This window comes from Podarcis erhardii, assembly GCF_964252035.2.
Source record: "Podarcis erhardii genome assembly, chromosome: 9".
Lineage (NCBI taxonomy): Eukaryota > Metazoa > Chordata > Lepidosauria > Squamata > Lacertidae > Podarcis > Podarcis erhardii.
This window is the reverse complement of record NC_138512.1, coordinates 77,723,173-77,775,302: the sequence shown is the minus strand read 5'-3', so window position 1 is coordinate 77,775,302 and position 52,130 is coordinate 77,723,173. Positions and strand designations below refer to the sequence as shown.

The 52,130-nt window shown below is 42.8% G+C and overlaps 1 protein-coding gene across 1 annotated transcript; it reads right to left on the bottom strand.

Annotated features, from left to right (window-relative positions):
- Positions 1-24,528: 24,528 nt before the first annotated feature.
- On the bottom strand, positions 24,529-41,552 carry LOC309350331 (CD209 antigen-like protein 2). Its single transcript, XM_081877332.1, has 9 exons — positions 41,427-41,552; positions 39,336-39,435; positions 37,751-37,870; positions 31,428-31,538; positions 30,095-30,193; positions 29,124-29,210; positions 27,694-27,845; positions 26,509-26,618; positions 24,529-24,889 (listed from the first exon to the last, which is right to left on the bottom strand). The coding sequence occupies exons 3-9, from the start codon at positions 37,839-37,841 to the stop codon at positions 24,739-24,741; spliced, it is 801 nt and encodes a 266-aa protein (XP_081733458.1). The 5' UTR covers positions 37,842-37,870; positions 39,336-39,435; positions 41,427-41,552; the 3' UTR covers positions 24,529-24,738.
- Positions 41,553-52,130: the final 10,578 nt, after the last annotated feature.

The window sequence follows — 52,130 nt, the reverse complement described above, 5'->3', positions numbered from 1 at the left end:
TTTTTGGTTCTCAGGCTTGGGTTCTCATTCCAAAAGCCATGCGCAGAAAGGGTGAGCCAAGGTCTAGGAAGATGATCTTTGTGGGCTATGAGCCGGGTTCAAAGGCGTGGCGTTTCGCATACCCTACTGGCAACCAGTCTAAGCTGCTTATTAGCGGCAGTGCTGAGTTTTGCGAGCAGAGTGGGTGGAAGCGTCTTCACGGGAACCCAGATGTTCTGTCAGACTCAGATGAGGAAGAGGAGGAAGGCGAAGCTGAACCTGTTGCCAATGCGCGCGGTCCACAGCAACAGGGTCCAGCGCCAGTTTCTCCAAAAGGGAGTCCTAGGACCCCTCCGCAGGTCACTGTCAAGTCTGAGCTAAGAAGTGCACCATCCTCACCAGCAGAACCAGCTGTACGCCCGAAACGGCGCAGCAGGTCAGAGGGGGATGTGTCTGACACAGAGGATAGTAGAGTTGATCCAGGTGAATCAGGCGCAGTTCCAGAATTCACGCTGAGGAGGTCAGCAAGATCAACGAAGGGAAAGCCACCTGAAAGGTATGAAGCCACTAGTGTCTGGGTTGGTGTGGCTAGATGTGAGCCTGAATCCTTTGAGGATGTTCAGAAGTTGCCTCAGGAAGAAGCTAGCAAATGGCATGAGGCGATGCAGAAGGAGATGAACTCAATGGAGTCTCTAGGTGTGTTCTCTCTCACGAAGTTGCTGATGGGCCAAAAAGCTGTTAGCTGCAGATGGGTTTACCGTTTGAAACCCACGGAAGCAGGAGAACCACAGTATAAAGCAAGATTAGTGGCCCGAGGATTCACACAGAAAAAGGGTATCCATTTCACAGAGGTATATTCGCCAACCTCGAGAGCGGAAACTCTGAGAACGCTTTTGGCGATAGCAGCACAGAGAGGTTGGAAGGTGAACCATTTTGATGTAGGTGTCGCCTACCTGAACTCAGATCTTAAGGAGGAGTTGTACATGCTTCCTCCTCCAGGGTTTGAGGTCAGTGAGCCAGGCGTTGTATGGCGATTGCACAAATCCATCTATGGATTACGTCAATCTGCCAGGAATTGGAATATGTGCCTACATGAAGCCTTAGAAGAGCTAGGTTTTAAGAGATCCCTTGCAGACAGTTGTCTTTACATTAAAGAGTCAGGCTTAAAACAGGAAGTGATCCAGGTGTTTGTTGACGACCTTTTGATCATGGCACAGACAGGTAAACAGGTGGAAAAGTTTGCTAGAGAGCTTGGAAAGCGGTTCAAGCTGAAGCAGCTTGGAAATGTCAAATCCTATTTGGGTGTGCAGATCACAAAAGCAAGTGATGGAAGCTTCTTGCTTTTCCAGAAAGGTAAGATTGAACAGTTGCTTGAGAAGTTCAGGATGTCTGAGTGTGCAGGTGCCAGATCACCCATGGAGGCTGGTTTTGTAAAGGAGTGTCAGCAAGTAGAACGTGTGGTGTTCGAAAACACTGAGCTCTTTCAGTCAGCTCTGGGTAGTCTGTTATATCTGTCACAGTGGAGCAGACCAGATATAGCGTTTGCTGTCAATCTGCTCAGTAGAGAGGCCTCAAGTCCTAGTGTGCAGGCCTGGAATGGTATAAAGCGGGTGCTGCGTTACCTGCAAGATACCAAAGACTTTTGTCTTAGGTTGTCAGCTCAAGGAGATGTCAAGCTGACTGCTTGGGTGGACTCGGATTGGGCTAACCTTGAGGATCGCAAATCAGTGTCAGGTCTAGTGGTGAAGTTTGGGGACTCAGTAGTTGGGTGGAGGTCCCGGAAGCAAAGTCTCATAGTGCTTTCATCTACTGAAGCTGAGTTCAGTGCGCTATCAGATGCTTGCAGAGAGTTGGAGTTCTATGTGTGTTTGGTCGAGGAAATCTGTGGGGAGAATTGTCTGCCCGTTGTGGTGCATGAAGACAATCAACCGTGTCTAAAACTGGCTGAGACAGGGCAGTTCAAGGCGAGGACCAAACATTTCAAAATGTGTGTCAGAGCGTTCGTGAGGGGCTAGTTGCTCTGAAATACTGTCCCTCAACCAAGAACCTCGCTGATGGTTTCACAAAACCATTAACCTTCCAGAAGCACGAGGAGTTCTGTGAGGGTTTGTGTATGGGGAAAGCATTGTTGGCTATTGTCCCCAGATGCAGGACAAGAGGGGGTGTGGAGTTTGGAACAGACAGGGTTAAAACTCCATGGTGCCCTGCATCTGGGAGGGGCCGGAAGCAGGGCTTTACGTCACAGGCTTTGTCTGTGAGAGTTACTTTCAGTTCTACCGAAAGACGCTGAGAGACACAGCTAAACAGACAGGCTGTGTCTGTGTGCTTTTGGGAAGCACGGAAAGAAGAATGCTTTTGGAATGGCGGAGGTTTCCGATGGAGAGACTGATTTATGGCTAGTAAATAAACTCTTCTAAAGATAAGAACCGATCTGTCTTTTGGACTTGATTTATCCCTTTCTCACATGGACTCAGGACCGCTGCATTACTCTGCTATCCTACCAGGTCAGAGCTTCCTAGCAGAGAAGGCTCAGAGGAAGCGTGACTGGACGGTGAATTTATATTCAATATCCCCAAACCAACTACTGGTGCTGAAGAAACTGAAATTGACAAATTCTATGAAGACTTACAAGACTTACAAGACTTCTCTATAAGAAGTGACACCAAAGAAGGATGTTCTTCTCATTATAGGGGTTTGGAATGCTAAAGTAGGGAATCAAGAGATAAAAGGAACAACTGGCAAGTTTGGCCTTGGAGATCAAAACAAAGCAGGGCAAAGGCTAATAGAGTTCTGTCAAGAGAACAAACTGGTCATCACAAACACGCTTTTCCAACAACACAAGAGACAACTCTACACGTGGACATCACCAGATGGGCAGCATTATAATCAGATTGATTATATTCTCTGCAGCCAAAGATGGAGAAGCTCTATACAGTCAGCAAAAACAAGACCTGGAGCTGACTGTGGCTCAGATCATCAGCTTCTTATAGCAAAATTCAAGCTTAAACTGAAGAAAGTAGGAAAAACCACTGGGCCGGTAAGATACAATCTGAATCAAATCCCTTATGAATACACAGTGGAAGTGAGGAACAGGTTTAAGGATTTAGATTTGTTGGACAGAGTGCCTGAAGAACTATGGGTGGAGGCTTGCAACATTATACAGGAGGCAGCAACGAAAACCATCCCAATGAAAAGGAAATGCAAGAAAGCAAAGTGGCTGTCCAACGAGGCCTTACAAATAGCAGGGGAGAGAAGGCAAGCAAAATGCGAGGGAGATAGAGAAAGATACAGGAAATTGAATGCAGATTTCCAAAAAATAGCAAGGAGAGACAAGAAGGCCTTCTTAAATGAGCAATGCAAAGAAATAGAGGAAAACGACAGAATGGGAAGAACCAGAGATCTGTTCAAGAAAATTGGAGATATGAAAGGAACATTTCGTACAAAGATGACCATAATAAAGGACAAAAGTGGTAAGGACCTAACAGAAGCAGAAGACATCAAGAAGAGGTGGCAAGAATACACAGAGGAATTATACCAGAAAGATATGAATGTCTCGTACACCCCAGGTAGGGTGGTTGCTGACCTTGAGCCAGACATCCTGGAGAGTGAAGTCAAATGGGCCTTAGAAAGCACTGCAAATAACAAGGCCAGTGGAAGTGATGATATTCCAGCTGAACTATTTAAAATTTTAAAAGATGATGCTGTTAAGGTGCTACACTCAATATACCAGCAAATTTGGAAAACTCAGCAGTGGCCAGAGGATTGGAGATCAGTCTACATCCCAATCCCAAAGAAGGGCAGTGCCAAAGAATGCTCCAACTACCACACAATTGCACTCATTTCACACGCTAGCAAGGTTATGCTTAAAATTCTACAAGGCAGGCTTAAGCAGTATGTGGACCGAGAACTCCCAGAAGTGCAAGCTGGATTTCGAAGGGGCAGAGGAACCAGAGACCAAATTGCAAACATGCGCTGGATTATGGAGAAAGCTAGAGAGTTCCAGAAAGACATCTACTTCTGCTTCATTGACTATGCAAAAGCCTTTGACTGTGTCGACCACAGCAAACTATGGCAAGTTCTTAAAGAAATGGGAGTGCCTGATCACCTCATCTGTCTCCTGAGAAATCTCTATGTGGGACAAGAAGCTACAGTTAGAACTGGATATGGAACAACTGATTGGTTCAAAATTGGGAAAGGAGTACGGCAAGGCTGCATATTGTCTCCCTGCTTATTTAACTTATATGCAGAATTCATCATGCGAAAGGCTGGGCTGGATGAATCCCAAACCGGAATTAAGATTGCCGGAAGAAATATCAACAACCTCAGATATGCAGATGAGAAACCTTGATGGCAGAAAGTGAGGAGGAATTAAAGAACCTTTTAATGAGGGTGAAAGAGGAGAGTGCAAAATATGGTCTGAAGCTCAACATCAAAAAAACGAAGATCATGGCCACTGGGCCCATCACCTCCTGGCAAATAGAAGGGGAAGAAATGGAGGCAGTGAGAGATTTTACTTTCTTGGGCTCCATGATCACTGCAGATGGTGACAGCAGTCAGGAAATTAAAAGACGCCTGCTCCTTGGGAGAAAGGCAATGGCAAACCTAGACAGCGTCTTAAAAAGCAGAGACATCACCTTGCCAACAAAGGTCCATATAGTTAAAGCCATGGTTTTCCCAGTAGTGATGTATGGAAGTAGTGATGTATGCAAGCGAGTGAGCTTGCAGGGCAGCGGCTGAAGAAGAAGCAAAAAGGGTTTTTCTCCTGTGTGTGTTTCTTGTGGCTGATTAGCTGCTCTCCCTGTGTAAAGGTCAGAGGGGGCAGGGTTTCTGTTGAGGTAGGTGATTAGCTGTGGGAGGAGCTTATCAGAGCTTGTAGGGCAGCGGCGCGCGCCTAGTGGCGCGCGCAATTTGATCTATCTTTAGATTTAGGGGAGCTAGTCTCAAACGTTTGTTGGGGGAGACCTAGGGTTTTTTGGGGGGGAGTTACTTGTCCTGTCTGCACGCTTCTTATGATGGAGGACCACTGTAGCCAGCCCCAACGACACGTTCTCAAGATGGAGAGTGAGGGAACAGCTGCAGTCGCCTGCGGTTCCTGCACAATGTTTGCCATCTTGCCAAAGGTTGCAGGCAGCTTTACCTGCAGCAATTGCATGTTGATTGCCCTCTTAAAAGACAAAGTCCAGCAACTGGAGGAACTGGAGGCTACGCTCCAAAGAATTAGAGAGCTAGAGCTCTTCTTGGAAGCAACAGAGCACACCATCTCCACCAAGGAGGAGACAGGGGACTCCCCTGAGAAGGAGGCTAGTTCACCAACACAGGAGCCAGATATATGGAGAAACGTGACTCAAAGAAGTAGGAGGCCCAGGGTTCGCTCTGATTGTTTAGAAATACACAATCGCTTTGAGGTCCTCTCCCCTAGAATGGAAGACGAAGAGCAGACTCCATTTGAGGATCTCTCCCTCGTTACAGTCGATCAGGTATATGAAGACGAGCAGCAAAGTCAGTCCTCAGGGAATGTGCAGGCGACCTTGGAACGGACAGATCACAGAAGAACCCCAACCAAACCTAAGAGGAGGTGTGTAGTGGTGATAGGGGATTCCCTACTGAGGGGAACAGAAGCAGTGATCTGTGGGCCTGACAAGATGTCTCGGGAAGTGTGCTGTCTCCCCGGGGCTAAGATCCAAGATGTAACTGAACGACTGCAAGGAATCATAAAACCCACTGACAAATACCCCTTCCTCTTGGTTCATGTGGGAACCAATGACACTGCAAGCAATAGCCTCCAGAAGATCAAAAGAGACTATGAGGCTCTGGGCAGGAAATTGAAGCAATTAAATGCACAAATTGTCATCTCATCTGTCCTCCCAGTTGAACGATGTGGCCCAGGGAGAGAGAGAAGAATAGTGGAAGTGAACAGCTGGCTTCGCAAATGGTGTAAACAGGAACGGTTTGGATTCTTAGATCATGGACTGCAGTTTCTTGAAGATGGACTTCTGGCAAGAGATGGGCTGCACCTCACAATGGTTGGGAGGAATGTTTTTGCCAAAAATCTCAGAAACCTCATCAGGAGGGCTTTAAACTGACTAATGTGGGGGAGGAAGACAGCGCTCCTGAAGGTAGGAGTCTATCAATTGATGAAGATGATCATCCAAATGTCATAGACCAAATGGAGCAAACAGCACGCAAACCTAGTGGTGGGAGGAAAAAATCCTTAAATAAGAGACACGGGGGAATGATTAATGGACTTCAATGTCTGTACACTAATGCGCAAAGCATGGGTAATAAACAAGATGAGCTTGAGCTCTTGGTACAGCAAACTAAATATGACATAATAGGCATCACTGAAACCTGGTGGGATAAGTCCCACGACTGGAATGTAATAATGGAGGGTTACAATCTATTTCAGAGAAACAGACCAGACAAGAAAGGAGGAGGAGTGGCGTTATATGTCAGGGATGTGTATACCTGTGAAGAGATCCAAGATTTAGAACCTCAAAGCCAAAGTGAGAGCATTTTGGGTCAAAATTAAGGGAGAGATGAATAACAGGGACCTCATTGTGGGAGTTTACTATAGATCCCCAAGCCAAACGGAGGACATAGATGATGCCTTCCTGGAACAGATGGCCAAGCATGCAAAAGGAAGGGAGATAGTAGTAATGGGGGACTTCAATTACCCGGATATTTGCTGGATGTCAAACTCAGCCAAGAGCATAAGGTCAAACAGATTCCTCACTGGCCTTGCAGACAACTTCGTTGTCCAGAAAGTGGGAGAAGCAACAAGAGGAACAGCCATTTTAGATCTGGTCCTAACCAATGTTGATGACCTGGTTAGTGGGGTAGAAGTGGAAGGATCATTAGGCGCGAGTGATCATGCTCTTCTGAAGTTTACTATACAGCGGAAAGGAGCAACCAAGCATACTAGGACTCAATTTCTTGACTTTAAGAAAGCCGACTTCATAAAACTTTGGGAAGTGCTGGGTGAGATCCCATGGACAGTAATATTAAAAGGAAAGGGAGTTCATGATGGCTGGGAGTTTGTTAAGAGGGAGATAGTAAAAGCACAACTTCAGGCAATACCAATGAGACGGAAACATGGAAGGTGCCTAAAGAAGCCAGGGTGGCTATCTAAAGAACTTTTAACTGAGTTGAGATTAAAAAAGGATGTGTACAAAAAATGGAAAAGGGGGGGAAACCACCAAAGAGGAATTCAAACAAATAGCCAGCACGTGTAGACACAAAGTCAGAAAAGCTAAAGCACAGAATGAACTCAGGCTTGCTAGAGAGGTTAAAAGCAACAAAAAAGGCTTTTATGGGTATGTTCGTAGCAAAAGGAAGAACAAAGAAACAGTGGGGTCACTCAGAGGAGAAGATGGTGAAATGCAAACAGGGGACACAGAAAGGGCTGAACTCCTCAATGCCTTCTTTGCCTCAGTCTTCTCCGATAAAGAAAACAATCCCCACCTGAAGAATTTGGAGCAAATGATTCAGCAGAGGAAACACAGCCCAGAATAACTAAGGAGATAGTACAAGAATACTTGGCTAGTTTAGATGTATTCAAGTCTCCAGGGCCAGATGAACTGCATCCAAGAGTATTAAAAGAACTGGCAGATGTGATCTCAGAACCACTGGCAGTCATCTTTGAGAATTCCTGGAGAACAGGCGAAGTCCTGGCAGACTGGAGGAGGGCAAATGTTGTCCCTATTTTCAAAAAGGGGAAAAGAGAGGACCCAAATAATTACCGCCCAGTCAGTCTGACATCAATACCAGGGAAGGTTCTGGAGCAGATCATTAAGCAAACAGTCTGTGAGCACCTAGAAAGGAATGCTGTGATCACCAATAGTCAGCATGGATTTCTGAAAAATAAGTCATGTCAGACTAACCTGATTTTGTTTTTTGACAGAATTACAAGCCTGGTAGATGAAGGGAACGCAGTGGATGTAGCCTACCTTGATTTCAGCAAGGCATTTGACAAGGTGCCCCATGATATTCTTGTAAAGAAGCTGGTAAAATGCGGTCTTGACTATGCTACCACTCAGTGGATTTGTAACTGGCTGACTGACCGAACCCAAAGGGTGTTCATCAATGGTTCCTCTTCATCCTGGAGAAGAGTGACTAGTGGGGTGCCACAGGGTTCTGTCTTGGGCCCGGTCTTATTCGACATCTTTATCAATGACTTGGATGATGGACTCAAGGGCATCCTGATCAAATTTGCAGATGACACCAAACTGGGAGGGGTGGCTAACACCCCAGAGGACAGGATCACACTTCAAAATGACCTTGACAGATTAGAGAACTGTGCCAAAACAAACAAGATGAATTTTAATAGGGAGAAATGTAAAGTATTGCACTTGGGCAAAAAAATTGAGAGGCACAAATACAAGATGGGTGACACCTGGCTTGAGAGCAGTACATGTGAAAAGGATCTAGGAGTCTTGGTTGACCACAAACTTGACATGAGCCAACAGTGTGACGCGGCAGCTAAAAAAGCCAATGCAATTCTGGGCTGCATCAATAGGAGTGTTGCATCTATTATTATTTTTTAAATATTTTTTATTAATTTTACAGGATACAGAGATACAGAGAAGAAAAACAGATAAAAGAAAAAGAATATAAAAGTTTCAAATTTCCGTAATCCTTTTATCAAATCTACTGGACTTCCCCACATCCTCCAGACCTTGCATTATTTATAATACAAACTTCAGCAATTTGTCATCTTATTTCATAACTTATTGTATCTTTCAATTTATCATGTTATCAAATTCCAAATATTGTACACCAATTCTTATATATTTTAATTAAAACACAATAAAATTATTTCCTAATTCCACCTCAAATTTCTTGTACCTTAATTTTCATTTCACCTAATTGCTATTGCTGGGGCTAAAATTTCCTAAAAGGTGCATTTCTTAGCATTCATACAACTTATAATGTTTTTGTAGATAGTCCTTAAATTTTTTCCAGTCCTCTTCCATTGCTGCTTCTCCCAAGTCTCGGATTCTGCCAGTCATTTCAGCCAATTCCATATAGTCCATCAACTGCGTCTGCCATTCCTCCAGTGTGGGTAAATCTTGTGTCTTCCAATGCTTTGCGATGAGAATTCTTGCTGCAGTAGTAGCATACATAAAAAAGGTTCTATCCTTCTTTAACACATTCTGGTCTACAATGCCCAGAAGAAAGGCCTCCGGTTTCTTAGGTAAGGTATATCTAAATACCTTTTTTAGCTCATTATAAATCATCTCCCAGAAGGACCTCACTTGCGGACATGTCCACCAGAGGTGAAAGAATGTCCCTTCCGCCTCCTTACACTTCCAACATTTATTATCAGACAGGTGATATATCTTAGCAAGCTTGACTGGGGTCATGTACCACCGGTATATCATTTTCATAATATTTTCCTTCAAGGCACTACATGCCGTGAATTTCATTCCGGTGTTCCATAACCTTTCCCAGTCTTCAAACATAATGTTGTGTCCAATATCCTGTGCCCACTTTATCATAGCGGATTTGACTATCTCATCCTGTGTGTTCCATTTAAGCAGCAAGTTGTACATTCTAGAGAGCAGTTTATTTTTTGGTTCTAACAATTCTGTCTCTAATTTCGATTTTTCCACCTGGAATCCCACCTTTTTGTCCACTTTAAAAACCTCCTGAATTTGGGCATAATGCAACCAATCTCGCACCTTGTTTTTTAATTTTTCCAAGCTCTGTAACCTCCAATTGTCTCCAATTTTTTCAATTATTTCCCAATATTTTGGCCAATAGGCCTCCATATTGAGTCTCTTGCGTGCCTTGGCCTCCACCGGTGAAAGCCACCTCGGGGTCTTACTTTCCAATAAGTCTTTGTATTTTGTCCAGACCATGAAAATTGCTCTTCTAACAATATGGTTTTTAAACAATTTATGAACTTTAACCTTGTCATACCACAAATATGCATGCCACCCAAAAGCATTGTCAAACCCTTCCAGATCTAGGACATCAGTGTTCTCCAGCAGAATCCAATCTTTCATCCAGCAGAAGGCTGCAGATTCATAATATAACCTCAAGTCTGGCAGGGCAAATCCCCCTCTTTCTTTCGCATCAGTTAAAATTTTAAACTTTATTCGGGGCTTTTTGCCCTGCCAAACAAACTTAGAAATATCCTTCTGCCACTTTCCAAAACATTCCACCTTGTCCACGATCTGTAGGGTCTGAAACAAAAATAACATTTTCGGCAATACATTCATCTTTATAGCTGCTATTCGACCTAACAAGGAAAGTTTCAATCTTGACCAAATTTCCATATCTCGTTTAATTTCTGACCAACATTTCTCATAGTTATCTTTAAACAAATTCAAATTTTTGGAGGTCAGATACACCCTTAGGTATTTCACTTTTTTAACCACATTTAATTCTGTCTCTTTCAGGAACTCATCTGTTTCTGTAGATGTCAAATTTTTTGCTAAAACCTTAGTCTTTTGCTTATTCAACTTGAATCCCGCCACTCGACCAAAATCAGAAATTAATTCTAAAACTCTTTTAGAACTAGAGACTGGCTCCTGTAATGTTAATACCAAGTCATCTGCAAATGCTTTCAATTTGTATTGTTTCACTCCGACCTCAATTCCTTGTACCAACCGGTCCTTTCTGATCATGTTCAATAGCACCTCCAGGACTGAAATAAATAATAGAGGTGATAGGGGGCACCCCTGTCGTGTCCCTTTTTCTATTTTGAACTCCTCTGTCACCACATTGTTAACAATCAATTTAGCTTTTTGCTCTGAATAAATTGCTTCTATTCCATTTTCAAACCCCCGTCCCACTCCCATCCCTTCCAAATTTTTCTTCATAAACATCCAAGAAATGTTATCAAAGGCTTTCTCCGCATCAATAAATATTAACACCGCTCTAGTGTTAAGATTTGTTTGTAAAAGTTCCAAAATGTCGATAATGTTTCTTGTGTTATCAAACAAATGCCTACCAGGGAGAAAGCCTGCCTGGTCCTTATGGATCACTTCATTAAGGACTTTTTAAAATCTATTTGCCAAAATGTCCGCAAAGATTTTGTAATCCACATTTAGGAGTGAGATGGGACGGTAGTTCTTAAGTTGGGTCTTTTCAGTTTCTAGTTTGGGTATCAATGTGATGAAAGCTTCTTTCCACGTTTCCGGTGCCTTCCTCCCCTCCATAATCTTATTACAGACCTCCATCAAAGGTTGTATCAAGTAGTCCTTCAAAACCTTGTAATATTTGGAGGTAAGTCCATCAGGGCCTGGAGATTTGCCTAGTTGGAGGTTCTGTATGACACTTTCGATTTCCTGCCGTGTAATTTTATCATTCAGGATTGTTCTCATTTCCTGGGGTATTTTTTGTAATCCATTGGTTTTGACATATTGATCCACCTCAAACTCTTTCTGCGGCCCTTGTGCATAAAGTTCTTTGAAGTATCTCTGGAAACACTTTCTAATTTCCTCGGGTTTCTGAACAATTCTCCCTTCAATCTCTAGATTTGTAACTGTATTTAATTTTTGTCTTTTTTTCAACTGCCATGCTAGCAGTTTCCCACACTTGTTAGCTGATTCAAAAGATCTTTGTTTCATTTGCTTAATTTTCCATTCCACTTCTTGGTTTATCAATTTCGAATATTGTGCTTGGAAAAATTTCACTTCTCTCAGCACTTCCTTCAACTTAGGCCTAGATCTTAATTTTTTCTCTCCTTCTCTTATTTTCTCCAATATCTTCTCCTTCTTTTCATTCCAGAGTCTTTTCTTTATCGTGTTTTGTTGTATTAGAAACCCTCTCATGACTGCTTTGCTTGCGTCCCAGATTGTTCTTTTTTCCACCGTAGTGTTTAAGTTTATCTCAAAATAGTCCTTTAGAGTTTTTTGGGCTTTCTTAACAATCTCCTGATCTCTTAGTAATGTGTCATTCATTTTCCATCTGAAGGATCCGGTTGTATTTAATCTTAATTCCACTTTCAAAGCATTATGGTCGGAGCAGGTTCTTGGGCAGATTTCCACTTTTCTAGTCTTAGGTGCCAGTCCTTTAGTTATCCATATTTGGTCGATTCGTGTCCATGACAGATGAGCTTCAGAAAAGAAAGTTCCTTCTTTTCCTAGGGGGTTCTTAACCCTCCATATGTCAATCAGGTCCATATTGTCAGTCATTTCAAAAAAGGTCTTAGGTAGTCTGCCATCTTTCGTTATGTTTGCACTTTGCGACTTATCCATATATACAGACACCACCCCATTCATATCTCCCAACATGATGATGTTGTTGTAATCTAGATAATCCAGTAAGGTCTCATGTAACTTCTTAAAAAATTCCGATTTTCCATCGTTTGGTGCATAAATTCCTAATATCAAAAATTTTTCTCCTTGTGTTTGAATTTCAATCGCCAAAATTCTGCCTAGTTCATCTTTAAATAAAAATTTCGGTGACAGGCTCTCCTTTGCATATATCACCACTCCTCTTTTCTTAACTTTATCCGAAGAAATAAATTCCTGGCCTAACCTTTTGTTAATTAACACTTTCCTATGGAGCCTTGTCACATGGGTTTCTTGCAGGCAAATAATGTCCAATTGTTCTTTTTTCAAGATATGAAACACTTTTCTTCTTTTTTCCGGGGAGTTTCCGCCATTTATGTTCCAACTGAGCAGTTGCAGAGACATCCTGGATCAATTCGTAAGTCTTACAATGGGGTATCTTGATTTTCCTCCGATCCCGGTGGTGGTAAAGCTGGTCCAGCTCCAGGTGTAGGTTCCGGTAGTGGCGGTGGCCAAGAAGCTGCTGCCCCTTTTTGGAGGTCTTCCCCGTGGTCGTGTAGGAACTTCTGCTGGTCTTCTGGTGTTTTAATTCTTACTTTCCTTCCTTTGTAGGTAAATGATAGTCCTTGCGGAAACTCCCACCTATAAGGGATTGCGTTGTATCTCAACAATTTTGTCAGTTCTAAATATGAGGCTCTAAGGTCCAAAAGCTGTTTGGGTATATCTCTGTAAATTTCAGCCTTTTTACCTTGTATCTCCAAAGATTTTTTAAAATGTAGGCCTAGTATCTTGTCTCTTTCTTTTCTTGATTTCAAGATGACCAAACAGTCTCTGGCCTTGTCTTTCTTTACCGATCTACCCAGTCTGAATGCCGTCACGATTTTAAAGTCTTTATCTTCTTCTATTCCCCAGAACTTGGAAAATAAAAGTGTCAAAAATCCCTCCAAATTACCTTCCTCCAATTCTGGGATGGCCCTCAGCCTGAGGTTATTCTCCTTATTTTTCAGTTCAACCATTGACAGGTAGGCTTGCTATTCCCCTACCTGTCTTTGCAGAGGCCTAACTTCTCCCTTAATCTCATCAACCTTTTTGTTCGCTTGCTCTGCTTTTTGAAAGGCTTCCTCAGCTAATTTATGATTTTCAGCTGTTGCTCCTTGCAAGTTCTCAATTGCTTGGGTATGCTGGGAAACCTTTTCAGACAGTTTACTAATAGAGGATGTTGCTTGGTCAATTTTTGTTGATTGATTGTCCACCTTTTGGTTCAAAATTGCTAATTGCTCCAAAATTTGTTTCAAGACTGTTTCAGACCCTCCTGCTGCCATATCTTCTGCAGCAGGCTGTTCAACTTCCACCTCCTGTGCTGTCAGCACAGTTGGGACAGATGATCTCCGTTGATGAGTTAAAGTTGTTTGAACGAGTTGCACAGCTTTTTTTTCTTTTTCTTTAGCTTTAGCTGCTCTTGTTTTCCCTGTGCCGCTCATTCCCCACCTGCCTCTGTTCAAGGTCAAATTATCTTTTATTCCATGGGATAGACAAGTCCAGAATGCAAACAATTAAACCTCAGAAAGTCCAAACAAAATGTAGTTCCCAGGCCTCTATATCTCCACAATCCACTAGGGGGGGTATCTCACAGTTTCAAGGAAGGGAATAATTTTTCCGCCATTAAAGTTCCTATATTCCCTATGTTAAATCCTTATAGTTCCGAGACAAAAGGAAAGTTCCCAAAAGCCTTCTATTTCTTAAAGGAAAGCCACAAGGTAACAAGAAAGGTGACAGCAACAATGTTTAAGTGTTGAGACCTCAATGCATGTATCCGTTTAAACTCTTGCAACAGTAATCCGCAGTTTGACAGCTCTCTTGCGCGCTGGCAGCCCGACGGCTTGGTTGTCCCTTTTAAATCCAAAAGCAAAGGAAAAACAAGAAGAAAGTTCCAAAAGCAAATCCCACCGGTTTAAGAATAATTTCTCCTTTATCCTTTAACTAAGTCTGTAAATGCACAATAGTTCCACTTTTACGATCTCCTTTAAACTCCCCAGCATTCCTCAGAGTCTTTGCTTTGATCTGTTTAGCAAGATCGGGAGACGGACTTCCTGTTACTCGCCTCCCGTTTTCGGCCGAATTTCCAAGTTTTAAATTTTAGATCCAGATTTTAATACCCCTTACTCACGGGTAAATTACAGCCAATCCGATGTTTTTCAGGAAGAAAGGTCGGCGCTCATCGGCAGCAGCTGCGCGGCTTTGCATCCACGGAAAGAGCGATGAACTCACACTGCCGCTCCCCCTTTCACGTTCCAGAGCCCCTTACGGGGTCCCTTCTGCCCTTCTGGGGGGGCTTCTGGCACCCGCCGAGTCCCACGGCCACAGGCTCACTCTGCCTGCGGTTTTTCTTGATGGGTCTCCGCTTTGCCGCAGCGGACGACCCTTTTCCGCGGAGCCCCTCTTCACAGTGTAAAGAGGACCGCCATTGCCGTTTCGCGTCGCCTCCGGAAGCCAGGAGTATTGCATCTAGATCAAGGGAAGTAATAGTGCCACTGTATTCTGCTCTGGTCAGACCTCACCTAGAGTACTGTGTCCAGTTCTGGGCACCACAGTTCAAGAAGGACACTGACAAACTGGAACGTGTCCAGAGGAGGGCAACCAAAATGGTCAAAGGCCTGGAAACGATGCCTTATGAAGAACGGCTAAGGGAGCTGGGCATGTTTAGCCTGGAGAAGAGGAGGTTAAGGGGTGATATGATAGCCATGTTCAAATATATAAAAGGATGTCACATAGAGGAGGGAGAAAGGTTGTTTTCTGCTGCTCCAGAGAAGCGGACACAGAGCAATGGTTCCAAACTACAAGAAAAAAGATTCCACCTAAACATTAGGAAGAACTTCCTGACAGTAAGAGCTGTTCGACAGTGGAATTTGCTGCCAAGGAGTGTGGTGGAGTCTCCTTCTTTGGAGGTCTTTAAGCAGAGGCTTGACAACCATATGTCAGGAGTGCTCTGATGGTGTTTCCTGCTTGGCAGGGGGTTGGACTCGATGGCCCTTGTGGTCTCTTCCAACTCTATGATTCTATTCTATGATTCTATGAAGTGAGAGCTGGACCATCAAGAAGGCTGATCGCCGAAGAATTGATGCTTTTGAATTCTGGTGCTGGAGGAGACTCTTGAGAGTCCCATGGACTGCAAGAAGATCAAACCTCTCCATTCGGAAGGAAATCAGCCCTGAGTGCTCACTAGAAGGACAGATCGTGAAGCTAAGGCTCCAATACTTTGGCCACCTCATGAGAAGAGAAGACTCCCTGGAAAAGACCCTTATGTTAGGAAAGATGGAGGGCACAAGGAGAAGGGGACGACAGAGGACGAGATGGTTGGACAGTGTTCTCGAAGCTACCAGCATGAGTCTGACCAAACTGCGGGAGGCAGTGGAAGACAGGAGTGCCTGGCGTGCTCTGGTCCATGGGGTCACGAAGAGTCGGACACGACTAAATGACTAAACAACAACAACAACATTGTCCAAGCAAAGAAAATCTCGCAGACGGTTTTACAAAAGCTTTGAGTCCGCAATCTCATAAATATTTCTGTTCAGGTTTAAATTTGAATTAAGGTTGGTACAGCTCAGTGTTATGAGCGAGAGGGGGTGTTGGTACTAAAGGGTTAAGAGGTAACAAGTCGCTCTAATCACTGAGCAGCTGGAAGTCATTAAGCATCCAGGATTGTGAGTTAGTTTGTATAAAGAGTCAGTTCACCCGTGTTTCTTTCCTCTTCTTCCCCCCTTGACCTGACTCGCAGACTCAGTTTGTGGCCATGGGCGTGTTTGCTGATATGAGTTAAGTTTAGAGTAAAGTTTTCTTTATGCCAGAGATAAAAGCATGTGTGCTTTATCGCCAGGGTTTTTTCTTTTGTGAATAAAGTTTTTCCCCTGAGTTCCAAAGTGCTTGCTCCAGGATTCTTCATTGAAAGGTACTGACTCTCCTGCCTTCTTCAGCCGCTGCGCGAAATTCTCTGCTGAGATAAGACTTATGGCGTTGGAAGCACACTGGATGTTTACTTAACATTAAACTAATTAAAGTTTAATGGACAGGACATAATGTCAGTGCAGGAATTTCTCCTTGTTCGATGCAATTTTCAGCCCCTTTCCCTGCAATCTGTTCTGAAGTTTTCCCACAATCTGGAGAGCAGTTTTGGTGATGGCATTGTGGTGGGGCAAGGTTCCCTTGTGCCAGCTAAAATCTTGCAGTAGCACAAACATTGTGAATTACAGTGTGATTGGGGAAGACTGCATTTCTAGTGGGGAGATGTGAAAATCACAACTATCTGCTTTTCTTCTTGCTTCCTTCATTCTGCCACTCTGTTGGGTGATGTCAGAGACCAGGCTGTGGAACTTCTCTGATGAGGAATGGTGGGAGCCTCTGCCTCCACCTTTTGATGCTCCTGACCAGGATCTGAACCTACCCAGGAGCAGTGGAGCAGTATAGATTTGGAGCAGTGGTTTGCAGAAGGGCATAGTTCTGAAGACAAAAGTTGAGAATAACTGGGGTGAACAACAAGGTGAAGAAGAACTGGAAGAGAGAGAGCGCTAACAAACTCTCTCTCTCTCTCTCTCTCTCTTTCAAAAGTGTTGAGCCTATCAGTCCAAGGTCACATAGAGCCGATAAGGTGGCTACACAAAAAGCAGGTTGCCAGGTCAGGTTGCTAGACATGGAATTGACTAGGGGGGAAGTGGGTGGAAACCTAAATTGGGAACACCTTCATTCCAAGAATGGCTGCTTTGTTCTTTTGCTGTGATCATTAAAGACTCTTTAAATGCTAAGCGACTCTTTTTGCTTTTGTCCTGCAAATCTATGGCTAAAGAGGAGGAGGAAGCTGAATCTCCGCAGCCTGACAGGTGATGAGTTTCATTGAATATATTTATATTTATTGCGTACACAATATGAATCCCAAAGTAAACTACAGAAATTGAAGTCTGTTTAAATTAAACATGGGTTCTGAGCCCAGGATGTCAATTGTTTTTTATAAAAGTCTGCCATAATTCCATCTAATCCTGGGGATTTCTTACTTTTAAATGATTTAAATACTTTCTCTATTTCTTCCAAAGAAATTTTCTCCTTCAGTCTTAATCTATCACTTTCATCAATTTTAAACCCTAAACTTTCCCTACTAATATTTTTATTTTCTTCTTTATATAAAGATTGATAGAATTCTGCAAATTTTCTCCTTAATTCTCTAGAGCTTTGTGTAAGTATTTTCCTTCTGGTCTTAATGGCCTTCACCCTCTGTTTATCCCTTCTTTTCTTTAAATACTTTGCCAGTCTCTTACATGATCCTATTGAGGTTCTCTGAAAATCATTTTTGATCATATTATCTCTCTTCCAGCTCATCCAATTCCTGTTTTAACTTTCTTAACTGCTCCTGTCTGCTCCTTAGAAATTGAACCTGTTGCTGTTGCAAAATTTCAATCTCTTAAATTTTTTCCTGTCTCCCCGAGTATCAATCCTTCTTAATCGCAATCTCTTTCAGTATACAATGTCCTCTTATAACAGCTTTGAATGTGTCCCATACTACCGGGATCTCGGCCAAACCATTGTTCTCTTTAAAATACCAACCAATTGGTTTTCTGATATATTCCCTGTCAATCTCTTTTGCCATTATTAGGTTATTGTAGCGCCATCTCCTGCTTTTTCCATCCTCTTCCAGTCCCAGCTCCACAAATAGTGGAGCATGGTCTGAAATCCATATTCCCATAGTCTTTGCCGTTCTAACACTGATTTCATTCCCTTATTTAATTAGCACACAGTCAATATAAGAGAAAGTCTTATGTCTGTTGGAGAAGAAGGTAGGTTTGGAGTTGGGGTTTCCCCTCTCAAAAATATCCTTTAATCCCCATTTAGATAATCTGAAAGTACTGTCGTTCTTTATATTCCAATTAAAGTCTGCTGTAACGATAGCTTCCCCTTCAGCGTAAAGCTGCAGTCTATTCAAGGTTTTCTTTATAACTTTTTTTCTGTCTTGTGTTAGGGCTGTATATATTAGCTATTGTAAAGATTTTTTGTGATACTTTAATTTTTAACCTCCAGCCTAAGATTTGCATTACATAGTATAGCGACCCCTCTAGCCTTGCTCGTCACTTTTGATTCTGTTATTAGGCCCCATTGCTGAGAGCATAACAAAGGTCTATTGTTTGCTTTGGCTCTATGTGTCTCCTGAAGGCATAGTATATCCACTTTTATTTTCTTTGCCAGTGTCAGTACTCTGTAGTGTTTGGTGTTTGAGGCCAGCCCGTTAACATTTAAAGATAAAACCTTTAAAGATCTATCCATTATCCTGACTACTGTCAGACAAAAAATGGGGGAGTTAAGAGAAAAAGGGGGTGCCGGGGGGGGTTTGAAGTGAAAGGGGGGCTACTGTACCATAAAGTGGCCTTGTATGTTCCAGGAGAAAACCTTAGGGGCAGAATTCTCAAGCAACTCCATGACAGCTGCACGGCAGGGCATTTTGGACAGCATAAGACCATGCTACTGGTCACACGGGAATTTTGGTGGCCAAGGGTGAGAGAGGATGTAAATAATAATAATAATAATAATAATAATAATAATAATAATAATAATAATAATTTATTTATACCCCGCCCTCCCTGGCCAAGGCCAGGCTCAGAGTGGCTTACAAGCAATAATAAAAACAAGTTGAATGATTACAACTTAAAAACAAAATTAAAATACAACATAAAAATATTACAACGTTAAAATATTAAAATGTAGCCTCATCGCAGAAGGAGACGGAAAGGAAAAAAGAAAGAGAGGGAGGGAATCAAATTGGCTCCAAGCCAAAGGGCAGGCGGAACAACTCTGTCTTACAGGCCCTGCAGAAAGAAATCAGATCCTGCAGGGCCCTGGTCTCATGAGGCAGAGCGTTCCACCAGGCCGGGGCCAGAGTTGAAAAGGCCCTGGCTCTGGTTGAAGCCAATCTAACTTCCTTAGGGCCAGGGACCACTAGGGTGTTGCTATTTATGGACCTTGAGGCTCTCCGTGGGGCATAATGGGAGAGGCAGTCTCATAGGTACGAGGGTCCTAGGCTGTGAAGGGCTTTAAAGGTCAAAAGCAGCACCTTAAATCTGACCCTGTACTCCACTGGGAGCCAGTGCAGTTTGAAAAGCACTGAGTGAATATGCTCCCATGGCAGAGACCCTGTGAGGAGCCTCACTGCAGCATTCTGCACCCTCTGGAGTTTCTGGGACAGCTTCAAGGGCAGCCCCGCGTAGAGCGAATTACAGTAGTCAATCCTGGAGATGACCATCGCATGGATCACTGTGGCCAGGTTGGGGCGGGAAAGGTAAGGGACCAACTGCTTGATGCGGTGAAGGTGGAAAAATGTCGCCTTGGCTGTTGCTGTAACTTGCGCCTCCATGGAAAGGGAGGTGTCAAGGATTACACCCAAACTCTTAACAGAAGGCAATGGCACTAATTGGGCCCCCACAAGAGAAGGGAGTTGGTCCCTCATCCCCATGCCATCCCAACCCAGCCATAGGACCTCTGTCTTTGAAGGATTTAGTTTCAATCGGCTCCCACAAAACCATCTAGCCACAGCTTCCAAGCATCTGGTCAGTGTGTTCGGGGCCAAGTCGGTGTGGCCATCCATCAGCAGATAGAGCTGAGTGTCATCAGCATACTGGTGACAGCCCAGCCCAAAGCTCCGGACAATCTGGGCAAGGGGGCGCATAAAGATGTTTAAAAGCATCGGGGAGAGAATTGCGTCCTGCGCCACTCCACACATCAAGGAATGGGGTGATGACATTTCCCTCCCTAGTGCCACCCTCTGTCCCCGACCAGAGATAAAAGAGCACAGCCAGTTATGAGCTATGCCCTGTATCCCCACATCTGCGAGGCGGTGGTCCAAAAGATCATGATCAACCATGTCAAAGGCCGCTGACAAATCTAAAAGGATCCGCAGTCCTGACCCGCCTCGATCCAGTTGTCTATGGAGATCATCTGTTAGGGCAACCAGAGCCATCTCGGTCCCAAAACCAGGACGGAAACCGGACTGAAATGGATCTAAAGCCGATGTTTCCTCCAGAAACCTACCAAGCTGTTCAGCAACCGCTCTCTCAATTACCTTACCCAGATATGCAAGCTTTGAAACTGGGCAGTAATTGGATAGGTCTAAGGGATCTAATGAAGTTTTCTTTAAGAGTGGACACACTACTGCTTCCTTCAGTTCCCCTGGGAATGGCCCCGTGTCAAGGGACAAATTGATAATTTCAACCAGGGGGGTCCACGCAATATCTGGACACTCCCTAATCAGCCAAGATGGGCACGGATCAAGGAGGCAGGTGGTGGGCCTACCAACTTGGAGGAATCTATCCACATCAACAGGGAGTATCTGATCAAAATGGTCCAACACTGGACCTGAAGTCAGTCGAGGGGTCTCCAGTTCAGTAACTGTGTCTAAATTGGGAGGGAGGTCACGGTGGAGCAACAGGACTTTCTCCGCAAAAAAGCTTGCGAATGCCTCACAGCTGTGGGTCAAATTTGTGCTTAATTTAGTTGTCCTCCTAAGGACGTTATTGACCTAATTATTCTAAAAAGTTGTGCTGGGGAGAGCTAGCGGATGCAATGGAAGCTGCAAAGTAAGATTTCTTAGCAGCTTTCAAAGCCATCTCATAGGCTTTCATAAGCGTCCTATAAGATGTTCTTGTGGCTCCGTCACGAGTCCGTCGCCATACTCGCTCTAGCCGTCTGAGATCCCGCTTCATTTTCCAGAGCTCCTCAGTAAACCAAGGGGCCTGGTTTCGACGGGGTCGCAGAGGGCGGCCAAGAGCCGGTTATTCCAGTCCTCAACAAGGTCATCTAATGAGTCACCAGGAGGAGCAGGGTCCCGCAAGGCTTGTCAGAATCTATCAGGATCCATCTGTTTTCGCGGACGAGCCCAAATAGCCCGAGCAGGGGAGGAGCGGGAAGTCAATCTTGGCTTTCAGAGCATAGTGATCAGACCATGGCACTTCCACAGGGGGAAGCATGATCACATCTAGGCCAGCCCCAAAGATCAGATCCAGCGTGTGGCCTGCTTGATGAGTGGGGCCCAAAACAAACTGGGAGAGCCCTAGTGTTGTCATGGAAGTCAGTAGGTCCAGAGCCTGTGAGGAGGGAGCGGCATCGGCATGGACGCTGAAGTCTCCCAAAACCACTAGGTTTGGGAACTCCAAGGCCCAGCCCGCCACCACCTCCAGCAGGTCTGACATGGTGGCTGCTGGTGTGCTGGGTGGTCGGTACACCAGCCAGACAGCCAAGCTCTCCTTGGTGCCCCACACGAGACCAACACATTCAATGCCGGAGATCGCCGGTGATGGCAGAGCTCTGAAAGAGCAATCCTCCCAGATTAGCAACGCTACTCCTCCCCCTGACCCACAGTCCGTGATTGATGGAGGACAGAGAAACCTGGGGGTGTTATCTCATGTAGGGAGACTACTTCGCCTTCCCGTACCCAGGTCTCCATCACGCAAGCCAGGTCAATCCCCTGCGAGACAAAAAAGTCACGCATGGTGGCGGTTTTGTTGCCTATGGACCTGGCATTGCACAGGACCAGTGATGGAGGTGGGTAATCCTTGCTCTCCCTACCCTCATCCCTTGGGATGGGGCGTAGATTGGAAGGGGTTCGAGGATCACTGCATCTCGAAACCCTTCGCCGATAGAGATATTTAGCCCCACCGCCATTCCTCCCTAGCCCTTCAATAGTGGAAATCCCAGACCCCATACTAACCTCCCCAATAGAGGGGTAACATCCCCTCAATAACAAGTCATCCTTGGGCCAGGACTCCTGGGTCAAAATGGTATGGGGAAGAGGTGGAGATTTGATGGGGTAGGTATCCCTAGAAGATAAAACCCAACCAACCACACTCCAAGTGGGGAGGACAGTCCCATGGTGTTTCATTAATTGTCAATCCCCCTCTCCCTCCTGGGTTGGTTGGAGGATGGTTGGTTCTATCTGTGGCTGTGGGAGTATTAATGAGGTATGTGCTATTAAGTGTGGATCACTGGCCAACAAAGAGCCAGCTTGGGAAGATCTGTCCATCCTGCCTCGCCAGGAGTACAGTAGAGAAGGTTGATCATTTTGATAGGTTTTTGGAACATTAGGCAAAGGTCCAGATGTAAATTTGATGCTGGATATCTCCAGATTGTCAGCAACATAGAGTTCTTTAGGTGTTGTTGCCATAGAAATGTCGGAGGTGCCAAATTCCTCATCTAAAAAAAAAAAAGTAAAGGAATTGTGCGAGGGTGCGACACATGTCAGAGGGCCAAAGGGGAAAGGGCGGCACCAGCGGGGTTGCTGGAACCGTTGCCCACACCAGGGAAGCCATGGGAGGTGGTGGGGTGGATTTTATCACTGATCTGCCCAGATGTAAGGGTAAGACCGCGGTCATGGTGGTGGTGGATCTCCTGACCAAAATGTGCCATTTCGTGCCCTGTTGTCACGCAGTGATGGCGGAAGAAACAGCCAAGCTGTTCGTAGAGCATGTGTTTAGGTTGCATGGGTTACCTGCACAGGTGGTTTCGGACCGCGGGGCTCAATTTACCTCACGATTTTGGTGCAAACATGGGGCTGCTCCAGGTGGAAGTGAGCTTTACGGCGGCTAGGCACCCCGAGACCAATGGGCAAGCGGAGAGGGCGAATGCTGTTTTACAACAGTATTTGCGGTGTTATGTAAGTCACAAACAGAACGATTGGGTGGACAAACTAGCCCTGGCAGAGTTTGCTTACAATAACGCGGAGAATGTATCCACTGGGATGACTCCGTTCTTTGCCAATCATGGGCATCATCCAAGGGCTTTCCCCGGGAGGGGGGAGGAGTCGTGGAGTGTTCCTACTGCCGAACAGTTTGTGGAGGAGATGGAAGCTGCAGTTGAATTTGGAAAGGGCTCAGGAGTTATACAAGAAGGAAGCCGACAAACATCGGTGACCAGGGGAGGTTATCAGGGTTGGGGACAAGGTGTGGTTGTCCACGCAAGGATTGCCTTGGAAAGGGGGCTGCAAGAAACTCAAGCCCAGGAAGGTGGGGCCCTTTGAGGTTATCCAACAAATAAATCCGGTGGCGGTTTAAGTTCAGGTTGCCAGAGAGCATGAGAATCCACCCTGTGTTCCACAAGTCACTGCTGTTCCCCTACAGGGAGGGGGTAAGGTGGCAGGGTAGTGGGGAAGGGGAAGGGGAAGGGGAAGGGGAAAGGGAGGAAAGGGAGCAGTGCAACGAGGTTATGGAAATACTGGACTCTCATTGGAGAAGGGAGAATTTGGAATATTTGGTGGCTTGGGAAGGGGCCCCGACATCAGAGACTACCTGGGTCCTGGAAGACAGTATTTCCGACAAGGAACTGGTGGAGGAGTTCCACAGTTTTTCCCCTGACAAACCCAAAAGCAAGGGTAGGTCCTTTCAACAGGTGCTCTAAACAACAGACGACGAAGAGGAATTCGAAGGTTTCCCAGCATCGGACGAGGAAGAGGAAGAAGATGAAGGCGTAGACTGGGGAACACTAGGAATTGGGGGTTGGAGGGGGGTGTTCGAAGAAACGGATGAGGAAGAGGGTAGTTTTGCTGGCTTCTCCCCTACCGCCCCAGAGGAAAGAGATATGGGTACAGTCGGGTCTCCTGAGCAGGAGGGGGCCTTTGAGGAGGGGGTGGATGTCAGGGAGAGGCAAACGGGGAAAGATTTAAGGGGAGAAACCAGTACTTATAGAGAGCCGAAAGAGATCATTAGCAGTCTGTCGCCTGACAGCAAGCCAGAGGCAGGGAGGGAGGAGGATGAGCCTGGAACCAGTCATTCTGTAAACAGAGGAAGTCAGGGGCGTGGTTTCCACAGACTTGCATGTTGGGTAAAAAAAAGGAAAAAGAAAGCAGACGCGGCAACTGTGCCGGAAGGGTCGGACGTGATTTGAAACCCTGGAGATGTAATTTTGAACTTTGTCAATAAATCAAATAGATTGGAACTGGCCGTGAGCCCGGAGTTTTATCTATGCCGGCTTGACAGCATAAAGCCTCTGACAGAAATCAAGAGCAGTTCATTGTGTTTGTTGCCCAATGTTATCCCTATATGAGAGTCATGGCTCTGGAATTTCCCAGTGATAAAGCCAAAATTATATTTGTGATTAGTCTGCTAGAAGGGGACACCGGGTGCTGGGTGGCCCCCATTCTCATTGGCTGGCATGCTTGGTTGTCCTTATGTGCCTTGTAAGGTAGCGACCATGGAGATCAGAAGAGGCAATGGGACATCAAACACACAAAGTAAGGAAACAAATATTGGTATGCATTGCAAATAAATACATTAAACAGAAAACAGGCTATGACTGGACCCTTCCATTCTTTATTTTTGTAGCCATCTACATTTGAGTTTGTAGAATAAGGACTTTTCAAGGTGTTTTTGAGTGCTGATGCCATAGAGTCCTATAATCTAGATGGCAGAGTGTGGATTGTGCATTAAAACAGTGAGGTGGGGTGATCTCTTGTTTTGTTTTTGTGTAGTGATCATGAGATCCAGTTTCGTTCATCTTCTTAGAGCCAAGCATCATCAGGCACCTTTTTACATATGTACCCTATGCGTTGCTCACAGTGTAATGCCATCCAGCAATCCAAACCACAATCAAGGCCTACTGCAGCACAGTGGTTTTGGTCTGGATTTTTAGGCTCACCTGCTTTCCAGTACCTGAAAAGAAAAGAGCAGCACTGATCAATCAAGAATGGATGTCTACTTCCTCACGCGCTCCCCGTGCCTTCTACCATTAAAAAGATGTTCAGCTCTTTCTCTCTTAACATCCACCCACAATTGGGATGGATTTTTCTCCCCGGCTTTAGAATTCTAACCATGTAAGGAAAACAACAACAACAACTGTGGGTCAAGACTGTCTCTTTTCTTTTAAACATGAAATGATTTCTCATAGGAAACTACAAAAAAGTGAAGGTGTCATCTTTGAAGGCTCTTTGGTACACACAAGAACTTTCAGTCAATTTCGTTTGGGAAGTATCCAATGCAGTACTTCTGCTATTGCCAGGATTTCCATTTCTGCAACAGAACTGTCCCTCTCTCCTTTCCATATGCACCCACATCCTCCTCAGATCTGCTTTGGACTGTTGTGGGTGTTGGAGAAAGAGTTTTGGAAGAGAGATCCTTACTCTCTCATAGCAGAGTTAGCACAGTAATGATTTTTCTGAGCATATTAAAACCATGTTAGATTTGCATCCGCCTTCATCCACCTCCTCTCACATCCATCACCCACTCGATGCATGAGGAGAGCAGTGACACTATACAGAAACAAAAATGGCTATGTCCTCAGATGAATTACAAAATATAATCTATAACCACAAAGCCATTATAGGGTTGATTGAAATGATATGATATCTCTCACATATATATCTTATCTAAATCTAACATGATGATTCTAAGATTACTTTAATCAGTTATCCATAGTTGACAAACATGTCACCCTAGCCTCACTCTTATTGTCACTTGCATTCTCCAGTGTCCATTGTATACTGAATCAAGTCCCACTACACAGCACTGAAATTCTGTGATAAATGTCTTCTATAACTCCCTTGTTTTTAGCTCTCTGTGAATCTATTAAATTGATTTTACTAGTAATGGTGTAGTAGGTTTTTTTTTTACTCCCATGAGATGTTTGGGTGAGGGTCTGCAGTACTTAGCTAACTGGTAACCACTGGCATACAGGGTTTGTAAAGTTTACTCTGTGCCTTTGCCAAAAAAGGATCCGTGGTTGGTATTGGGTGCATCTTAATAGAGATGTATGTCATTGGATTTTGTTCCAGGAGACCTTGCAAAATTGAAAGCAGCCCTCTGTTAATCTAGTCTTGGTAATAAATGCCAGTCCAGTTTTCTGTTCTACTACCAAGCTGTGGATGAGTGGGATCTTACTCTGACCTTGTACATCCATCAACACAAGCTGAAAAGAGTTGTTAGATACTTAAAGGGAGCCATGAACTGTCTTAAATTGCCAGCTGACCGTGTTGCTCAGCTGCAAGTCCTTTTGAAGCTGATCTAAGCAGCACATACCATTTTAAAGTATGCCTTCAGCCTCTTGCAAATCACTGCATTCACTAAGTTAGAGAAGCATCCTGCCTCTCCAACATAGTGAAGAGCACCATTCATTCACCTGGATAATGATGTGGAGGAGTACATATGTAGATCTTTGGTAGTAGAGAAAATTGCATGGCAAAATATATTTGGAAATGGAAAGAATCAATTATGTAAACAGAATCTGCAACTTTTTGGAATGCATGCCATTAACAAATGTTTCTGCAGAAACTTACGTGAATATAGCCTCTATTCCTGACAGCCATCTCCATTTCTTTCCCTTGTCTTTAAAGACTCCAAACCAAAAAAACTTCTTACGACTTTGTACTTGCCTGTTTATAAAATGCTAGGGTAGGGGTGTTGAGAAAGAACAAATAAAATCTTTTAAGACAATGTCCCTTTCCCTGGGAGACTATAGCCCTTTACAGAAATTCAACAGGCATAAAAAACACACATTTTAAAAGGAGAAGGTATCACATTTGAAGACGCAATCCAAATTTTTTGGGAGGAAAGTGATCAAAACTATACATTGTATTCCCATCTCCAATAATAATTTCATATACTGGATGTGGTATTGTCCCCCTGATCAAAATTATGATGCTTATGGTGATGATGATGATGATGAATGACGAAGATGATGGTGATGGAATCAAGGAAGCATCCCAAAGAGGAAATATTGTAGTGGAGGGTAATTTCACATGCCCTCACCGAGACTGGCTACATATGTGTTCCAGTCATGACACAGAGTTAAAATTTCCAGATACTGTAAATGACTGTGCCAGAGAACAGTTGGTCTTGGAACCACCTAGCAGGACAGTGACCTGTGTGTCAAATACTCCAATTTCTGCATCCATGTTTGATGGTTGGTTCCAGAGACACTGGAATCAGTCCGGTTGTGGTATGCTTGATGGCATGGCGATGGGGTCTCACCCATGTCTGTGCCCTGCAGCACCCCAGTAGCCCCTGTGCAAGGGCTCAGGGGCTGGAAGAGGGATATATCTTGCAAGCTCCTCTAGAGTCATCTCCATGATACTCTCCTGCCAGAAGGTTAGCGTGGTGAGGGAAACGTTTGTTTCTAAGCACTCAATACATCTCAAAGAGCAGAGGAAGAATTTATAGAGAATCCAAGAGATAGATGCCTCTGAAGTATTTCCTCCTCCTCCTCCTCCTCCTCCTCCTCCAAGATCTCCATCCTGACTGCCAGCTTCATTCTATTAGAGCTCAGCAGCTCCAAGAAACCTTAGTTAGCCCCTGATGGTAGCAGCTCCTCCCTGCACCACCCACACCTTGGCTTGACTGATGGAGTTGTTGTCTTGGCTGCATACAGGTAGATTTAACCTTCTTAAATGGACAGTGATGATAAGAACCCTTTGACTCAAGGAGATCCCCTACCTTTTTCAATACTTGGCCTTGATGCTCACCTGTTCTTCCACTGTTTCCATAGAAAGGAGCTTGGCACCTTCCCTCTCACATCTTTTTTGTGAATCAGCCCATGAAGAATGGTCAGGAGAAAGGAAATACATTGTCCTTCGATATATAAGCCAACCACCATTCAAGTTACCAATAAGGTGGTCTTTGAGTTAAGCCAGATATGGAGGAAGAAGAGAAAAAGAAAACAAAATAGTGAATTCAATTTCAGCTTAAAATTCAAATTCAAGATAGGGAATTTAATGGGAACCACCTTGTATGCCTGTGCAGATTTCAATTATTTTTCTTAAGTTCATTTCTGTTGCCGCATGGTAACATATATTCATCTGGGAAGCTCAGAAATCTTAAAACAAGAACAACATTAACTCTTCAACCCATGTTGATGCTGCAGTAAATACCTGGGTGGGCATAGCTGGAACAGGGAGCACAGTCAAGAACCTCACCTACTTGTTTCCACCTGGATACTCAGGGGAGAATCAGGGCAGACTTGAAGGTTGGGAAGGGGGAGTAGTTGTGGTTTATCCAAATTCTCTTTTTCTTTCCAGGCCCTCTGTTGAGTTGGGGAGGGGGGAGGGGAATCTAGAATGTAAGTTCCTGGCATTGGGCAACTGGGACAGATGGGGGATTCTGCTGGTTTACCATCTGGTTTGCTGCAAAGCATTCTCCCTGCCTGAGCTGACAGGATGGATCTAGTGGGCTTCCAAATGGCTCTGGGGGATTTTCCAGCTGATCTGACTGGTGCTCCTGCTGAGCTTTGGCTGATCTCTGGAACATCCGAATAATAATAATAATAATAATAATAATAATAATAATAATAATAATAATGTGCTGCCTGTTGTTGCTGCCCATCTGACTGGGTTCCCCCCAACCACTCTGGGCGAATTCCAAAAAAGTAAAACACAATTGAACACCAACCATATAAAACTTGCCTGAACAGGGCTGCCTTCAGATGTCTTCTGAGAGTAAGATAGTTCTTCCCCCCCCCTTGAGATCTGGTGGGAGGGAGTGCCACTGGGTGGGTGTAACTACCCAGAAGACCCCCTGCCTTGGCTTGGGCCATGGACACAATTGGCCCTGAGTGCCCTTTCAGTTGAACACTTTTTATTGTCTCTGCAGAGTGGGTGAATTCATGGGTGAATATAATAAAGGACAGAACTTTTAGCTGACCTGTTTTGATTGTCTACTATTATAGCTACGAATGACGAAGTCTTTTCTTGCCTCCCTATAGAACTAAATCAATTCAAAAGGTCAGGAGAGTTGAACTGAATATATCTGATGTTTCCCTAGGGTGACCCCTGCACAGGAGGGCAGCACTCTGCTCTGGCTCTAAGAGTTTTCAGCTAGAGGAGGGGCTTTCAGCTGGTGCAGAATCAGGGCAGGTTCCCACTGTACTACAATTCTTCAGCATCATAGGGTAGCTTACCAATTACTTTTTGCAGTTCATCATTTCTGTTGGCAATATACCGCATTTCCTCTGATTTGTTTTGTGCTACAGCAAGTATTCCGAAGTCTAAAAGATTTGAAATAGTTCAAGGCAAAATAGTATCTGAAATAACAATCTGCAAATATTAAGAAACCATTTTCAAACATTTTCAAAATCTCTAGCTTGAAACAAGAAGCAGAGCTGAAGGATGGGGTTCTTATGAATATGAGGACAGACTTGATTCTCTGTGGCTGAGATCACCAATGAAAAGCCTCAGAAGACCCCTGCAGCTGGATCAGACCAAAGACCCATGCAATCCACTATCCTATTCTCATATTAAAACTGGCTCATGAAGTATCTCTAATGTTCCCTTCCTATGTCCTCCTTTTCTGCTGGGAATCACTGGGTCACAAAACAATTCCCACCTCGAGTCCCACAGTAAAGCCGAATATACAAAGAATACTTTGCAGTTTTCTATTATGCTTTGTGAGATCTAAGAAAATAGAAGCGCCAAAACTCTTTTTCTGATGAATATTGTGTTGCATTCCACATAATTCTAAGGAGGACATTATGTCAATGCAGGAATTTCTCCTTGTACAATGCAATCTTCAGCCCCTTTCCCTCCAATCTGTTCCCCACCCTGCAGAGCAGCTTTGGTGATGGCATGCAGGGAGAAGTGGGGGCAAAGTTCCCTTGTGCCGGTGCTAAAATCTTGCAGTAGCACAAACATTGTGAATTAACAGTGTGATGGTGGAGGACAGCATTTCTAGTGGGGAGATGTGAGAATCACAACCACCTGCTTTTCTTCCTGCTGAGCAATGAAACCGTCATAAACTCTATTGGGTGATGAGTTTCATTGAATATATGTATTGCTTACACAATATGAATCCCAAAGTGAACTATAGGAATTGATGCCTGATTAAATTAAAAAGGGTCTAGCAAACTGAGGATGTGCATAAAAAAATGCTTACCATCCTTGTCTTCATGGATTGAATCAAGCCCAACAACAAAGGTCCGAATCATATCCACTGCCATTTGAAACTCCATCCTTTTTTTAAGTTCCCTTTGGTCTAAGGAGGAAGTAGGCAGAAAAGAAATGATTAAATTGTCTGACTATCTGGCAGTGGCGTAGCGTGGGTTGTCAGCACACGGGGCAAGGCAAGTAATTTGCGCCCCCTAACCCATGGATTTGCGCCCCCTAACCCATGGATTTGCGCCCCCTAACCCGTGGATTTGCACCCCCTAACCCTAACCCCCAGATGTTGCGCCCGGTGCGGCCGGCCCCCCCCCCTGCATCCCCCACGCTACACCACTGCTATCTGGGGGAGGGGATACTTGGTTTCAAACTGCTTTTAATATTGAATTTAAATTGCTGACTTGTAATGCAGATAAGAAATAAAATCAACAAAAACATGAATATGACTTTTATTATTATTTTCTGCTCTCGGCCCTTGACAGTGGCTGCCCTGCTGATCTGAAGTCCTGTTTCAATTTGGCCTGTTACTTCTGTCATCAGATAGTTTGGCCTTCCTTTGAGAGCTTTGGATTTTTGGTTGTCTAGATACATCTGTCCTCTTTGTCCTACAGTCTTGCATTTGCCAGGCTGCCTCATGCTCTGCCACATGCTTAAAATATGCAAATTCTTGGATCATTTGATTCCCTCCACTCGAGATTTGCTTACTTTCAAGTGCCCTTTAAAAATGAATTAGGTGTGCAAATAGGTCAAGGGCTCATCTATCCAGTCTACAAAAAGAGGTGCTGGAACTCAGCATGAATGCCTCCCTTCTCTTAAAATGTCAACAGCACCCACCTGAGAGGGGCCAGAACAGGGTCCTGATCAATTTCAGCTGAAAAAAGCCCTGCATATATCTAGATATTTACGTAGGCTCTGGACCCACCCACTTTGGCCATGGCCTTATCCTCTGCAGCCTGTTTTCCCCAAGCACTTTCCTTCAGGGGACTGGAGCCCTGGCAGAGGGCAGGGTGGCAAGGATCAGGAAGGGGGGCTCTCCCCCGGCAAATGAGGATTAGTTGGGAAAGAAGCAGAGAATTGCAAGCTGAGAAAGGGAATTGTCCAGGGTGTCCCAGGGACTTGTGTTAGTCTATGTGTTTGTTCCTAGTGCTGGAACAAAACATTGCCATTGCTCTCAATGGGTGACAGCTGTAACTCATCCCCGGAAATCAAAGAGAGAGGGTAAATGGGGTAAATGGAAACTGGATCCTACCATCTCTTTTTGGAAATGCTATTGGCATTCAAGCAAAGCCCAGGACAGTAGTAGCAAAGTTCGCCAATTATGTACTTACATAGCAGGAAAAGCAGCAGTGTCAACGCAGTAAAGAGGATCATCAGAAATACGACAATGTATTCACCCGTGGGAGATTTCATGAAGGTTACAAACTTCTGAAAACCAGATGCTTGAAGAAAGAAAATTCTGCTTTAGCCATCGGTAGCCAACATATCATTGGCACCCCAGAAAAAAGGATTTCCATACACTGTGGTAGCCATCAGCCACAGATATTCAGTGGTTCAGGGGGTGGGTCCTTGGGATGCTAAGCAGATGGAGGAAGCAAGGCGAGATGCCTTGCTGCGTGACGAACCTTTTCTTACAAATGTCTGGATCAGAAGACAGGAGCCTTTGATATTACTTTCTCCCCGCCCCCCGACAAATGACAAGATGCCCCCTCCATACACATAATACTTTTTAAAAAAGTTTTAATCTATACTTTTCAAGTTTATAGATTTCATTAGTTTTACAATCATTTTAACATTTCAAAGTTTGACTTCCTCCCCTCTCTTTCTGTGGTTCCTTAAATTTATTTTTAATAGCTTCTGCATATCCCGATTTATTTAACTTGCTCATTTAATTATCTACTTTAAATACCTGTATATATTCTTATGGAACTGCACATTATTATAACAATCCACCTAATGTTTTTATCTGTTTTCGATTTATCTGTAAATATTCAATAAACCATTTCCATTCCTTTATAAAAAGTTTGATATCTTGATTTCTTATTCTTCCTGTAACTTTTGCCATTTATGCATATTGTTAGTATTGTAATGTCTCATTCTCACATTGCACAATGTTGCAGGTTGCCTTTATTTACTTAATTGATGTAGGAGTATGGGAACTATTTAAATGTCTCCTCCCTCTCTCTGCTCTCTCTCTCTGCTCCTCTGCTGAAGATGATGGATGTGAGTGTCCTCTTGTTCTTCTGTTATTTGCTTTACAAATAAAACCTTTGGTATTACTATTCCAACCACAGTTGCTTCTTCTGCATTCTGCTGTAAAGGACTGAATTTACTATCTGCAAATGGGCATTTAATGCTCACACATATTCCATAAGTTTTTGTAGCCATTTCTCCTTTGTTGAGACTTCTGCTTCTTTCCACTTAGGGGCAAGTAGCATTCTTCCTGCTGTAGTAGCATACATAAATGAATTTCTATACAATTTGGGTAGTTCTGAACATCCTTTTCAATTAATTGTAGATGATTTCCCTGTAAGCTTTAACCTTACTACAAGACCACCACATATGATAAAAAGAACCTTCTTTCTTATTACATTTCCAAGATTTATAATTTTTTGCCAGTGTACTCACTGTTAGATACCAACAATATATCATTTTCATATAATTTTCTCTTAAACCGTAGCATGCTGTGAATTTTATATCCATACTCCACAATCGTTCCCATGCTTCCATGTCTATATTATGACTGAAATCAGTTGTCCAGTGTATCACTGAGGATTTTACTTTCTCATTCTTTTTACTTGCTCATCCAATCTGTTACCTCTGAGGATGTGGACAGGCTCCTTGGAAGAGTGAAACGAACAACCTGTCTCCTTGATCCTTGTCCATCCTGGCTCATAAAAGTGAGCCATGAAGGGCTGGGTGAGGGGCTCCATGGGGTGGTGAATGCTTCTCTCTGTGAGGGAGCCTTCTCAGACCCACTGCAAGAGGCAGGTATTAAACCACTTCTTTTAAAATATATATATTTAGACTCCTTTACTTGCATCACATACCACTTTCAATTTGTCTCCTGATTCAGATTGATTTAAAAATAATCTCTTAATATCCCCCCCCCCTTTTCTAATATCTGTTGATCATTTAATAAATTCTCATTTAGTCTGAATCAGCAATTTTGCTCTGTTCTTAATTTTATAATAATAAAGTTGTGATCTGATAATGTCCCGGGTAAAATTTCTACCTTCTTCACCTTGGTGTACAAATCTCTATTGGTCCATACAGAATCTGTTCGACTCGCTGAATTATTCTCAGATAAGTAAAATGTAAATTGTCTGTCCAGTGGGTGTTTCTCTCTCTACATAGTAATTAGACTTATGTTTTCTGTCATCTGAAAAAGGCCTTAGGTAGCTTCCCTTCTTTTGTATCGCTTCTTCTTATAGTGCTGTCCCATTCCAGGGAAGCTACATCATTCATATCTACCATCAAAATTATCTTTTCATTCATATATTCAAATAAGATTTCCTCATCTCTTTTAAAAGTCAGTTTTTTTCTCATTTGGTGCATTTACATCTATTAATATTCTTTTTTTCTCTACTTGTGATGTTAGCTGTATTATCAGTATTCCTCCTTAAAGGTAAAAGTAAAGGGACCCCTGACCATTAGGTCCAGTCATGACCGACTCTGGAGTTGCGGCGCTCATCTCACTTTATTGGCCGAGGGAGCCGGCGTTTGTCCGCAGACAGTTTCCGGGTCATGTGGCCAGCATGACTAAGCTGCTTCTGGTGAACCAGAGCAGCGCACGGAAACACCATTTACCTTCCCGCTGGATTGGTACCTATTTATCTACTTGCACTTTGCCTTACTCATCTTTAAATAATTGTTCTGGATCTAATTCTGGTTTCTGTACACATTACCACAACTCTTTTCGTTATACAGTCAGAGGCCACAAAGCCCTTTCCTAAAACTTTAATTGATCAGAATTCTTCTGTGTTTCATGCAATATGTGTTTCCTGAAAACAAATAACATCCAAATTTATTTATTTTTACCACATGTTCAATCCCAAGCCTTTTTGTTTTATTATTGAGTCTATTTAGATTCCACATTAAGATTATCAATGCCATTTTGTCCTTTATTTATTTATCTCTCTTCTCCCCCTCTGTTGATTCTTCTTCATGTTGTGGCTCCCAACCAAATGTTCTTTCTCCTGCTAATTCTTTTCCTGCTAACTCTTTCTCCAGAATTTATCTGCTTCTGTGGAATCTCTACATCTCTGTTTTCTCCCTTTAAATGTAAAGGAGACTCCCTCAGGGTATTCCCAATGAAAAGCTCTTTTGTTTCATCACGGTGTGTCTGTCAGATATTGGTAATTTGCTCCTTTCCGTAGCAGTCTCATCGGGATTTCTTTCAAAATTATTATTCTCTGGTCATCAAACTGAGATTTTTCTGAAAATGCTTCTGTATTATTCTGTCTTTAAATTGCTTTGAATTGAAAAAAGAAACCCAATCAACTGACATATTTTTTCCTTTAGCATATCTTGATTTTACACAAAAAGATTTATCCAGTGCCACTTTAACAGTTTCTTCATCCATTTCAATCAAATTGACAAGTTCTTTTATTATTCTTTCACTTAATTCCACCGCCGTATCTTCTGGCAAATCTCAAACTAAGAATCAAATCTTTTAAAATCAGCCTTCTGTCCTAGTCTCTGTATACCCTCCCCCATCTCTTTTCTCTTTTCTAATGAAATTCTTGTCAAATCAGACTTTGTGTCCCCTTCTACAATTAAACCTTTTCTCTGACTTGGTGTTTTGGTTGGGCCTGGAGCTGTTTTCTTGCCTACCTTAGCCATAGCCATAAATATTTATAAAGTCACAAAAATTCTGCATCCAGAGCTTTAGAGAAATCACAAGTTAATCAAAATCCTTTGCCTGGAATGCTTGGTTTGTTTTTGTAAATGTGAAAATTTGTATAAGTGTGGCATAGGGCACGGAGGAGGAGGCAGAGCAAAGAAGGCGATTTTTGTCCTCGCTCGCCCCAGCCCCTTCCCGGCTGCCAGGATACCAGGCAGAGGCTGGGAGGAGTGAAGGCAAAGATCGTCCTCACTTGTCCCAGGCCCCTCTCGACTCCTGGACTGCCAGGTGGAGTTTGGGAGGAGAGAAGGTGAAGATCCCCTCGCTTGTCCCAGCCTCCTCTTGACTCTTGGTCTTCTGGGCAGGGGCAAGGGTGGGGCACACAAAGGGTGCCCAGCGATGGTTGGGGATGTGAGCCCCTCAATATTGCAGCTTGTTTGGGGTGGCATGCATATTTGTGGTATGATAAGGTCAAAGCACATAAAGCATTTAACAATCATATTGTCAGAAAAGCATTGTTTAACATCTGGATAAGATATAATGACTTGCTCGAAAATAAAACCCCAAGGTGGTTGTCACCAATGGAAGCGAAGGCTCAGAAAAAGCTCAATATGGAGGCCAAATGGCCGAAATATTGGGAAATTCTGGAACTAGAGGGAGATAGACTAAAACTACAGAGTTTTGAAAAACTAAAAAATAGAGTGCGGGATTGGCTCCATTATTATCAAATAATGGAGGCATATAATCTGGACAAAAAAATTGGCTTCCAGGTGGAAAAATCAAAATTGGAAATAGAGCAGTTAGATCCCCAAAGTAAGAACTTGTCAAGAATGTATAACTTGCTGTTGAAACGGAACACTCAGGATGAAACGGTGAAATCAGCTATGACTAAATGGGCACAAGATGTTGGACATAATATTATGATGGCTGACTGGGAACAGTTATGGACCACAGGTATCAAATTTATGGCATTTAATGGCTTAAGAGAGAATATAATGAAAATGATTTACAGGTGGTACATGACACCAGTCAAGCTTGCAAAAATTTACCATTTGCCCGATAATAAATGTTGGAAATGTAAAGAGACTGAAGGCACATTCTTTCACCTTTGGTGGACATGCCCAAGAATTAAGACTTTCTGGGAAATGATTTACAATGAAATGAAAAAGGTATTTAAATATACCTTCCTGAAGAAACCAGAGGCCTTTCTCCTGGGCATGGTCGACCAACTGGTGCCAAAGAAGGATAGAACTTTCTTTATGTATGCTACAACAGCAGCAAGAATACTTATTGCAAAGTACTGGAAGACACAAGATCTACCCACCAGGGAAGAATGGCAGATGAAGGTGATGGACTTCATTGAACTGGCGGAAATGACTGGCAGAATCCGAGGCCAGGGAGAAGAGTCGGTGGAAGAAGATTGGAAGAAATTTAAAGTTTATTTACAGAAACATTGTAAAATTAAGGAATGTTAGAAGGAGGCTGGAATGAAGTTATGTGGCTTTAGCGGAAATATTATAAAGGATTAAGTAAAAATAGATTGTTAATGGATGAAAGGAGGAAAGGTAAAGTTACATTATATTAAGATAAATTATAGGATAAAAATTGGGAAAGATGAAAAGGATTTGCTGAAATAGCTAACTGAACTAGAATACAAAAAAGGGAGGTGCGAGAGGTCAAGGAAACAAGTAAATGAAAGCTAAGTTATGGGAAGGTTCGTTGTGTCTTTTAACTGTTCCTATTTTTCTGGTTTTCTGGTTTTTTATAAAAAAAATTATATTTTTTCCTATTTTTTTCTTTTTTTATTGTGATGTGTTGTTAAGTTTTTGTTTAATTTGGAATTATCTTTTTCTCTTTTTGTAACATTTAAAACTTTAATAAATATATTTTTTAAATAAATAAATATTGCAGCTTGTTTGGACCTCTGCCTCAACATGTTTACATGGCTGAAGCCCCTTGAACCTCCTATACCCAACGCCCTGGACAAGATACTCCCTCTGTACACATAATTCTGTTAGGTTTCAGTTATGCCACTGTGCAGTTCTTGGAGTCACAAGACTCTGTTGACATTCCAGACGGTTGGAAGTCTCACGGGAGACAGGAGACGGATGTTGATGTTACTGGTTTCCTATTTCTTTGACCTTTTCTTTTTTTCTGTCTCTCACGGAGAGCAGACACATATTCTTTTCTGTCTTGCGTAGTTAGAAATACAGTAGCAATGTAGCATATATTTCTGGCTGCTTCTGCTGCTGTCTGGGTACTCTGTGCAATGGAGTGCATGCCTGAAGTCTCATTCAAAGGCTTAGGTTGTTAATCACCGTCGGAGGAGAGCCTGGATGGGTTCCGAAGATACGTTGGAGGAGTAGCCATCACAGCTGGGTCGTATGGGGCTCCGACAAATTCCACATACAGAAACTTTACTGGGCTGGCCATGGGCCCTGTTTTGATGCTGCTGATGGGGCAGCAGGCTAACTGAGGAGGTGCAGTGCAGCTTGTGTGGTCTACACATCTCTACCCACCCCAGCACCTCCTACCTGAGGCAACTGCCTCATTCTGCCTAATGGTGGAACCATTCCGGACTGCACACAGTAAAGGAACACAACAGCCAGCAGCCAAGAGTCCTGGGGTTCCTATGGGGCTTAGTGGATCTCTGGCACCCAAAAAGCTGCGTGGGCTTTTCCCTGCATTTTCCCCTGGCACAATATGTCTGGTTCCACTTTCTACCTGTCTCCCCATTAACTTCCCTTTCCCGTGCATTCCTCTGTTTTAAGGGACACCTCATCCCATATGACTGTGCTGTATACAGACCTCCAGTTCCTGGTTGTTTTGCTCCCGCTGGAGCTGCAGGCTTTGCAGGCGCTGCCGGCTTTGCGGGCTTTGCGGGCGCTGGCTTCCCCATCCTCTCAGTCTTGTATGTGAAACAACAAGCTAGAATGAGACAACAACAAATGGAGATGAAGACTATGAGCACGTTAGGTATAGAGCGGTGACTGTCAGTCGGGTCGGGACTGCTGATTCTCTTAGATCTGTCAGCAGCCTTTGACATGGTCGATCATGAACTTTTGGACCACCGCCTTGCCGACATGGGGATTCAGGGCACAGTCTGACAATGACTGCCCTCCTTTATCTCAGGTCAGGCAGAGGGTGGCACTAGGGAGGGAGTTGTTGCCCCGGCACTCCTTGGTGTGTGGAGTCCCACAGGGCGCAATCCTTTTCCCGATGCTTTTCAATATCTTTATGTGCCCCCTTGCCCAGATTGTCCGGAGCATTAGGTTGGGTTGTCATCAATATGCTGATAACACCCAGCTTTATCTGTTGATGGATGGCTGCCCTGACTCCGCCCCGGACACACTGACCAGATGCTTGGAAGCTGTGGCTGGATGGCTGTGTGGGAGCCGGTTGAAATTAAATCCTTTGAAGACAGAGGTCCTCTGGCTGGGTCGGGACGACATGGGGTTGGGGAGCCAACTCCCATCTTTTGAGGGGGCTCAGTTAGTGCTAGCACCTTCTGTCAAGAGCTTGGGTGTAACCTTCGATGTCTCCCTTTCCATGGAGGCACAGGTTGCAGCCACAGCAAAGGTGGCATTTTTCCATCTCCGCCGTATTAAGCAGTTGGTCCCTTACCTTTCTCGTCCTGATCTGGCCACAGTGATCCATGCGACAGTCACCTCCAGGCTTGATTATTGTAACTCGCTCCATGCGGGGTTGCAGTACCAGCCCCAACTTGTTGGAATGCTCTGTCACAAGAGACTAGGGCCCTGCGGGACTTGACATCTTTCCACAGGGCCTACAAGACAGAGCTGTTCCGCGTGGCTTTTGGTCTGGACTCAGTCTGACCCTTATGTTTCCCTCCCCTTATGGTTTTGATCTATGGGCTACTATTAAAGTGAGGCTGCATTTTAGATTGTATTTTAACCTGGATTTTAAATTTGTGTCCCCCCCTTTATGTTTTTATTGTAATTTTACTGGTGCTAGCCACCCTGAGCCCGGATCTGGCCGAGGAGGGTGGGGTATAAATAAAAAATTAGTAGTAGTAGTAGTATTAGACAATCCAACATAAAGTTGTTGTTAAGTCCAATATAACTGAAATGTCTTCTATTTTCTTTTACTGGATCAATCTCAGTTTTAAACCAAAAGAGATGTTCCATATGGATTCCAAGGCATTTTTAAAAATTGTTTTAGGTAATATACCACATTCTCATTTTGCATCCTATTCCTCTCTCTTAACTCCTGGACATCTAGCTTACAGGACTCCAGTAAGATGTTCCCCATTTAATAGATAGTGTGGGACCTATGAGGTCTTCAGATGTTCCTGGGTGTCAACTCCCTCCATCACAGGGCCACATCTTCCCCATCCTTAATAGAAGGTATATTCATTTAATTCTATAACTACCTCCTGGTCATCAGAAAAGATGGAGTACTAGATCCGGTCTCAGTTGGACGCCTGTAAATCCACTTGAATCTAACAAGACTTTGGAGATCATGTGTTGGTCCTGGAAAAGAAGCAGGGGAAAACTGTTACACAGGCTCTCCAGGTGTGTCATTTGTGTGTGTGTTTTGCAAAGACGCAGCCTGACATCTGATGCTGTGGCTTCAAGAAAGAAGAGGACTGTTGTAAAAGCAAGTGAATGCTTTCTGTGAATTAAAAAAAATCTCAGCTGGCAAAACTTAACCCAAGGAACAGAACTGTTAACCCCTTGCGAGGTTTCCTGCCAAGCATACCCTTTTGAGTTAATATACCTTATGTGCAAATGTTATCTATCAATTTGTTCTGTGCAATTGCTGCCGCCTTTGTTATCTCTTCTCTTAACAGGTGAGCCTTTGCCAGAACGCCTTGTGCCTTTGCTCGAACACCAGCTGATGAGGACCCAGATTGGACCCAGATGCCCAGACATCGCTCCAGCATTGCTGGAAGGGACCCAAGACGCCCAACGCCCACCAGACGCCTAACGCCCGTGAGATGACCACCCTGCCTTCCTGCATCACCCCTGGACGCTTTGCACGGCTCAAGAATCCAGCCTGGATTGAAAGAGGACATTTTCTCATTTTCTTTTCTTTCCTTTTGCATAACTGATTTTTATAGAAGGTTGCGGAGCCCCTGGATAGCTTTACAACACCCCTGCAGAGGAGGTTATTTGTGTGGGTTGTGGGTTGTTCAATCAGGGAAATCATGCCCTGGCCTCCTTTCATTATCTTGCCACCTGGTAGAGCTCCACCCAGAGCCTCCAGAACTTAACTAAAGCCCCCGTTGAACCACAGCACCAACTTGGTAATAACCCTGTGCACGAAAGGCTAGGTTCACCAAATTACTGGCTGGCTTTGTGTCAAAGAGCGCCAGTGGCAATTTGACATGTACGTTCCCAGCCCAAACCGTTACACCTGAGTACACGCCAGGAACTTATCTTTTGGCTGCAATCTGACTGCATGACACGCTTGGTGTGGCTCCCAGCTCCCAAAATTGGGGAAAGACTCAGTGGCCTCTAGAAAGTATAGTGGTCCATTTGGGACAGGCCTGGCGGCTGTCCAAAAACAAACAGGGGGGAATGAAGGGACAGGATACCCAAATCCTGTCTGAAATCACCCCAGGCCTCAAAACTGTCCAAAACTCCTTTTGTCTTCTAAAAATCCAAAACAGCTTTTCTCTGCTTGTCTCTGCTTATTCTCACAAGATGCTGTGCATAGGCAAAATGTTACTTTTAAAGGCTAATGAATAGGCTCTGTCATTGCCAAGAATACTCAGGCCTGAGAAACGAATCTTATCTCATTCTAGTTGCAACACATCTGAACTTGCTGAAAACCCCTTGGCTTCTCACCCCCCCCCCTTTCCTGGGAATAGTCCCAAGACAGCTTTCTGTTCATGCTCAGAGGAACTCATGGGGCAGGACTCTGGAAGAAGGAGGAGAAAGGGGGAGGGAACTGGAAAGGGGTATATATGTTTGTGCACATGAGTGTGAACTCGTGCATGCTTTTGTGAACTATCACACCTGCTCCTTCTACCAGTTCATGGATGGTAGAAAGAAAAAGCTTTTTCTCTGAAACTATTCCTTGAGTGTCTGTTGACTCCCACTTCCCTTTCCTGGGCACAATATTTTTCCCACCCGAGGGCAAAGCCTCATAAGGCTACATTGTCTAATCCTGTTTCAAAGTCATCTGATCTAGCAGCCCTTGATATGCTAGGAAATGAGTTTTTTCAAGAACTGTATTTTCTGGATCATGTTCTGGATCATGATCTGGATCTGGATTTACAACCTGGGACCATGAGTCAGAGCAGGGCACCTGTACACAGCCCTAGAATATACCACCACTCAGTTTCATTGGATGACCCTGGATTCTAGTATTCAAAAGAGAAAAACTATCTGAAGTTTTATAAACCTGCTTATCATTTCCCCTCTAAGTGACCTTTTGGCCCTGGAATGAGACCCTGCAAATATCATAGCTTGTAAGGAAAGTATTCCACCCATCAGACTTATTTCTGTTTGGATACCTTGGTGTTGTCATGGAACAATATTTTCTCTCCTTTAATTTCTTCTTAAGGTTGTTTCATCCTCCCACTGGCTAAGAACCACCTCCCTTGTGATGTCAGGCATTCCAGAACTCCTCCCCTTTAGGCTATACCATTTCCTGATTGGCTGCTCATCATATCCAATCAGCATGCCACATAAAGCATAAACCCAGGAAAATGTTTATTTCAGATCTTGTATACTACTTATTTTTCCCCAAAAGTTATTACTGTTTTACTTTTGAACCTTTAAAAACTTATCTAGAAGTACATCTAATGGTCTTTGTTTTATTCCATTTTTGGAAGGTGTGTCTTTTTCTAATGCCTCTAATTTACCTACTGTGTTTGGTGAGAAACTCAAGCATTGCTGTATCCCAGTTTTTATTTTCTCATATGTTCAGGGATATTTCTTTTCTTTGAATAATAATTTTTATTACTTTGCAATTACAATCCAATAATAGCCTCATTATAACAATACCAATTTATAATACAATTATTAATACCTATTGTTCAAATACCTAATTATATAATTTATATAAAATGGCCCCCGTGTGCTAGAATTTGTCGTGGAGAGGACTTCCCACAGTCAAGATGAGCAGTCCGCGTGGGTGAGGGGGCAGTCAGTCAAAAGAGGCAGAGAAAGACTTGCATTTTTCTTTTCTTTTTTAAAATATTTTAAATTAGTTTTTAGCATACAAAACTTTAAAGACATACCACGCAAATTATTATACACATATCCTTATTTGGACTTCCTTCAGCACCTCTGATAATCCTCCGTCTTAATTATTTCTCCTGCAATTCTTAACTTAATATTGCCTTTACATTTTCTAACAAATCATTTCTCCCTTTCCATTTTTACAATATTTCTTAAATTACTCCTCACAGAACTTCTTGTAATCCTACAAACGTAAACTGATCGTCACAGATACTTTTCAAATACTCCATAAATTTAGTCCAGTCTTCGGTAAACCTCTGGTTCCGCCGGTCTCGGATCCTTCCTGTTAGCTTGTCTAGTTCTGCGTAGTCCTCCATTCTTCTAATGTTGGTAATTCTTCTTGCTTCCATTTTTGGGCCAATAATATTCTTGCTGCTGCATATAAAAAAAGCTTACAGTCTTTCCTGTTTATATCATTTCCAACTATACCCAAGGGAAATGCTTCTGGTTTCTTAATAAAAGTATATTTCAACATTTTTTTCAACTCATTATATATCATCTCCCAGAAGCATAGGATAAAATGATCCTTCTTTTTCTTTACATTTCCAACATTTGTTACTAACTTTATACATTTTTGCTAACTTTACTGGTGTGATGTACCATCTGTACATCACCTTCATGACATTTTCTATTAGTGCTTTGCATGCAGTAAATCTCAGCCCCTCTTTCCATAATTTGACCCATTCATTTAACAGTATATTATATCCAAAGTCTTTTGCCCAATGAATCATAACTGATTTCACCTCCTTTCTTTCAAGTGACATTCAAGCAGTATTATTCAACATTTCTTGTTGAAACCTCGATTCTTTTTCACAAAAGCCCTTTTCTTGTTTAAATACTTCATTAATCTGATGATAATGTAACCAATCATTAACATACTCTTTCAATTCCTCATATGGTTTCAATTTCCATTTTCCTCCTTCTCTAATTACCAATTTCCCATATGTTATCCACTTCCCGCTCATATTGACCTTTTTTACACACATCATTTCTAATGGAGACAACCAATGTGGTGTTTTTTGTTCCAGCAGGTTTTTATACCTATCCCAAATTTCAATAAGAGATCTTCGAAATATGTGGTTTCCAAATCCTTTATGGACCTTTTTTTACCATACCATAAATATGCATTCCAACCAAATCTATTATCATGGCCTGCTAAATCCAACATTTCTGTATTTTCCAATTTCATCCACTCCTTCAACCAACAGAGGCACGATGCTTCATAATATAATTTTCAAGTCCGGCAGGGCGAAGCCTCCTCTTTCCTTTGCATCTGTTAATAACTTATATTGTATTCTCGGCTTCTTACCCTGCCAGATATATCTTGAAATTATCTTCTGCCACTCTTTAAATATTGCTGCCCCTTTGATTATGGAATTGTCTGAAACAGAAATAACATCTTTGGTAGCACGTTCATCTTTATTGCTGATATCTTTCCCCAAAATGATAGTTTCAACCTTCCCCATACCTCTAGATCCCTTTTAACATTATTCCACATTGGTGTATAATTATTTTGAAAAAGATCAATATTTTTAGGAGTTAACCAAATTCCTAAGTATTTAACTTTTTTAACCACTTCTATACCTATCTGTTGTTGCAATGTTTCAACCAATTCCTGTTCCATGTTTTTCACGATTATCTTAGTTTTCCTTTTATTCAGTTTAAAACCCGCCACTTGACTGAACTGCTCTATCTCCTCAATTACTTCATTGATACTTGTTGGTGGTTCTTCAATTGTTAATACCAAGTCATCAGCAAAGGCTTTTACCTTATATTCATTCCGACCAACTGTAACACCCTTTATCCGCTCATTTTTCCTTATCGACCTTAGAAGTACTTCCAGTACCGATATGAATAATAATGGAGAAAGGGGACATCCTTGTCTTGTGCCTTTAGCAATTACAGTATTTTCTGTTGTTATATTATTTACAATCAGTTTTGCTTTCTGATCAGTATATATAGCTTTTAAACCATTTAAGGAGAATTGACCCAGATCCATAAGTTCCAAATTTTTTAGCATAAATTCCCAAGATATATTATCAAAGGCCTTTTCCGCATCCACAAAAATTAACATTGCTTGTTTTTCATTCCTGGCTGTCAGGTATTCAATTATATTCACTATATTCCTTATGTTATCTTTCATCCGTCTGCCAGGAAGAAAACCTGCCTGATCTTTATGTATAATTTCTTTCAGTATTTTTTTCATCCTGCTCTCTAATATGCTTGCAAATAATTTATAATCATTATTCAACAGCGAAATTGGCCGATAATTCTTTACTTGCGTTAAATCAGAGTCTTGCTTTGGAATAAATGTAATATATGCTTCTTTCCATGTTTCAGGTAATTCTCCTTTCTTTAATATATTGTTCATAACTTCTTTCATTGGCACAAGTAGGATATGTTTCATTTCTTTATAGTATCTTGCAGTGAATCCATCCAGTCCCGGTGTCTTCCCACATTTCAATTGTTTTTTGGCTTCTTTAATTTTGTTTGTTTAGTCGTTTAGTCGTGTCCGACTCTTCGTGACCCCATGGACGAGAGCACGCCAGGCACTCCTGTCTTCCACTGCCTCCCGCAGTTTGGTCAAACTCATGCTGGTAGCTTCGAGAACACTGTCCCACCATCTCGTTCTCTGTCGTCCCCTTCTCCTTGGGCCCTCCATCTTTCCCAACATCAGGGTCTTTTCCAGGGAGTCTTCTCTTCTCATGAGGTGGCCAAAATCTTGGAGGCTCAGCTTCACAATCTGTCCTTCCAGTGAGCATTCAGGGCTGATTTCCTTAAGAATGGAGAGATTTGATCTTCTTGCAGTCCATGTGACTCTCAAGAGTCTCCTCCAGCACCATAATTAAAAAGCATCAATTCTTCGGCGATCATTAAATTCTTTAATTTCCTCTACTTCAATTGGGTCGTTCAGTCTGTCTTTTTTATCAGTCGGGATTTTTTGCACCTCCTTTTCCCTCAGGAATTCTTCTATTTTTTTTAAATATCACTTTTCTCAGTTCTTTTATATAAATGTCTATAAAAGTCTACACATCCTTTTCTAATTTCTTTTGGATTGTCTGTTTCTTTTCCATCCACTATAATTTTATTAATTGTATTCTGTTCCTTTCTTTTCTTAATTTGGCATGTCAGCCATTTTCCAGACTTATTTGCAAATTCAAAATTTTTCTGTCTCATTCTTTTAATATTCCATTCTACTTCTTTATTTATTATCATTGCAAATTGAGTTTGTAATATTTTAATATTTTGCTTTATTTTCAAATTCTTTGGTTTTTTTAATTAAATTCTTCTCATTTTCCATTATTTGTTTTAGAATTTCTTTCCTCCCTTTTTCTCTTAATTTGTTTTTAATCGTATTCTGCTGAATAAAAAAAACCTCACATCACCGCTTTGCTGGCATCACATACTGTACTAATTTTTGCACCCTTATTACAGTTATTCACAAAATAGTCCGTTAAATTCTTACATGCCTTTTCTATTATTTTCTGGTCACCCAAAAGAGTCTCATTTATTCTCCATCAAAAGGATTTTTCTTCTATTCCTTTTATAACACACTTTATTGCATTATGATCTGAAAGTACTTTTGGTTGTATTTCTTGGTGTTAATTTGCTCCACACCTGATAAATTCTTGACATTGACTGATTTGCTTCTGAATGATAAGTGAATTGTTTTTCTAATGGGTTTCTTAGTCTCCAAATATCTATCAAGTTACAATTCTCAATCATTGAAAAAAAAAAGTCTTGGGTAATTTCCCTTCCTTAACTTTCCCACTTGCTCTTAATCTATCCATTTCCATTGACACCACTCCATTCATATCACCCATTATTATGATTTTCTGGTCCATAAATTCAAATAACTTTTCCTCCAACTCTTTATAAAAATCAGTTTTATTTCCATTAGGTGCATAGGTAAAGGTAAAGGTACCCCTGCCCGTACAGGCCAGTCTTGACAAACTCTAGGGTTGTGCGCTCATCTCACTCTAGAGGCCGGGAGCCAGCGCTGTCCGCAGACACTTCCGGGTCACGTGGCCAGCGTGACGAAGCTGCTCTGGCGAACCGGCACCTGAGCAGCACACGGAATGCCATTTACCTTCCCGCTAGAAAGCGGTACCTATTTATCTACTTGCACTTAGGGGTGCTTTCGAACTGCTAGGTGGGCAGGAGCTGGGACCGAAAGACGGGAGCTCACCCCGCTGCAGGGATTCAAACCGCCGACCATGCGATCGGCAAGTCCTAGGCACTGAGGTTTCACCCACAGCGCCACCCGTGTCCCCCCTTAGGTGCATAGACCCCGACTATTATTAATTTTTCTCCTTGCCATTTGACTTGAACTGCAATAACTCTACCTTCCTCATCTTTAAAAATCTGCTGAGCTTCCAATTTATTTTTTATATACAGCACCAGCCGTCTCTTCTTGCTTCTGTCTGATGAAATAAATTCGTTTCCTAGTTTTTTTTATTAATTAACACCTTTCTATGTCTTCTCGCCAGATGAGTCTCTTGCAAACAAATAATGTCCAAATTCTTCCTCTTCAAATAATATTCAATTTTATTTACAGATAGGTAGCCGTGTTGGTCTGCCATAGTCAAAACAAAAAATTCCTTCCAGTAGCACCTTAAAGACCAACTAAGTTAGTTCTAGGTATGAGCTTTCGTGTGCATGCACACGAAAGCTCATACCTAGAACTAACTTAGTTGGTCTTTAAGGTGCTACTGGAAGGAATTTTTTGTTTATTCAATTTTATTGCGTTGTTTTTTTTATCGTTCATCCCATTAATATTCCAAGTCCATAATTTCAGACTTGCATTTTTCACAGCAGTGGGCTAAAACGCCCCTTCTCAGGAGAAGAGAATGTACCTTATCAGCACAGTGAGAGCAGGCTAGATGAAGGTCAACTCTCTGAGGAGCAGCCGCTAGTGTGCGCGGCTCCGAGGTTAATGACTGTATGCAATAAATCTTCTTGTAATTACAACCACTACATGCTGATTACCTAAGCCAGTGTGGTGTAGTGGTTAAGAGCGGTAGATTCGTAATCTGGGGAACCGGGTTCGCTTCCCCGCTCCTCCACATGCAGCTGCTGGGTGACCTTGGGCCAGTCACACTTCTTTGAAGTCTCTCAGCCTCACTCACCTCACAGAGTGTTTGTTGTGGGGGAGGAAGGTAAAGGAGAATGTTAGCCACTTTGAGACTCCTTTGGGTAGTGATAAATCAAATCCAAACTCTTCTCTTCTAAGCCGGCAGTCTGCCAGATCTTGACAGAACTGATGGATTGATTATTTGCTTTATTTCTGTGTTTCAAAACCTTTTAAATTTCCATTACATTCTGGTCATAATAATAGACGCTTGTACAACAACTGCAATATTAATAACTTCTAGTTGTGTTGACACAGTAAATGATTTATAAAAGGACAAGTGAGCAACTCAAACTATATATTTGTTCTTCCTGTGTGTGGCAATTATTCGGTCTCATGTAAGAATCTATATACAAAGCTTTAAAAATATTCATTGAACGGTTGCCCTTTTTTGTAATAATTTGTCCTGCATAGTTCAGTAATTTATTTTGCCAATCTTCTTCATTATCTTTTTTGGCCAAGACTTCTTCCTTCCATAGTGGTTGGCTGGTCTTAGCCTGGCATCCAGTCTCGCATATTGGAGCCAAGTTTTTCGCTCAAACGGTCCATCATTTTTTTAAAAAACAACAATCATTTCCCACTTTTTCTTCAAATCTTTATATGTCGTTTCCCAGGCCTTTCTAATAATTTTACATTGCCACCACATAAGATAGCCTCGTAAACCTTTTGCCCTCCCTTCTTGTTTCTTCTCCAGCAGAGTCAAAGCCTCCCAAATCATTTCACACATGGTACCATTTTCATCAGTCAGGATCTCCCAAATCATTTCACATGGAATTCCATTTTTGTCTTTGACTATTCTTACTTTCCCTTGTATTTTCCTCAGACCTCGTTTGTTTACCATTCACACCTTGGTAGTTTGTGCATTCATCTCTTTTAATTGTCCCCCAGCCTCTGAAAGTGCATTAGTATTTTTAAGAATTTGAGAAGCTGTTTTGTTAACATCTTCCTTTATCTGCTCAAATTCTCTTTTAATATATAAAAGCAAATCAAATAATTCATATTTTAAATTCTCTTGTATTGCGGTCTGGCTGGGTAGTTTTAACATTGAGCTTTTTCCTTTTGCCATTTCCAATTTAGAGTATATTGGCAAAACCTACTGGTGTTTCACAACTTTGTGACTAGTTGCAGGACCTTAGCCAGACCTAGCAGAGTAAATGCAGAATCCACGGAAGCAATTGGCAACTTGGGTGCAGACAGGATAGACGAAGCAGGAACCAGGAACTTGTAGTTAGGTGTTTATTATATACAGTGGACTATTTACAGGAACAGAACACAGATCTTTAGCTAGCTCTCTCTGACATGACTCACAATTCCTAAACTGACACACTGAACCACTGAACTAACGAACTAACACATTCCAGTTAGTAGACCATTAATTATCATTCCCTTGAGAGAGCTTGACCAATCATGGAGCTGTCTCCATGCCTCTGTATCACCAGGCAGACTTACTCCTTCACTCTGTGTGAGTAGCTGCATGTACACAGTTTCCCAACAGAGTGGTGGGGGCAATTCTCCTCTTTTCCCAGCTTCCTCTATAGGGTTTAATACCAAAACACCAAGCTCTTTCCCACCACAGTGTGTATTACTTTTAGCTTTCTCAGTACTTTGTCAAGGTCATCAACTCAGCAGTGGAAGCCTATTTTTCCAACCTAATCCCTCCACCTCTGCCACTTTGCTCACAAATATCTGTTTCTGACAATTATATGTACAAATCTTTGCATCCATTCATGTCAAAATAGTTATAAGATCCAACGTAATAATATTGAATAGATTTCAATTGCTAAGAACCTTCCTTTCCACAACCATAAGCGAAAAATTTAAGACAGTGGTGTTGAGGCTCCCTGAGAATCCATATAATAAATCAATGTTATTAAATTTATTTTAGACAATGTTCACAGTGAGTATTCTGGTCCTCTTCTTTTTCTCTTGATTTTTAGCCAGCAAATGCCTTTTTAGTAAAATAAATACATAATTGTAAATCCGTTAATTTGGACATCTTCAGAGTAGATCCAAAAGTACTTTCCCAGAAGTAAAATAGTTTCCAGAGAGTTAATCTTATATTTCTTCCAGAAAACAATTATAATATTGTTCTGCAGGACCCCGAGACACCCCAATGCTCCTCTTGGGTTTGGGGGGGAGGCGCATCGCCCTTGGGCTCTTCCCCTCACTCTATGGAGCCGAATCTGATGGAGCCATCAGATTCTCAGTCCGATTGCCATTTTGCAAGGACCTGGAAACCCACTGAATGAAAAATTTAGCCCTTGAGGGAATTCCCAACAGAATTGAATGTTGTGTTTTCTCAAAGCATCTGCTACGAATATCACTTAAATCTCCTGAGATCAAGGATTTTCTTGATGAAGTTGAAGATTCAAGGGTAGCCCCACACACATGAGTGCATTACAGTAATATAGCCTTCAGATTATTAACACATGGGCTACAGTGATCAGGTTACTGCTGTCCAGGAATGGTCTCAGTTGGTGAAGGAGATCAAATAGATTTATTGGCCCTCATCCAGTCCACCATTGTATTGAGACACTGGATAGCTCCACTTGCCAGAGCATAGTGCTGATAATGCCAAGTCTGCAAGTTCGAGCCCCATAAGGAACAGTTGCACATTCCTGCATTGCAGGGGTTGGACTAGATGATCCTCAGGGTCCCTTTCAACTCTATGATTCTATGATTCTACCACCTGGGATGAAAAAATAGTCTCCTGCAGCCTATGAACCCACTGATTGCCCTTATTTAGCTTGTAAGATAGTGACCATGGAGATCAGAAGGGACAATGGGGCATCGGACATACAAAGTAAGGAAACAAATATTGGTATGCATTGCAAATACAGTGGTACCTCGGCTTACATACACTTCAGGTTACAGACTCCGCTAACCCAGAAATAGTACCTCAGGTTAAGAACTTTGCTTTAAGATGAGAACAGAAATCATGCTCCGGCGGTGCGGCAGCAGCAGGAGGCCCCATTAGCTAAAGTGGTGCTTCAGGTTAAGAACAGTTTCAGGTTAAGAACAGACCTCCAGAACTAATTATGTTCTTAACCCAAGGTACCACTGTACTTAACCCGAGGTACCACTGTAAATGCATTAAACAAAGGCTATGACTGGATGCTTCCATTCTTTATTTTTGTAGCCATCCACGTCTGTGCTTGCAGAATAAGGAGTTTTCAAGGTGTTTTTGAGTGCTGATGCCATAGAGCCCTATAATCTAGATGGCAGAATGTGGATTGTGCATTAAAACAGTGGGGTGGGTGATCTCTTGTTTTTGTGTAGAGATTATGCGATCCAGTTTCATTCATCTTAAAGGTGTCTTCTTAGAGCCAAACATCATTAGGCACCTTCTTACAAATATACCGTATGTGCTTCCCACAGTGTGATGCTATCCAACAATTGCTTCCACATTGAAAGGTCAATGCACCACAGTTCCCTGGTCTTGGCTCCCCGGCATTCCAGTACCTAAAAAAGAAAAGAAACAGCTGCACTGATCAATCAAGATTGGATGTCTACCTCCTCACCCGCTCCCTGTGCCTTCTACCATTAAAAAGATGTTCAGCTTTTTCTCTCTTAACATCCATCCATAATTGTGGTTGCTGTCTTGGTTGCATACCAAGAACTTATTAACTGGATAGTGATAATAGGATCCCTTTGGCTCAAGAAGATCCCCAACCTTTCCTATACTCAGCTTTGATGCTCACCTGTTCTTCAATTGTTTCGAAAGAAATGAGCTTGGCGCCTTCCCTCTCACACTTTTTTTGGGAATCCACCCATGAGTTTTGCTCATGAGAAAAGAAATAGAATGTCCTTTCATATATAACCCAACCATCATTCAAGTTTCCAATAAGGTGGTCTTTGAGTCAAGCCAGATACAGAGGAAGAAGAGAAAAAGAAAACACGATAGGCAATTTAATGGGATAATCTCAAAGGGTGTCCAGAGCAGAGTCTGATTCCATTGTGTTGAGTGTGTTTCAGTCGGTAAGGTTCAAGAATGTGGACAAGGAGCTTGGATTGGTCAGGACATCTGGAACTATGGGGATGGCCCTGCCTGGATTCCCACCACTCTTATCAGGGTGACTAGTCTCCTGCAAGGCTACCACACTGGATGTTCAGGTCCACCACCGGCATGTGGACCAAATGCGCTGCCGCCTGGCTGATGCCCCAGCTCCAGCTACTGCTACCACACCAGAGCACAGGGACAAGGTGAACAATCAGCCTGGCTCACAGAATGATGCACGTGATGAGAACCCTGTTTTGATTTAAGACATGATATCCAATCACAGGCCATTTGAGGATTTGGGCTATTGCCATTGGCCCTTTAACTCTAAGTTATGATTCGCAGCTTGGGAGTTTAGAAAGCCAATCACATTGGGAGTGGGAGTGGCCCAGGTCGTCGGAAATGCATAAAGCAGTTGCTTTGTCCCTGTTGTCCAGTTCCATTAGTTTAATAAAGGTTCTTGTTGTCAATGGATCTTGCCTCGTGTGAACCCACCTAAAATTCATTAGCTATATGAGACGTGGTTCCAATGAAGGAGAACCCACTTTAGAAACCTGTGCAGATCAATGGAGGACCCTATCCTGACCTAGCTTTGGGGTCTGGGTACAGGTCTTTTAGCTGACCTGTTTTGATTGTCTCTGTTATAGCAAAAAATGGGAAAGTCTTTTCTTTCCTAAGCATTGAGGCTAAATCTATTAAACAGTCACAGATATATACAGTACCTATATATAGTACCTATATATAGTACTATAGTATATAGTAACTATATAACTATATACAGAGCTAAATACGGACTTCTGTTTCAGTGTATCTGAAGAAGTGTGCATGCACACGAAAGCTCATACC

Excerpts from the sequence above, each read along its gene's own strand:
- LOC309350331 (XM_081877332.1), bottom strand. The coding sequence starts at position 37,841 with ATGGGGAAGCCAGCGCCCGCAAAGCCCGCAAAGCCGGCAGCGCCTGCA. Across the intron at positions 31,539-37,750 it reads AAAACAACCAGGAACTGGAG|CATCTGGTTTTCAGAAGTTT; the intron begins GTCTGTATACAG and ends TCTTTCTTCAAG. Across the intron at positions 30,194-31,427 it reads ACTGCTGCTTTTCCTGCTAT|ACCAAAGGGAACTTAAAAAA; the intron begins GTAAGTACATAA and ends CTTCCTCCTTAG.